This window comes from Camellia sinensis, chromosome 9 (assembly GCF_055761805.1).
Source record: "Camellia sinensis isolate YWXY chromosome 9, ASM5576180v1, whole genome shotgun sequence".
Lineage (NCBI taxonomy): Eukaryota > Viridiplantae > Streptophyta > Magnoliopsida > Ericales > Theaceae > Camellia > Camellia sinensis.
In genome coordinates this window covers 87,267,098-87,333,681 of record NC_138969.1, presented here as the reverse complement: position 1 = coordinate 87,333,681, position 66,584 = coordinate 87,267,098, and the positions used below count along the sequence as shown (strand labels likewise).

The 66,584-nt window shown below is 38.4% G+C and overlaps 2 protein-coding genes across 2 annotated transcripts; both read right to left on the bottom strand.

Annotated features, from left to right (window-relative positions):
- Positions 1–14,663: 14,663 nt before the first annotated feature.
- LOC145799597 (uncharacterized) lies at positions 14,664–15,167 on the bottom strand. Its single transcript, XM_082889197.1, has one exon. It carries the CDS (start codon positions 15,165–15,167, stop codon positions 14,664–14,666), a length of 504 nt encoding a protein of 167 aa, XP_082745323.1.
- Positions 15,168–27,630: 12,463 nt separating this feature from the next.
- Positions 27,631–37,951, bottom strand: LOC114261817 (dammarenediol II synthase). The gene is made up of 17 exons (XM_028202133.2): positions 37,641–37,951; positions 31,759–31,998; positions 31,331–31,516; positions 31,132–31,221; positions 30,814–31,011; positions 30,616–30,700; positions 30,361–30,527; positions 30,063–30,251; positions 29,714–29,947; positions 29,495–29,614; positions 29,305–29,403; positions 29,125–29,184; positions 28,958–29,004; positions 28,710–28,853; positions 28,340–28,598; positions 28,124–28,207; positions 27,631–28,004 (listed from the first exon to the last, which is right to left on the bottom strand). The coding sequence occupies exons 2-17, from the start codon at positions 31,966–31,968 to the stop codon at positions 27,882–27,884; spliced, it is 2,295 nt and encodes a 764-aa protein (XP_028057934.2). The 5' UTR covers positions 31,969–31,998; positions 37,641–37,951; the 3' UTR covers positions 27,631–27,881.
- Between the last annotated feature and the right edge of the window lie 28,633 nt (positions 37,952–66,584).

Here is a 66,584-nt window from a genome sequence, read left to right as displayed (position 1 = left end):
GTTTTATGTTGTCCAAGTCATGCCATGTTTGGTTTCAATAGGTGTAGTGCGTTGCCTCTTTTGTAGCCTTACATGCTCCATGTTTTTGGCCTTGTGTTTTAGCTTGTGTTGGCTAGCTTTGAGCTTGTTTTTGGTCTTGTTTGGACCTGCCTTGGGACTGTTTTAGGTACCCTTAGCCCTCTGGAGCTTGCCTTGCATGGTCATGGCCTAAATCCCTTTGTTAGTTTTGAGCTTTGAGCTTTCTAACATGCTATGCTTGCATTGTTTAGTTGATTTGTCATCAATTTACATGAGATTTTAGAGGATGTAGTATTGTCATACTTCCATGCTTGTCACTCTTTGAGTGTGCTTAAGAGTTGCATCTTTGTGCCTTAATCCTTGAGCCAATTGGCATGCATGTTTGCCTTGCCTTTTCATGCTTCTCAAGCTATCAATTAATCACTATTGGCTGCTGATTTTAGGCATGGCTGAGGCCTATCCATCTTTAGTGTAAGCCCATCTTACCATGTTGTCACATGCTTGCCCCACTTCGTATGTTGTTACATACTTGTCCGCCTTCACATGCCTTGCATGTTTGTGTGTTCATGTTGCATTTTATTATGTTGTTCAAGGTTGTTACCTTACATCATGCTTATATGCCTGTTACATGCTCGTCTTGCATATTGTTGTATGCTTGCTCTACCTTTGCATGATGTCGCATGCTAGTTCCATTACATGTTGTTGCATGTTTATTACACTGCATTTTGCATGCTTAAGTCATATTGCATGAATGCATGTTTAAGTTAGCATTGTGTATGCCATCCTTGCATTGCATTGTTATTTGGATTAAGTATTAATCCGAGCACGAGAAACGAGGGACGTTTCATACTTCAAGTGATGAAACGTATCTCAATTCTCGGTCGCCGACGCTCTTGATGATCTATGACAGAATTTTAGGCTTTATGTGTTTATTTGTACATTCATTTCATATTGATTTGCAAAAGTTGGATCTTTGGCCATCATGCATCGGGATGCGTGATTGATGGTCATGGATCCGAGTATGCCTCTCCCTTAATGTTTCGAGGTGATATGGGGTGGCATAGTGCGTACATACCCTTGGAAGACCCTCCATTTTCTCTATTTTGTGCTCTGCTGCAGCTTGGTGTCCCAGCACATCAGTGGCCAGCAGTGCCCTACAGATGGCCGGCACTCCTCATCCTTGGCCGGCAGACATTCATTCTTGGCCGGCAGATGGTCGGCAATGTCTCCCCATGGTCGGCAGGCCACTGATGCACTTCCCAGCATGTTTTTGGTAAGGTTCAGCAGGAATTTCTTGAGGACACCCTGCAGACAGAGCCTCTAGAGAGCAACCGGAGAACTTACCGGGATAGGAACCGAGCATGCATGTTCGCCTCCTTCAACTTGCCGGGGCAGCATTGTTTAATTGCTTACTTGTTAGTTAGCATCAATTTGTAATAATTAATTAATTTGTTAATTGGTTAATTATTGTAATAATTAGTTGTAGCTAGTTATTCATTTGGTTTTGTAATAATTAATTAGCTTGTTAGTTAGTTAATTAGCCGGCATGTATTATTCATTCGGACCCTCTGTCGAGAGGGCGAGCTTTCTAATAAGTATGTGTGCGTGTGTGCATATCTTCCAATCCCCATTTCTTTCTCCCTTTTACTTACCTGCTTTTGATGGTTAGTTTTAGGGCATGTTTCAATTAGCATACTTATGCTTTGCACGTTTGCATCCATTCATCTGCCTAGCATCCTTATGATTTGCATGTTTGCATACATTCATGTATCTTGCATGCACCGGCCTCAGCGCATCATACTAACTGCATTGTATTTCAATTCCAAGTTGAATACATGTATCAATTGTTGCACCTCATATGCCATCTTAGAATAGCCGAGCCTATTTTTAGTTGCATTTTGTATGCGTTGCATTAGCCATCTTAACATGAACTTGGATCATGCATTGATTACTAACTGGTTCTCTGTTTTGGCTTAGAGTACACTGTGAGTGTTTACGCTTTAGCATACTGCATGTGCGTGAATGTTGCCATGAAAGCATGCTTGCCATGAGGCTAACTACTTATGTGATATAACTGCCTACTTGAATTGGAACGATTCATTGAAATCCGTGTTTTAGCCTACTTACGAGTAGCAAACTTCAAACCATTTTCCAAACAAACGGATATGCGATGCTTTGTTCCAAATTAGGCGATCTAGTCTATACTTGTTTTGCTGTGCGCATCACGTAGTAAGATTAGCTAATTAACTAGAATAAGAACACATGTGTTTTCAAAAACGAGATATCATGTTTAGTACAGGCCGATATTTGATCGGCCGAGCGGCGGTGCTCATAGCTGACCTTCCCCAATCGTACCTAAGTTCCCGAGCCGAGGCAACTTTGGTTATGACGGACACATGGCCTTAGGCGTGAGTCAGGGTTTCCTTAATTTCTCCAAAATAAAATATTTAGGTGGCGACTCTGTATCTGGCAAAGCAATCCATGTTTGGCACTTCTTTCTTAAAAATCAGTTTTTCAAAACGATTTGCCGGATTTGGACTCTTTGGTGATTTATCAATCTCGTATCGTACATTGTGAGATCATATTAAGAACCGTGACAATTTGAGTCCGAACTGTAGCATGAGGCCCTCGGGGCACGTCCACAAATGTATAGTTTAATGTTTTTGATTTTTAGAATTTGAGATGGTGATTTCTAAATTTATGGTGATTTAGTTTTAGTTATTGAGTTTTATATTTGTGTTTAGTTTCTATGGATGTTTTTGCATGTAGGAAAATTATAAATTTGATGGTTGTTTTGGGGATTGAGATTTGGGTTAACCTATGGTTTGAATGTGATGTAAAAATTGGAGATTTTGGTATTAGGAAATTTATATGTTGAAATTGATTTGATAAATGATAGATTGGGTATCTCTGTGATCTATAAATAATTTTGGAGGAATTTCATAAATTGTTGAAGAAGTTTTACCTAATGAAAATGTTGATTGTTGACCTTTATTTTTTAATTACTAGTGGTATTGTTCTCATAAATTGGTTGGATATCTAAATAACTGATAACTCAAAATATACTAAGGTTGGGTGTTGTGGAGATTGAATAAGTTGTTTCTTTGGGTGACTTGAGGAAGTTGGAGGAGTTCTTTAATTTGGTTTTAGCTCTCATTCCAAGCATGTCTTATTTAGGATTATTCACCCAAAAAACAAATGTCTTATATAGGATCAATATTGTAGATGTTGAAATTTTCATTGAAAGCATTTCCCTAATTTTAGATTTTATTTACTAATTGATGGGATTGAAGGAAGGTATCTCTACACCTCTTGGGAATTAACTCGTAGAGTTTCAAATATATCATTTTTGCTATTTTGGAGGTGAGTATACTTTACCGTTGGAAACATTACTTTTATTTGAAATACAAAGTTTGAGAATGAATTAAATTCCATGTTTTATCATGATATTAGTATGTATTGAAAAATGTATAAATTTAATGGGGTAAAAAAAAATTGAGTTTAAATAAAGGATTACATTTGTGTAATGAAGTATTAATTTTTCCATGAGAATTTATTTGAGTCTTTCAAATTTTATGATGATGACGATGATGGAATGACAACGAAATGTTTTGCGGAAATACTTCTTTTTGTTGATCATATAACCGAATATAGCCTATGGGGCCACAAGGGCTGAAATATTTGGGGTCTTGGGCAACAAAATGTTTTGAGGACCATAAGGGTCGTCGTACGTAAGAGGACCTGGGGACTGAAATATTGAAATCATAATTAAAATGCTATGATGACATGAGTTATGTTCCTATAGATATATTTTAGGTAACGGTACCGTCGTCACCTAAGTCGTGAGGTAATACGACCCTGAGGCACGAGATTTTGACGTATTGAAAAGTTGTGTTTTTGTTTTGATCTCCTTGTTTCAAATGTATTTTTTCGCATTGTGATATTCTTTGAAAATCTCGATAATGGAACAATCACTTTAGGGAAACTTTAGGGAAAAATCACTTTAGAGGATCCTTGCTCTAATTTCAATCCCATCAAGCTCTTATGTTTATTATCATTATTATTGACCTCAATTGAAAGGAACAAGTTTTATAACTTCATGGGATGAGTATATTCATTGGGCTCTAGCTCATTTTTTTTAAATTAAATCAATTAGTATATGATGGTCGATGGAAAGGTTTTATATACTATTGGTGATGTAAATATATGGATTGTACCGGTTTTATAGTGCTTGAGGTTTGTCTATTCGACAAGATTTACCTTGCCAAGATTAGGTTATGACAGAAGGGCATTTTAAAAATATTAATAGGTAAAAAAAAGAACCAAAATTTATAGATAAATAAAAATCCGATAAATAGGAGCAACGAGCCTTTATATATTTGGATAAATTACAAACACACCCTCTGAGATTTATTTAAATTACAAATTACCTCTTGTGGTTTTAGAAATTACAATATGTCCCCTAAGGTTTATAATTTCATAAGAAATAACTCATTTTATTAACAGTTTTTAATAATGTTAAAATTTTATTTTAATTAATAATTCAAATAATTTTATTATTGTATAGGTGAATAGTTCGAAATTTCACTTTTCCCATTAATTCTGTTAAATAAAAAATTCTGACAGGGATGTATTTGTAATTTTCTAAACTACAGGAGACAATTTATATTTTAAGCAAACCTCAGGGAGTGTATTTGTAATTTACTCTATATATTTCAATTTGAACCAAACGTTTAAAACAAATTCAATAGGTTACTGGACCTAGCTTCTTTTTCAACATGTTAATGGACTCAACGTTGTTTTGGGCTATTAAATTTATTTGTTGTTCGTTGGGGGATTTTATTTATACTTCGAAAATTATTAGATATGTCTAATTTCTTAATATATTCTATTAAATTATTTAATATTATAATTTACTTTTAATACATCTTATATTTTTTTAAATTATCCTATAAGATACACTAAAATAATAAATAAATCAAAAATTTTAAATTACGCTACTTTAAAAAACTCTTTCAAAAATCCGCAGGAAATTCCTCATTATAATTATTCCTTATGTTCATATATAAGGAACAACAGCACCACACTAACTCCGAGACAGGCAACCGTGTCTATCCCGTCATTACATCGAGGTGAACTCACCAATTGCTAGTTTGAGTCCTTGTTCATTTTTCATACGATTATGAAAACGTTTCGGTTATGAATTCTACGGGTAAGAAGTCGTTTGGCCTTTCTTTGGGGTACAATAGACTATTTGTTATATATTTTAAGAGGTGATTATAGTTTATTTTTATTTAAGAGGCTGTGTCAGACTATTTGATATACCTTCTACTTGTTTATTAGACAAATATTTTTAATATGTAAAAATTGATTTTTCAAAAATTAAGAATGCTATTTTTAACTTCTATTTTCTAATTATTAACTTTTATATTATAATAATCTCCACCAAACACCTCACATCAATGTTGGTGTTGATTAGAACCCCTATCCCACTTTAGGAGAATTCTAAAGAGAGATTTTTATGGAATTCTTCAACTTCAAAGTTCTAGATATAACCATTCAAAAAGATAATATATATATATATATATATATATATATATATATATATTTGTATAATAATGTTAAAGATAATGGTGAGTTTTGATGAGATGGATTGAAATTTTAAAATGATGAAGAAAATTAAGAGAAAATAATTAAAATTTTGAAAAGAAAATGAAGATAGTTGAATATAAAGAATACTGATTTGGATATACCGTGAGAAAAAATAAAATTTATTTTAGAATTTAATATGTATTATATTTATTAATAAATTTATATTATAATATAATAAAAATTAGAATTTCAAAATTTTAATTGAGCGTATTGAATTATTGAATTATTATTTGAGTGTGAATAGAATTACTCTTGTTGGATTAGGCTTGTATGTCGGTTAAGCCTATACAATCGATTATGTAATTGGGCCTTATATTTTCCTTTTAAATTTGACGGCCCAAGGCACACAATTGCTGATTTGTTTACCTTCAAAATAATAATGTGGACTATCCATGTCTATTGATTTTTTTAGAAATCAAACAAATAACACTTAATTACTAATAAAAAAAATCAACCAAATAAAGCTTAGTGCCTGTTTGGTGCAGCTTAAAAGTTACTTATTTCATCTTTCAACTTAATTTAAGTTATTTTGATATGTTTGGTTTAGTTTAACAATGCAGCTTATAGCTTTTTGTAAATCAGAAATCAGTTTATTCTTTGAGTGGGGCAGGAGATGCTTAATTTATAAGTCAGAAATTAGCTTATGTTCATAGTTATAAGGTATAAGCTGTTAAAGCATAAGCTATAAGCACTTTCCCACAGCTCTACCAAACAGGGCCTTAATTACCCATCACATTAGTGTGGTAATTTAGACATATTTTAGGAGACCCTAGTATTACAAAAAAATAAGAAAAATAAGTGTGTTTGGTTTCAATTTTCTGAATTTTAATTTTTCTGAAAATTGAGTTTTTTACTTTTCGTGTGTTTTTTCTTTAGTGAATATTTTTAAAATTTTAAGCAAATTTTTTTTAAAAACTTTTTTAGATGCACCTTACTTAGATGTATCTAAATAGTAAAATATTTGTGAAAAAGTATTTTAAAAAATAAATAAATACACAAAAATACGAAAAATGTATTGAATTTTCATATATATATATACATTTTTTATTTTTGGTATTTAGTGAAATTTTTAAAGCTTTTTTCACAAATATTATACTTTTTAAGTATATTTATATTAACAGTGTCTAAGAATTAAAAAAATTTCTTAAAATATTAAAAAATTTCATTGAAAAAAAATACAGAAAAGAAAAATATATAATTTTTTGAAAAGTGTTTTCTGAAAACCAAAACCAAACAAGCTGATAATTTTTAGGGAAAAATAGTCTAAGGTCCATATTCCAATTTTAGTAATGAAAGAGATTTGCAATATTATTTTGTGATGTCTAAGATCCCTAAACTTCTACGTACTCACTTAAAGTGCAAACAAATCGATGAAACCTTCCAACCCACCAATCTAAGCTATGATTAATGTAGAAAATCCAGTATTATAACTAGGTTTCATTTCGATGTCGAGGCACTTACGTTTGTGATCGCTATTCGGCTTCAGACCCAACAATTGTGACTGGATTTCAAACTCAGTAGTCTCGATAGGGAGCAGAAATGGAGTTCCACCATTGCTTCGATTGAATGATCGGAAAATATTGAAGAGATTTGAGAGAGAGAAAGAGAAGTGAGAGCAAAGGAAAGAAAAAGAAATTCTCTCTTTCTATCGAGTAATCTATACAAAATTGTCACTGTTATATATGTATGTATATTTTATTACATATATATATTATATTTTATATGTGCTCAGTCTGTTCTTCACATATAAATTTTTGTTATTTCATTTTTTATTTTTTATTTTTTGAAATTTGTGAACAAATACAGAGAAATTTGTGAAAAAGTCAGAGAAATTTCAATTTTTTCTGGTATGAACCCAAAATCTCTAGACTGGAATCTAGAGAAATTCTCTCAGAAGGAGTCTAAAGAAATTCTCTAGATCAAATTTTCTCTGGATCGATTTTGAGAGACCTTAGACATTATGAAAATATTAGGTGTCTTTTATGCTATAAAATCTTAATACTAGAGACTTTAAAAAAAAATCCCCTTATTTTTAAGAAGGTAACAAAAAAAAAAGAAAGAAAAAAAAGAAAAAACCCATGATGTTCTTAGAAGGGAAAAAAAATAAAAAAATTAATGTGTTTAGAGGACATCAGGTACTCCCTCTCCTTCTTCTCTTTTCTATTCTTTTCATAAATCAATTTTTTCTTTCAAAATCTAAGATTCTAACACAACCAGAGATGCAATTTAGCAAGTTAAAAACTTGAAATGGTGGTGTATAACTAATAGTGATCATTTGGATTGGGATTGGGATTGGTGGACTTGATTATTAGTTGTTGACTTTTTAGTTATGGTGAACTAGTAGTCTGTTTAGTAATATGTTTCTCATATTTACAATTACTCTCATATCAATTCAAAAAAAAAAAAAAATCCTTCACACTATTGAAATTAGAAATTGATATAACATGCATTTTAAAAATAAAAAGATAAAAAAAATATAGTAGAATTCCCTTAGGTCATGTTTGATTGGGGGTTTGGGAGGGTGGATTAGATTACCAATCCGTGGGACCCACCAAACCCTTGTTTAGATGCAACAAAATGTCATAGGATTAGTAGTATAGGGGGCTTAGTAATCCCCCTCAGTTGGAGGATTAGCTTGGGTAAATTTTATGTGAGATTAGGAAAATAGTAAAGGGATTGAGTCTATTTTATATATATATATATATATATATATATATATTTACCAAGTGCACCTATTTGATTTAATATTTGTTTTAGATTTTTTCATATAGAAATAATTTATTTATTTATTTTATATAAAAATAATTTAACAATCCCATCAGTAATCATCTCCCACACTATCATCAAAATAAACACACTTTTATTTAATCTCCTCACTAACAATCCACATATTAACAATCTCTTCACTAACAATCTTCTCACTAATAATTCTATCCAACCTAATCCGCTAAACAAATGTGGCCTTAAATCTTATTGTGTAGTTTTACAAGATGAGTGTGCTTGCTAATTAGTTTCATATATATATATATATATATATATATATATATATATATATATATATATATATATATATATATATATATTGTGATTTGTAGTTGTAGGGGGCTTTAAAGTTAGGAAGATGATTAGAGAAGCAAAACTATACTAATGGTCCAATAATGGTGTAATGATGGGAGAATGAGCAGCAACAACTGTCTGGGAAGTTGGAGAGTGAGCAGCTGGGGGAGGGTGAGGGTGAAGCAAGTGGCACAAGAAGAAATGTATTGCAGTGCACAAATGGGCAGCATCTCCCCCAGATCTCCGAAAATTCCTCCTCCTGAACCTTGGGAAATGGGTCCTATTTGTAGGCTTTTCCTTGCTACCAAGAGGACACCAAGTGGCCAAATAGAGAGAAGACATGTGTCCCTAAGGATCACACAGAATATTCTGCCTTGAGCCACCAGGCTGAAGATGCCACGTGTCCCTCTGCATGTACAATGTACTATCTGTTTGCCTCCGTAACTACCTTTTTTAGCCTCAGCAAGTGTAGTTGCGACAGGAGTGTTTGGCACTACAACTTCCTTTTGAGCCTCAGCAAGTGCAGTTGTGGCGGGAGTGTTTGCCACTGCATTTGCCTTTTTAGCTCGAACCTCAACAAGTGCACTTGCAGCGATAAACCTTCCTACTGCACTTTCCTTCTTAGTTCTATTTAGCCAGTACATGCATTCTCAGGATTCCATTAGCCTACTATCGGCTATGTTCGTGTTCACCTAAACGAAACCTTCACCCTTAGCCACCTAACCACAAGCTCCCCAGCTACCCAGGGCGAAGGCCACAGCCATGCCTGCTGTCAGCCATGATATGACTTAGTACCAAGCCCAAAGAGGCTTCCTTAGTCCTGCGTATACGACTAAGGCAGGTCCATGACCTGGGTAATGGAAAGGGAGTTCCTTATACTCAGGTTACCCTGCTCCCATCTTTGCGGCATTGTCACGGTAAACTGGTATCTCTGGGCCTGCTATCAGTTTCAAGTTAATGAACTTTGGGACTTACTATCAGCCCTGGGCTAGTAATGCCTTGGGGCCTGCTGTCAGCTCCAAGTGTTAGCCTCAACTTGTATAGGAGAAGCCTCTCCCAACGGCTGCTATCACCTCAGCAGGATGTTCCCTCCGCACGTTAGTTGCGGCGGCTGTAGTTACTGCGATAGTCATTTCTCGTGGCAAGTTCAAATGGCAGAACTGACAATATTAGAGATGGCGGCGCCTACAAAATACCTCTGCAACTTGGGCACTATATGTACTACCTCTGCAACTTAGTTGCTTCGGTTTTCTCATTCTCTCGGTAACTCCAGATGGCTGCGGCACCGACAATACTTGGAATGGCGACATTACCAACAATACTTCAAATGGCGGCGCTAAGACAAAATGCCTCCACAACTTGGGCGCTGCAAGTATCGCCTCTGCAACTTAGTTGCATTGACTTTTCTCTTTCCCTTAGCAGCTTCAGATGACGACGGAATCGACAATATTGTGAATGACGGCGCTAAAGCAAAGCGCCTATGCAACTTGGCTTTCACAAGTGTTACCTGTGCAACTTGTCCGCTGCATGTGTTGCCTCTGCAATTTGACTTGGGCATTTTCCTTCGTGGAGTCCGCTTGGACCCTTGGTAGGTTAGACCTGCTTCGGCCCACTGTTAGCCCACTTCCCTTGGGCTTTAGTCCAAGCTCATTTTTCATTCCTAGTCGCCTTAGAAGGGCGATGTTAGCACTTAGGCCCATACTTAATCTGGGGTTTAATTTTTGACCCTCTACATTTGCCCCCGAGCGCATGGGGGACACGCTCCTTGTTACCCGCGTGTGCATGACATCAACAAGTAACCCAGGGGTTGCATCTATTGGGTCAAAAGTTACGTCAGTTTTCTGCATAATCACAATGGCTCTGAAAAGGTGGCTTTTGACTGACAATCATAATAGGCCTAGGGAAACGTGTTGACACATTTTTACTGCTTTCTCTATAAATAGTGCCTCTTGGGTCCACTGGTCCCCCACTTCCGCTACAGCACACTTCTTGTCTCCTTGTCTTCTTCTCTCTTTGGCCCCTACCTTCCAAAGTTTTTTTCTCTTTCTTTAATCTTCTTCGTGGCTGCCACCAGGTTTTTACCCGACAGAGCTGTTCCATTCAATACTAAGTGAAGGAGGACCCCATACTTTGGGGGGCTTGCTGACCCATTCTGGAAGGCTATTGACTCCCTTATTCTTGACGCTCCTCCTCTAGAAGAGCCTCTACTCCTTTTTGTTGAGGCTTCTCTAGATGATGCCAACATGGTGAATCCAGTCTCTGTGCTGTGGCTTCGTGTAGAGCGCGGTGATTTTCCCCACTCGTACATCTATTACCACACTTACTCGGGCCCTTTAGCAGACTGGTCCCTTTGGGTTGATGATATCATTGCGGATGATTGTTTCGAGTAGTGCTTGAGGGACGTTCGTCTCTTCAACACCATTTTGATTTCGAGGGAGTTGTCTGTGGGCAAGGTTCAAACCAACACTAACACGGTTGTTTCCCGCTGGAGCCACGACACTCACACCTTCATCTTGGCTTGAGGGGAGATAACCTTAACTCTTGAAGATGTTGTTGTTCTCCTTCCCTGAGCACCCGCGGGGACTATCTCTTTGATCCCGCATCTCTGACTGCTGTGGAATAGACTGCTGTTACTACTCTCCAAGGTGCCTTTCGAGAGGCACGAAAGTATGGCTCTTGGTACAACCTCAAGACCGGGGAACTACTTCAAGAGATGCCCAAGGGGGAAAAGACTACTTACCTCTCCTGGCTGAAACATTTTTTTTAAAGATATGCAACCGGTTGTGGGTGACATCACCGAAGACAGTTGCGAGTCCATAGTTAGGCCGGGCTACCGCGCAACTTGTACCTGGCTGCCTTCGTTAGTTATTTCATCTCCTTTTTTGTTCTTCCTAGCAACCCTGCTATAAGCATCAATCCCTTGGTGTTCCCTCTTGCCCGTCAAACTTTGCAGCAGTAGTCAAATCCCTTTGGCTCCTCTCTTCTTGGGGAATTTATACTTTCGTCTAGACTTCATGCATTCAGACATGGAGAGATCCATGGGCCGCTTCGACGTATGGAGCTTTATTCATACTCAGTTCTTGGTCTTTTTCTTCTACGAGAGGTTTCCCGCAATGAGCCCCGGCCCCCAAAGAGCATGAGCATTTTTTACTGATGAAGTCCTCGACGTAGAGGGTCATCCTATCCTAGATGCAGAGAGATGAACCCGTCACAGGACAATTGTGCCATTCACTTCCTCGCATCTACAGGTGGTCTGGTATTGGCACCAACAGACCTTTCGTGGACTATATTGACCGCATAGAGGAGTGCATGTCCTGCCTTTTTACCCAGCTTCTTCCAACCATTTCTGTTGTTCCGTTCTATTTTTCTGAGGCTCGTCATGTTGTTTTTTCTCTTGACAGCGTCCAGGCTAACTCCCTTTTTATCGCTGCTATGATACACCCTGGGTTTCTGCCCGTATGGAACAAGGAGGGCATGTCCAGCGTTGTCTATCGACCGGATAGGGTCCTTAGACAATTCGGTATGGATCAGGGTGTCCTACATGCCCCTCCGCCTCAGACAAATTTTCATCAGTGCTTCTAGCGATTTGCTCATGATTACACCGCTTTACTTGTGGAGGGTTTAGGCCTCATGGAGCTACCCTCGCTTGGAAGAGAAGGCACATTCACCCCTAGCAACAGGTTATTCTGGCACCGCAACCTCAACTCTTTTTTTAATTTTTGCAACAGTGACCCAATCATTCCTGCAGTGGAACCCATTCTGTAACCTGACTTATCCCTTCGTCTCCCATCTGGTTGTGAAAAGAAGACCAGTGTATTTTTCCGTTTCAAGCTTTTTTCCTTGCATGTAGTAGAGGAGTCTCATCCATCTGGAGCAATGTCTGTCCGGCCTCTGCAAGTTGCTCTCCCCTTAATTGGTACAAAAGTGTGCATGACCCGCTCCCACCTGAGGGTGGTCCAGGAGGCTGTGACATCAGTTGCTGAGGCCTGTGCCTCACCAAGTAGGAAGAGACTTTGGAAAGTATCCATATTTAGAAAATATTCTACATTTTTCATACTTTTTTGGGCTTTTTATCTTTACCTTAGTAATCACGTGATCTTTTTCCTTTTCAGGGCCTATCGGCTATAACACCTTCGGGCCCGGAGGTTCTTCTACTGCCATCGGAATTTCCTCAAATTCAGACGACACCGATGACCTTCCCATTGCTTCAAGGGTCACAAGACTCAGATCCCGCAGAATGGAACTTCCAGACGTTAAAGAAGAACTAAGTGTTGAGGCCAAACCAACTACTAAGGCTGAGCCCGTTGCTGAGGCTGAGCTAGTTGTTGAGGTTGCAGGCATAGAAGGAGGTCATGATACCCCCTTTACTGAAAATGATCAAGTCCCCTCTGCTGTGGAAGTTGCAGCGAGTGGTATAGTTACTGAGGGTGTAGAACCTCGAAACCCTGCTGATTTTGTTCATTCTGACCGTTCCTTCGTCGGCGGGGATGATTTTGTTTCAGAGACTCCGAGAGAGGAGCATGACGTAAGAGAGCCACTAGAAGTTGCTCCACCCCCCTTGGGAACTGTATCTGGGGGTCCTTCCTAGTCCACTAAGTCTCCGTAGGTTCCACAGACCCCACTTCTCAATGTTCAAGCTGTTGAGGGAGGTGCAGATGTAGCAGTTGTCCCTCCTGTGGGCATCCTAAATTTGGCCGAACTTGCAGAGGTAGCTGTCAATCTAGCCACTCACGGTACCACTACTGTTGCTAATGCTTCTAACTTAGTTGCCTCAGCAACTTGTGAGCAGCTCGCTGATCTGTACCCCACTCACTTCCCTAAGACTTTTATGTGGGCATAGACACCACTGTTGTGCCAGATTTGAATATTGACGACCACTTTTCAGAGCGACATGATAGTGTAGATAGCTTTGGCCTTTCTCACGAGGTCAGTTTGCCCGGTCGTCTCCCAACATCTACTCATTTCAATGCCGCTGGATAGTCATCTTCAGAGGAGGTGCGTCGCCCTCAAACCTTTGGTCACTCTGCCAATCTCCCTTCAGTAATTGAAGCTGGCGGTGGTGCGAAAGAGTCCCTTCAGTCCTCAGGGAAAGTTTTTTTTTTAGTTATTGGGTCTCCTCTAAAGCTACTATCACTCTTTCCCATATCCAGACGCTGCACCCTAGCACCTTTACTACTTTTAATATTCTTGGCTTTATGGTGCAGACAACGCTATTGGAGTCACTTGCCAGTTTCATTTGCGACCTTACTACTAAGAAGATTCTGACAACTCCTAACAAGTTCGTGGAAAGTGTTGACGCCAATCTGAGCAGCTTTGAAAGGAATGGTTTGGACCTATCTTGGATGAGGGAATTGGCTTTAGGCAGTCAATGGCTTCCTTGAGCATGCAGACAATATGGCGATGATTGCATCCTTGGAGGAGACTATCAAAGAGTGTGAGGGTGTCTTGGAGCAGTATCGGCAAAACCTAGCTCGGTTCAAAGAAAAGGACTCTACGCTGGTTGCTCAGTTGCCTTGGGATGTGACCCTGATGGACTCCCTCATGAAGGGCTTGATTTGATGTATTGTGGCTTTGTTATGGCTCTTTTTGTTTGTACTTTTGCTATCTTTTTTCTTTCTTCTTTTCCTTTTGAACATTGTAATCATGCTATGGAAAACTTTGATGTTTATGAGAAGTAAAGATATTGAGTCTTACTGCATTGCCTTTCCTTTATTGTCTTTACATATCTTCTAAGGATGAGCAAAACTCTTGTTATGAACAGGACTTCGCCATGACTAAGTTTTTACAAGGATCAAATTTCACTAAGTATGAAAAACTTTCCCCAGACTAAGTGTTTACAAGAGTAATACATTTACTAAGTGTATGACACTTTCTTACTCTTTGCTTTGGAACTATTAACAGAGAAACTTTACAACTCTTTTTCTGAACAAAAGAAATTAAGGAAAGTATTCCTTTACATACTTAGCGTTGATAGGGCCAGTTTTGAACCCATCATCTACTCTTGTCAACTTGTAATACTCGTTACTGCTTGCCTCAGCAACTTTGTAGGGGCATTCCCATCTTAGCAAGAACTTAGGGATTGGTTGCCCCCACATGATTGCATCCACTGTTTTCCATACCAAGTCCCCCTTGTTGAACTCCATGTACTGAACAGATTGATTGTAGGCGCAAGTTATGGATTGATGATACTTTTCCATTACCTGCGAGGCCTGATCTCTTCTTTCTTCGACTGCCTCTATGTCATTCTTCCTGCTGTCTGGAACTAAGTGTGCTGACATAGTCATTCTTGCTAAGGGTACTGCCAACTTAACTGGAAACACAGCTTCGGACCCATATACTAGGGAAAATGGGGTTACCTGAGTTGGTTTTCTCTTTGACGTTCTATCTGTCCAAAATGTTATGGGGAGTTGTTCGGACCATGTGTCCCCTACTTCATCCATCATTTTACTCAGTATTTGGATGAAGGTTTTGTTGGTTGCCTCAGCTTGTCCGTTCCCTTACGGGTAGTACAAGGTAGACTTATGGTGCTTGATCTGATAAGTGTCTAACAATCTTCCCACATGGCGATTCACAAAGTGGGTCCCATCATTAGACAACATCACCTTGGGTATGCCAAACCTACAGATTATGTTTTCTTTGATGAAGTTGGCCACTCCTACCCTATCTACCTTCCTCATCAGTATAGTCTCTACCCACTTGGTGCTAACTTCAGTCGCTGCAAGTATCCATCTATGGCCTTTGCATTGTTACGCTATAGGACCTACCCAAGTATGAAACAGGTAAGAGGTCTTAATGTTGTGCAGCTTAACTACCAGTGCATGTATCAAGTTCCCAAACTTCTGGCAGGATTGGCATCTCCTTGCAAAGTTTTTGACATCTTCTTCCATTGTTGGCCAATAATAGCCGAGGTGAATAAGGTGCCCATATAATCGCTACGCTCCTCGATGCTCTGCCTTGTGGGCTTCTCTCAGCACTTCGTTTGCCTCATCTTTTGATAAACACGCTAAAGGTTCCCTTTCAAAGCTTTTGCGGTACAGCTTGCTTTGGTTAAGGAAGAAGCGGAGGACCCGCCTCTTAACTCTAATTACATCAGCTTTGTTCTCAGGTAGTGTGCTATTTTCAAGATAGTCAATACACGGATGCCTCTATTCCTTACTACTTAAGAAATAGGCTTCTTCTTCTTTAGGATGGGACTGACATTTTGCACATTGCCTCTACAACTCAGTACTTTCCTTTTCCATCTCTGGCCAGTAATACCCCTGCCTCTGCATCTGTCGGTATAAACTGATATCTCTATCTCCACAGGACTTAGCATGGATCTACTTAAGTCTGTAAGTTGCTTCTTGTCTACCAACGCACCTTGCTAGCAGGTTGTTGGGACCGCAAAAATACAACTCTCCTTTGAGGAGCAAGAATGATGCAAGTTCTGCTAGTCTGATTGTCCCTTGGCCTATTTTCAGCTGTTAGATAATGTCTTCTTTCCACCCCTCAACACCTTACTCTGTATGTCCTTAGGCTAACACTATTGGTGTTTTTCTTTTCTCAATGACGATGGCTATACTATCATCTAGTATACCCACCTTTGCCCTTGGTGTAGCCAAGGCATCGGGGAAATGTTTGTGTGTTCAAGGGGTGTGATGGATTTTGATGTCATGAAACTAAGCGAGCAACTTTTGAACTATGGTGCGATACAGAGCCAACAGGAGCTCCTTTAAGGTGAAATCTCTCATTGTTTTCTTGACAACTAACTTGGAGTTACCTCAGATTTTCAACTTACGGAGGCCTTTCTTTTGAGCAGCAATCAGACCTAATATCAACACCCCATATTCAGCCTCGTTGTTGGAACCTGCAAAGTGAAGGTTATATGAAAAATAGAACTTGTCCCCCTCTTGACTAATGAGTGTTATGCCAACTTCACCTTTCCTAGCTCCAGTGGCTATATCAAATTTTAAATCCCAATAAGTCTCAACTGCTGCTGCTGAGACGTGGACCTCACTAGGTAGGGGTATCTCTACAGGTTCATGTTCACCGGATGGGAATTGTGCTAGCAAGTTTGCAAGTGCTTGGCTCTTGATAGCCTTAGGAGTAACACATGTTACGTCATATTCTGCTAGAGCCAAAAAACCATCTTGCCATTTTTTCGGTTAGAGCGGGCTTACTCAGTAAGTAGCGGACTGGATCACTCCTGGCTACAACCTGGATCGAGTGTGCCAAAAATTAATGGCACAACTTCTGTGTGGTGAAGATTAAGGCTAAACAATGTCTCTCAATTGGTGTGTACTGTGATTCAGCACCATTGACTTTACGGCTGATATAATAGATTGGCTTCCCAACGCTGTCTATGTCTTGGACGAGTAGAGCTCCAATAGATTGAAGTGTAGAGGTAAGATACAGTAGCAAAGGCTTTCTAGGTTGTGGGGCAATCATTGCAAGTGGAGAGGTAAGTGCTTGCTTCACTATATCAAATGTTTGTTGGTGTTCTTGCAACCATTCAAACTTGTGATTCCCTTTCAGTAGTGTCCTAAAGGAAAAGGTTATCTCAGCGAGGGCTGGGATAAACCTCCTAAGGTGTGACGCTTTGCCTAGGAATTTCTTTAAGGCTTTTTGAGAGTGTGGCGGTGATATCTCCATGATTGACTTGATCTTATCCCCATCTACTTCAATCCCCCGTTGTACCAGAAAGCCAAGGAACTTGCTTGTGGTAACTCCGAAGGCACACTTGAAAGGGTTCATCTTTAAGCAAAATTTTCAACAACGCTAAAAAACTTTTTCCAAGTCGCAGAGGTACCAATTTGCTTTGGTAGGCTTTACCACAAGGTCATCCACATACACTTCAACTTCGTGACGTAACATATCATGGAACACTCCAGTCATAGCCCATTGATAGGTTGCCCCTGCGTTTTTTAAACCGAAGGGCATCATCATATAGAAAAAATTTCCCAAAGGCATTCTAAAAGTTGTCTTTTCTATGTCTTCTAGTGCCATTTTGATCTGGTTATAACCACTGAATCCGTCCATGAAGGAGAACATCTGATGGCCCACAGTAAAATAGACAAGTGTGTCAACATGGGACAATGGAAACTCGTCTTTCGGGCAGGCCTTGTTTAGGTCGCGAAAGTCTACGCAAACCCTGATCTAGCCATTCTTTTTCTTCACAGGCACAATATTTGCTAGCCAAGTAGTGTACTATATAGGCTCAATGAACTTGGCCCTCTGCAACTTCTCTACCTCTTCCTTAATCTTTGTCTCAAGGTCAGGGTGATAATTTCAAGCATGCTGCTTTATTGGCTTAGAGTTAAGAAAAGTGTCAAGGTGATGGGTGGCAAAGGATGGGTCAAGACCAGGTATCTCGTCATATGTCCAAGCAAAGATGTCACTATACCGCTTCAATAGTGTTATCAATTCTGCCTTAGCTGCTGGAGCCATTGTATCACTGACAAACACGGGCTTACTCTGCCCTGACAAGTTGCTGAAGTTTAAATCAGCAAGTACTTCCTGCTGCGATTTAGGTCTATCTTGCATGCACTCAGGAGTGGGCTCAGGGTCTCCCCTAACCCTTCTTGGAATTCGTTGCCATCACACTTGCTGGTCTTAGAGCCATCCTCTAGAGTATGAAGTCTAGCCCCCAAGACCATCATAGTTAGTAAACTGTCTTGCCGCCCTTATGCACCTTAACAATCTTGGGTGGAGGACTTGTGGACTTGCTGCTCCTCTTGTGCCACTACTTTCTGGAGCAGCCTTTGCATCTCAATGTCTTCCCACTTTAGCAACTTTACCTATGTAACTTTACTAGTCCTTGGAGTTTCATCTGTTGACAACTCTGTAAAGAAAATCACATTAGAATAGCGTGCCTCCTCTATTCCAAAAGGCTTGTCAGATGAATTTATGGTCACTATTCACTTCCCCAACTTTAACTTTACGCATTGGTGATAACTTGACGGGATAGCCCCATATCGGTGCATCCAAGCTCTGTCAAGTACCATGTGGTAATTTGTGTCCGCTTCAATCACATGGAACTTAGTTGCGGAGCAAATCTCGCTAACTGCTAAGTCCACTACAACATGACCCTTAGTAACTTTTTTCTCACCACCCAAAGCCGTCACAGTAATAGGTTGGCAGACCATCCTGGACTCTAGGATACCGGCCTTCGCAAAGGTGTCAGTAGTGATGATGTTTATGGACGCTCCGCCATCAAGGGCAGCACGCTTGAACTCCACATCATTTATGTAAGCTGTGACAAAACACAGGACGGTTATGAGGAAATGGATATGCTCTGTTTGCCTCTGAAAAAGTAATGGTCCCGTAATCTTTCTAGTTGCGCTGAGGCATATACTCCTTAGCCTCAACAACTTCGGGATGATGCACTTCAAAGATATTGATGAGGGCCTTTGTTGCTTCCAACCTGGCAGCTTGGCTCAGCCCCAACTGGTCAAAAAAGGTGCAAAACTTAACAAAGTTTTGCAGGGCCTGAGCATGAGTATCCTCTGCGAGTTTTGCCTCCACATGTACTATTTCAAGAAGCTGGCCAGTTGCGATTTCTTCTAACTCATCATAGTAGGACGCTATGTGCACTTGATCGCGCATAGGCCCAAAATAGCCAATCATATGTACATTCTTCTCCTTCTTCTTGTGATTAGGATACGGGTCCTTTCTTACATCACGGTTACTGGCGTCTTTGAACTTCAGTTCATTCGCGACAACTTTCTTCTTGAAAATACTTTTCAAAGTCCAACAGTCCCTAGTAAGGTGTCTGGTGGCTCTGTGATAGATACAATAATCTGGGCTTTCTTTGTCTTTCTTGGTTGAAGGAACATCAACCGGAGGCAAAGTAAGTTCACCATCGGCCGCCCATTCTTTAACCTAGGCTTTAACATTCTCAAGGCTGCAAGGATATGGATTTCTATCCTCATAACTCTTCCTCTTCCGAGAGGATGATGCCTCCCCTTGCGAGCGGTTCCCTCCTGCGGAGGTTACCATAACAACTTTGCTACTATGAGAGTAACGGTGATTGTCACGAGGTCTATGCAAAGGAACAATGATACTGAGGTTCCTAGTTGCCTCAATCAAGCCTAAAAAGGTTGGCAGATTGTGGTTCACCAAGAAAGTTTTATAGTCACATATGACACCCTCCACACATATTCTGACTAAGTGGGCCTCATCTACTGGTTCATAACAGTCAATAGCCTTATCCTGGAATCGCTTGACATAGTCCAGTATATCTTCACCTTCTTTTTGGACATCTCGCCCAAGTGTGAGGGTTGTAACTTTCTCTTGGACTTGGAAAAACTTCGTATGGAACTTGTTCACCATCTCCTCCTAACTCTTGATCGAGTTGGGGGCTAAGTTCACATACCAGCTGTAAGCCCTTCCAGTGAGTGATTTGAAGAACTTCCGAAGGCACAGAGAGTGGTCACTACCATGGACACCAAGATTTTCAATGAACCTCACTACATGTTCTCTGGCATTGCCTTGTTTCCTATCAAACTTGATAAACTTGGGTACTGTATACCCAATTAGGTATGGCATGACCAATATCTCATAAGAGTATGAGGGCTTTACATCTGGGTCGGTGAGAGATGGTAGTTGCTTTTTGGTACGCTTTTTCTCGAGCATAGCTTATACATCAGCTAGAGTAACAAAGTGAGTGGGCTGGAATGGTCCAATCTGCTCCTGGGTAGTAGAACCAGCAGCCATACCGTTCGTTTGGGGTACCACCGGATGCATCTGGATTAGAGCCTAATTCCCAGGGAACAGGTTAGGTACTAGGTTTGGGACTGTTACAGGTAGAGGTACTTGCACTGGAGTTGGCCTGGAAGCCATGGCCATAATAGCCTTAGTGAGAGTTTGCAAGGCTGTAAGGATCTCCCTCTGCGTATCCTAAAGTGACTGGACCGCCTCAACCACAACACTGTAGTCATGGTCCTCAGCATGTACTGCTCTGCCATTGGAAGGGCCTTGCTGCCGTAGGGGTTGCTGAACTTCATCCTCTGTCATTTTTCCAGTGAAGTGTGTAAACCACTGCGGGTATGAACCATCAACAAAGCAGCCTCCCCAGTAGAGTCACTAGAAATGTAGGGGGGTTCAAGGTTAGGAAGATGATTAGAGAGGCAAAACTATGCTAATGGTCCAATAATGGTGGAATGATAGGAGAATGAGTAGCAGTAAGTGTCTGGGAAGTTAGAGCGTGAGCAGTTGGGTAAGGGTGAAGCAGGTGGCTTAAGAAGAAATGTATGACATTGCACAAATGGGCAATATCTCCCCCAGATCCCCAAAAATTCCTCCTCCTAGACCTTGGGAAATGGATCCTATTTATAGGTTTTTCCTTAGTACCAAGAGGACACCAAGTGACCAAATAGAGAGAAGACATGTGTCCCTGAAGATCACACAGAATATTTTGCCTTGAGCCACCAGGCTAAAGGTGCCACATGTCCCTCTACATGTACTGTGTACTATCTACTTGCCTCTGCAACTATCTTTTTGGGCCTCAACAAGTGTAGTTGCGACGGGAGTGTTTAGCGCTGCAACTCTCTTTTGAGCCTCCGCAGGTGCAATTGCGGCTGGAGTGTTTGCCGCTGCACTTACCTTCTCAGCTCGAACCTCAGCAAGTGCACTTGCAGCGATAAACCTTGCTGCTACACTTGCCTTCTTAGTTCTATTTAGCTAACACATGCATTTTCAGGACTTCATTAGCCTGCTATCAGCTATGTTCGTGTTCACCTCAGCGAAACCTTCACCCTTAGCCACCTAACCACAAGCTTCCCAACTTCCTAGGGAGAAGGCCACAGCCAGGCCAGCTATTAGCCAAGTTGTGCCTTTGTGCCTTTGTCCTGCCTATGCGACTAAGGCAGGTCCATTACCTGGGTAGTGGAAAGGGAGTCCCTTACACTCGGGCTACTCTGCTCTCATCTTTGTGGGATTGTATAGCTCGCCTTTTTCGCGCCTCCTTTTTGGAAGGTTTAAAAGAAAGCCCTACAGTTCAGACTCTCGTGGTTCTGAATCTAATCTCACAAGTACAATGTGAAACTGATAAACACCAAAGAGTCCAAATCCGGCAAATCATTTTGAAAAATTGATTTTGAATCAAAACGTGCCAAAATTGGACTACTTTGCCAGATACAGAGTCGCAACCTAAGTGTTTTATTTTTGGAGAAATTTAGGAAACCCATGACTCTTGCCAAAGGCCACATGTTCGTCATCACCAAAGTTGCCTCAGCTCAGGAACTTAGGTACGAGAAAGGAAGGTCATGAATTGAGCACCCCTGCTCGCCCGATCAAAGATCGACCTCTACTAATCATGATATAATTTTCATAAACATTATGTGTTCTTATTCCGGTTATTAAACTAGCTTTATTATGTGATGTGCACAAGCAAGTATAGACTAGTTTGCTCAACTTGGAATAATTCAACTTCATGTTTGTTTACGAAAATAGTTTGAATTTGCCACCTCAAGTGGACTTAAAGTTTGTGGATTTGCTACCAAACATAGTGGGCTTCAAACATGATTTGCCACTCAACAACGTGGGCTTAAAATATATATTTGTTGAATCGTTCCAATTCAAACAACAAGCCTTCATCTGCAGTCATTCAAGCAGTTCAGCATTTAAGCACATAGCCTCATGGCAAGCATACTAATCATGGCAACATTCACACTTATGCAAGTATGCTAAAGCATAAAAACTCACCTAGTACTCCAGGCTAAGAAGATATGAGTTAGAAAACTATGCATGATTCCTAACTATACAACCTGTCTAATGAAATACATGCAATATGGAATTAATAGGCTCAGTTACTAATACGACATATGGATCGATTTGAACCACATGTGATTAAACACGTATTCAAATAAGATATTGAAATGACAATGCAGTTTGAATGATACACCGAGCCTCGTTGCATGCAAGACAAGATGAATGGATGCAAGCATGCGATATGTTAATTAAAACATATCCCTAATCTAACCATTAAAAGTGATTAAATAAAAAGGAGAAAGACGTGGGGTTAGAAGACATACACGCACACACACATACACACTTATTACAACATTACGCCCTCGCGAAGGAGGGTCCGAATGAATGAAAGCTAACTAGCTAACTAGGCTAACTAAGCTAACTAATACAAAACTTAAAACTAATTAACTAGCTGTACTAGTTAACTAATTATTACAAACCGAATTAATTAACTATTCTAGTTAACTAATTACAAAACGAAATTGAATAACTAGTTAAACTAACTAATTATCTACAACACTTAATTAGCTACAACTAATTAATTACAACACATATTTAATCTATTACTAATTAAACTGATTAGCTAATCTCTGGAAGTGAGGGATGTATGTATGCTCGGTTTCCACCAAAAAAAACATCCACTGTTTTGCTTTAATTGCCTCTGCTACACAACCCTTTCACTGGTTTTCCACATCTGGACCAATTCTACTCTGCTTCAGGAACTCACTATTGATTTGTACACTGGTGGCCGACAAGGGGGCCGGTCGGCCACTGATGATGGTCGATCGGCTACCAATGGTGGTCGATCGGCTACTAGTGGTGGCTGTTCGGCCACTGGTGATTGGACTTCCTTGTTGCAACAGAGAGCAAACAGAGCAAAATAGTGTATTTCTCAAAGGGATTATTTGCATAATTCATCCCCCTTTTCATGGACAAATTGAAGGGAGACAAACCTTGGCCCACAAACCATCAACTCAAGCAATTTCATTGCATGATGGCTCACAAACCAAAGTGTGCAATTTCATTAAATGTAACAAAATGAGACTCTAACCTCCTTCCTTTCATGAGTTGATCAAGGGAAGTAGTTAACCTTGGAGACTTGGATCATTTCATCACTAATGAGTATGAAATGGCTGAAGTTTCCATGTGTTCAATTAACGTCTGATTGAACACAACCAAATTATTATCTTACATAATTTTAGTTTCAATTTTTAATCACTCATTTTAATTTGCCAACCATTCGTTAGCAAATTAAATCCAATAATGAATTAAAGTCTTCTAATGGAAAGAAGACCCAAAACAAAAGTTGCTATGGGTATGAAGGAAGTATCATATAGTTGGTAATGAACCCCTTAACGGATTAAACCATTAAGCATGACACCTCAATTTCATACTCGGGCAAGCAAGTAACTTGAAATCACTTTCAAAGCAAAATAAAAGCCAAGAAAGGAGAGAGGTTGCAGAGATGATTAAGTGCTGAAAATGAGTGATAAAAACATAAATAAATGTTATCTACTCAAACAAGAAGGTGTCTAAGACCCAGAACACCAAACATGTGAGGACTATTACACTAGAAGCATGCAATATAAAGCCCAAAGGACACAACCAGCCCGAAATAGTCCTAAAACGGTCCAAAAAAAGTCATAAAACATACTAGAATTAAGCTAAAAATAGCTTAGATTAATATACTAAAATATAGAGCATGTTAAACGAGTAAGCAAGACAAAAGGAGGGGAGGCTAACCCCCCCAAAATTTGGACTTCAAAACAGAATTTTAGCCACTGAAATAACTCTAAAAATTAGTGTTTAAAAGCTTGAAAAAAGAGAGTAAAAGGGTGGGAAACACAAGAGCAAAGGCCTCCAAAACAAGGTACAAACAAGGGCTATCAAACCCTCAACCTTTAATGGTCTTAGGACCCAAGCTTCAGCCCAAAAACACAAAGTTTTTATAGTCCGAAATTAGTTGGAAAACATGTTAGAATGAAGACAAAAGTTGCTAAAACATGGAGCTTTTGAGCTAGTAAACAAGCATAAAAAGGGGTGGCTAACCCCTCCATTTTTGGGACCTCAAAACAACATTTTTAGCCACTGAAAAACTCTAAAAATCGGTGGTAAAAAGTTGGGAAAAAGTTGATGAAGGGATGGGAAACACAAGTGGAAAGGCTTAGAGAACAAAGTTCAAAGAATGGTGATTAACCCATCAACCTTTAATAGCCTTAAACCACAAGCTTCAGCACATAAAAACAATTGAAAAACACTTCTAAATCAACAAGAAAAGATAGAAAAGAAGTAGTGCAAAGGTGCTCAAAATTATACCTCTTGAAGAGGAATAACACTTTTGTTCACAAACCAACCAATTCTCACTCTCAAGGGCTGAAATTTGGACTCAAAAATCTCAGCAAGGAGAGCTCCAATATTGGTTTAGGAAGTGTAGAGAGAGGGTGTATAGGTTGCAAGATAGAGATAGAGAGAGAATTCCAAGAATTGGAGCTTTTGGAATTTTTTGGAACCTTAAATCAAGAGGTTTGGCTTGGTATAAATAGAAAAACAGCTTAACAAGTCGAAAATATCAAGCCTTGAATAGCTGGAGCTTGTGGGGGACAACTGACCAGAAATATCTAGCTTTTTCACCAGTGGCCGACTGGCCAGAAGTATGGACTGTCGGCCATCAAAAATCTGCTTCTAGGCTCAACTTCAAATGGGCATATCTCCTTCATTCGAAATCCTTTGCAGGTCATTCTCGAGCCTAAATTGAAGCCTCGAAAGTCTAATTTCCAATGGAAGTAACCTCACATAAAAAATATAAGTGTGCTAAGAGATATGACTATTTTAGTGAAGGTTACTCAGTTTTGACTTAATTGGATGGATGCCTAACTTCCAACAACCATATCTCCCTCATCCGTACTTGGCTTTAGGAGATTCTTAAGTGTAAAATGAAGCCCAGAAGTCCACTTTCCAATGTTGGTGGCCCCACAATTAAAGTCCAAGTGTACAAAAAGGTACGCCTGATTTAGTGGAGGTTGCTTAGTTCTCTCTTAACGGTTGACGCCCAACTTCTCTCCCAACTAATTTTCTTCCCTCTCCTCCAATTTTCTTCAACTCCAAACCTCTAAATAAGATGTTTTAAAGATTTTTTCAAAGAGTTCACCTCTCTTCCATTTTATTTCCACTTTGTCCTTGCTTGGTTTACCGGAAAGTGTAATTTTTAACGAAATGCGAGCCTCAAAACATTGTAGAAACTTTTGGAAAAAATATTTTGAAAAAAGAGGGTTTTAAGGTCTAAAATGATTTTGGTCAAAATCATTTTGGTCCAAAATGAGGTGTAAGGTTGGGATTTAGAGCTCTTATTGCTGAAGAAATCGAACATTTGCACAGCACAACTTTCATCATCGAGTGATCAATCAGTGGCGCATAAGTCTTAAGGGCAGTCAAAAATGGGGTGTCTATAGATTGCCGCAGTAAACTGGTATCTCTTAGCCTGCTATCAGCTCCAACCAGTAAGTCTTGGGGCCTGCTATCAACGCCAAGTTAATGAACTTTAGGGCCTGCTATCAGCCTTGGGCTAGTAATGCCTTGGGGCCTACTGTCAGCGCCAATTGTTAGCCTTAACTTGCAGAGGGGAAGCCTCTCTCAACGGCTGCTATCACCTCAGCAGGATGTTCCCTCCGTACGTTAGTTGTGGCGGCTATAGTTGTTGCAGTAGTCATTTCCCGTGGCAAGTTCAAATGGCAGAACCGATAATATTAGAGATGGCAGTGCCGACAAAATACCTCCACAACTTGGGCACTACAAGTACTGCCTCTGCAACGTAGTTGCTTTAGTTTTCTTTTTCTCTCGGCAACTCCAGATGGCTGCGGCATCGACAATACTTGGAATGGTGGCGGCACTGGCAATACTTGAAATGGCGGCGCTGAAACAAAGTGCCTCCGCAACTTGGCACTGAAAGTGTCGCCTCTGCAACTTAGTTGTGTCGGCTTTTTCTCTTTCCCTCAGCAATTTCAGATGACGACGGAACCGACAATATTGTGAATGGCGGCGCTGAAGTAAAGCACCTCTGCAACTTGTCCGCTGCATGTATTGCCTCTGCAACTTGACTTAAGCATTTTCCTTTGTGGAGTCCGTTTGGATCCTTGGTGGATCGAATCAGCTTCGGCCCACTTCCCTTGGGCTTTAGCCCAAGCTCCTTTTTCATTCCTAGTCGCCTCTGCAACTTGACTTAAGCATTTTCCTTTGTGGAGTCCGTTTGGATCCTTGGTGGATCGAATTAGCTTCGGCCCACTTCCCTTGGGCTTTAGCCCAAGCTCCTTTTTCATTCCTAGTCGCCTCAGAAGGGTGACCTCAGCACTTAAGCCTATACTTAATTTGAGATTTAATTTCTGACCCTCTACAATAGTGGATTACATCTTTGCATAGAACATTAAAATTGAAGAAAAAGGATTTTAGAAAAATGTTAGTAATTTAACTTACTATCATAAAAAAGTGTAAATTATTTAACTGCTAACACCAATAAAGGTTTTTTATTTATTTGTTTTTTATGTTTTTATTTTTTCCAGCGTAGTAATCTCAAGCCCCCCACATTTTGTCCACATTTCCAGAAACAATGATTGAAACCCCCCTACCAAATGGGTTGCTAATTGAAATTGAAGGAAGTACAAGATTGTTTATTTATTCAATCTTGACACTTTTATGATCAAAATTTACAGTATACATCAAAATTTAGTGTTTTTATTAAAGTTTCGTGTAATATAGGGGTGTCCTCTGTCTTATGTACTGCAACATTTGAGTCTTGCCTCTAGCACTCATATTTACCTCCATGAAGACAGATTTTGTTCCTCTTTGTCTTTATTTTATTGATTGATTTATTTATTCATTAATAACATCACATCAAGAACTTATTTTTGTCTTTGGTATGGTGCCTAAGAAGTTGCGAACCAGACACAAAAAGTTAGTAAAAAGTTGACTTTATGATTTTTTTAGTTTTTTTGTGTGGCTTTTTTGGTAATTTTTTTGTGACTTTTTTGGGAGAACTTGATAAAAAGCCAAAAAACTGACTTTTTACCAAGTTCCCAAATTGCTCCAAAAACAAATGTGCAGATTAGCTGGCAAACAGGGTATCCTCTGTTTTTGGGTAATGAAGCATTTCAGAGAGAGACAGAGAGAGAGAAATGGAAGCTGTTTGATATAATGTTGTTTCTCTTTAATGTAATGTAGGGCAATTCTTTCATTTCATTAGAAAAATAACTATAACACTTTTTCAGATGACTTGAAACAAGAGATTAAGATATACTAAAATTACAAAAATATATGGGATTTCCATTATTGTAATGATCCGAGACATGTTATTGACATGCAAATTTAATAGCAGCCACAGAGGTTGACACATATAAATCCACATAGTAGTCTGCAGTTCCATTTGAAACTTGAATTTACACTTTCAGGGAAGATGGCCAAACACGTTTCCGGTATTCTCCAAGCGCCCACATTGGCCAAATGTTCCTGTATTGTGCATAATGTAGCATACAATTCTTCATGTACACTCCAGTAATTTCCTGTAACATTGATTTTCATTTACAAGTTTAGATCAATTCTTCAGCACAATAAAAGGAAAAAAAATAAAAAGTTAAAATGCTACCAACTTTCTAAACTTAACTGACACAAAAAAATGTACCTGTTGTGGAAAATCACCGTCATCCATCTGTGCATTAATCAAAAGCTTTGCTGCTCTATGTAAAGGCGTTGGATCTCTCTCGGCCTAGTTAAAAATACCCCACAAAAGAAAGAAAGAAGAACGATTATACGACAAAATATTTAGCTATAGCTTCCTTAACTATCATTACATGATTCAATTGTTTAACACTTAAAAAGTCAGTTGATTGATGCTAACCTGTCCACCATAAAGAAGACCAAGCATAGCCCATGATGTTTGTACTATATTTGTTCGGTTTCCTTCCAAAGTTTGATATTCCATAGAAGGGCATGATTCAAGGCTCTCTCCCCAACCGCCCTCTTCATTTTGTATTCTAAGCAAAAATTGAACGCCTCTGCGAATTGCTTGGCTGTTGTTATAAGTCATTCCAGTTGAAGCTAACCCTCCCAACACGAAAAATGTGCCATAGATAAAGCAAATTCCCCAATAGCCATACCTGTAAATATCACATTATACAAATTAACTCCAATTGCCATAGGTATTGAGTCACACAACAGGCTATGAATTATTATTTTCTCAAATGAATTTGAAAGTGAAATGAACTCACCAAGCACCAGTAGGCCATTGTCTCCCCTCAAGGAAAGTTATTCCTTTTGCCACTGCAATGTCTATTTCTTTCTCCCGATGCCCTGGATGTAAACGTTTGAAAGCTAGTAGAGCCTGGATTATAGATGCGGTGCATTCAACATGCCTAGACAAAAGAATAAAATAAAAATCACCAATGTTAGTAACTTTCATCAATCATGTGAAAAAATTTAAATGATAAAGAAATGAAAGTAAAGGTCTATTTCTTACTCTGTCTCAACAACAATGTCAGCAAAAATCTCTGAAGGATTCAACACCTGAGTTAAGAGAAACATGACAATAAAATCACCACATTGGATTCTCTGGAAACTAAGATAGGCCTAGTTTGGTGTACTTTAAAATAATACAAGTTATTGCAATCTGCAAAAAATTGTTACCTGTAAAGCTGGTAATGGAACTGGAGGCTCCCAAATAGCAAAACCACCACTCCCAGGACTCTACATGAAGAAAAAGGGTCAGAAATAATATTTAGATTTTATAGACCTTGTAAAGTTGTAAAGATGTACACCTAATGATCTTCATTGACAAAACTCAAATATAAGATATGTGTTTTGTACCTGTAAGTATAGAAGGACATTCACTGCATCATATAGCCTCTCAACGTCAGCTTTCTCCCCAGCAATTTCCGGAGGCATTTGTGAAAGTGTTAGAAGACACTGCAAAGAAATCAGGAATTTAAGTTACCAAATCCCTCCAATTTTGTAAATACTAATAAATTGGTTGAGTTAAAATATAAAGCTAAGTTACCTTCAGTGATTCAGCTGTGCAGTCAGAGACAACCCAACCTTGATCTTGATCAGAGAAACTCCACGATCCTTTAGTAAAGTAACGATACATGTTCGTGAAATCCACTGGATTTTCTTTGATCTTTAAATTTGGAAAAACAAAGTGAGTTAAATGAAGCCAATGAATGCATTTTGCACAAAAATTAATTAAGTTTTTGTGGGTGTAGGAGGAGAAACAAACCTGTGATTCTTTAATGTAAAAGTGTGCCTTCTTAAAAGCATCTCCACATTCATCAATCATATTGCTTGCTAGAAGTGCTTGGGTGGCAAGTGTAGTGTCCCATACTTGACTTCCAAAACTCTGCATTTTCATTCCATCTTCAGCAAGCCATAAGTAATCAGGGACTCGAGCAAGATGATGCTTGAACTCATCACAATTTGGGTCCTCAGCCCACCAACACATCATTTGCAAACTCTGCAATAGGAACATTGTTAGACTCATTTCACAAAAAACAACTTAATCCCATTTACAAACCAAGATCATGAAGTCAAATCCATTTAATTATTTATTATTTTTTTTTTTTACTCACCTTTTCGACACATCCTATGGTAATGTATCGGCTACTCTCTGCTCCATGACGCAAGTACTTAATTGTTTTTCGCAGGGCTCTCTCTCTAATCTTCTTGAATGGCCACGTGTTCATAATAGGCTCACTTAGGTAATGAAGACTGTCCCAAAGTAGATCTTGAATGAAGGTGTGATGGTAGTAGAGATCCTCCTGCAATGAAATTTTAGCGTAAGTGACTTCAGTAAGCTTGAACATGCTCAAGATATTCTGTACAATATCAGAATTGCAGTTGGAGGATCAACAGTAGTTTTCAACGAACCTGACAACAATCATGGCGTGCTTTATTCCAATCTATCTTGTCATATGGCCTTGTGTGAATTTCTTCCCTTATTGACTTAACCAGATCGGTGATCGGCCCATGATATTTCCTCCCATACAAGTATGACATGGGCATATATGTGGTGCGACAATAGCACCACATTTTTGCTGCATTATATAGGTATAAACAAGAGTGAGATCAATATTATTAGGTTATTAAGATACTAACAAAGTAAATAAATTGTCCTGTGCTAACCTGGATGGTAAGGTAAAAATGAAGGGAAAAGCCAGAACTCTGGGGGCAATGGGTTGCAGCCAGCCCATTCATATACTCCAAGCACCTGCAAAAATGAGACTAAATATTTACACAAAATTTGACTTTCCCACATCACCATTTTTCAAATTTAGAACCCACGGAGCTGCAAAATAATTAATGTGAACGTGTTAATTTTACCGAGAGATAAGTCTTTCCCCAAGAGGGTATCCCAGTTGCACCACCATTGTCAAGTATCCATTTCCGGGCTTTTGTCATTGCTCCATCTTCTCCACTGTCAGGCCCTTCGCCTAGCAAACGAAGAGCAACGTAGCTAAGTGCTGAGCCAATCATGGTGCTGTGACCTTCTATGTAAAATCCCCATCCACCATCATCATTCTACACGAGAAATTCATTGTGGCAGTTCAGATAAAACATTAAAATTTCCATTTTAAACACTAAATGGATTCGTATTTGCCATACAAAAAACTAGCACAATTTTGATTAACATATATATACCTGATGAAGAAAAATGTAGCGCTTCAGCTCCTTTTTGTGTTCTGGTGTTAGGACAGTGTTAATTGCTCCACTAATGTGCAAGATAATTAGCTGCGTTATGTTACATTTCCATAAATTAGTCAAGTTTGGCAAAATATATGGTTAGTTCAGCAAAATATATGGTTATGTTACAAATATCATTTTTGGTTAAAAGACTTACTAGGGGTGGGGTAAAAAACATTGGTCCAGCATTTTCAGCAGCCCAATGTCCATCCTTTGTTTGGATTGCGCAATTTAATCGAACAGCTTTCCTCAAGGCAATTGTCGCAGCATCATAGGTCACTTCTTCTTCTTCCCCTAGTCTCACTGGTGGTATGGTTAGATCTATGTTGCTTTCCTTTTTGAGCTGTGGATTGAACATCAGAACTTGCAAATTAATAATCAAATTTTTTCAAATTTTTCGTAGCCTTGACTTATTGTATCAATTGGGCACTTCAAGGTGAGTAATACTCTAATACAAGAAGAAAAGTTAAACATAATTAATTCTCGTAAAAAGCTATATTTGATTGGATTTTGTTACATGTGAGTAACATGACTATGCTAATGGTATATTTTCCTTGATGATTAAAGGTTTTTGTGTTCATTAACCTGCATTCGCATAAAAAGATCAGCACAGGGCAGAGCACGGGCTCGATCTTGTTTGAAAGTTTTTTTGTACTCATCCCGAGCTTCCTCAACAGCTGCTCGCTCCTCTGGTGTACCGGCATTTGGGTCAAACTCCCAAATTTGCCTACCAGTATAGTTGTTGGTGCTGAACAAGTAAGGTTTATTTCCTTCAGCAATCTTGAGCTTCCACATTTTTTCTTTCTTTCGTTAGGGGCTCAACCTCTGCGTTTACATGAAACAAATTACAAATATTACTATTAAAGCTATATTTAAATTGCTTCCTACTACATTATGAATGAAGTAAAGTGTGCCCCAGTTGGGATATGTTCATTCCGCCATGGTGTTTTAATTGATGTAATCTTCGCAAATTACATTAATAAAATTTTCTCTTTTGCCGATGTGTTTCTAAAATATGTGAAATGTTTAAATAATATTATAAAGGGTAAATTACACTTTGCACCCATACACTTTACACAAAATTTCACTTTAGTCCATACACGTCAAATTGATGCACTTTTGGTCAAGTATTACATTGGCCCTTCTGTTAATAGTGAGGCTAACAGAAGTTATCCTTTAGGGAGCTAAGTGTCACAATTTTGATGTGCAGAGACTAAAGTGAGATTTTATGTAAAGTGCAGGGATGCAATGTGTAACTTATCCTTACATTTTTTTCATGTGACTAACTTCTGTTAACAACGAGACTGACAGAAAGGCCAAAGTGGTGTTACAATTTGATATGTAGGAGCCAAAATGAGATTTGATGTAAAGTACAAGGCTGCAAAATGTAATTTACCCTATTATAAAATCAGTGAAATGTATTTTTTAATTTGTGAAAAACGTCTCATCTTCTTATCTTTCTTATTTTATTTTTCTCTTGTGCTCTCGAGGTAAATATGAACTTGATAAAAGAAAGGTAAAAATGAACTTGATAAAAGAAAAAAAATAGAAGAAAAGAAAATCATTTATAGCATGTGGTGTGGTGTCTTACATGCTATTGATTATTTCATTTGAATACCCCACATAATACATGAAGAGGAGTAATTTGGGACCAATACGACATGGGAGTTTTGATAAAATACCAGTCTAGAAAAATATATAGGACCAGCTCCTCTCTAATAATTAGAAGGAGTTGTTCGACACTGGTTGATCTTGATTCAAACCTATATCGATGATTCAAATCATTCAATATGTAGAACCTATTTAGTACATTATTCTTGAAAAAACATAATGTTGATCGATGATCATATCACAAAAATAATTTTTAAAATAAATTGTGATAGAAATGTGATGTGATCAAGTGATTATTGATATCTGATCAACGTGATTTTTATAAAGATGATATAGTCAACAGGTTCTGCACATTGAAACGGTTTGAATCATCGACATAAGTCGGAATTTACCAATACCGAACAACTCTCTCTAGTTATTGAAAATGAGCTATTTCCAAATACATACATATATATATATATATATATATATATATTAATTTTGCAATCAACTTGTTGAGATCCATTAACTTTTATTATTTCACATGAAAAAGAGAAATATGATTTTCTATATGGTTATTATTTTTTGTCAATGTTTTGTATAACGTCCTATGTGAATATTTTTCTTTTGTTTTTAAAAAAAAAAAGAATTAATAATAGATAAGTGATAAAAAAAAATAGATAATAATTAAACTCTTTGACCTTAAAACAAAAAAGAAGAAAAGAGGAGACACAACCAAAAAAAGGGATGTAGAAACAGAAAGGACGGAGAATTTTAGTGCGGGTAGTGGGACTCTAATTAATATACCCAAAGACAAACACCATGTGGATCACCAATTATATTTTTTTTTTTTTTTTTTTTTCTATTGGCCAAGTCACCCCAGGGTAGTACTCAAGACCTATTTAGTACATTATTCTTGAAAAAAAAATAATGTTGACCGATGATCGTATCACAAAAATAATTTTTAAAATAAATTATAATAAAAATGTGATGTGATCAAGTGATTATTAATATCTGATCAATGTAATTTTTTATAAAGATGATATAGTCAACAGGCTCTACACATTGAAACGGTTTGAATTATCGACATAAGTCGGAATTTACCAATACCGAACAGCTTTCTCTAGTTATTGAAAATGAGTTGTGTCCATATATATATATATATATATATATATATATATATTTTGCAATCAACTTGTTGAGATGCATTAACTTTTATTATTTCACATGAAAAAGAGAAATATGATTTTCTATATGGTTATTATTTTTTGTCAATATTTTGTATAACGTCCTATGTGAATATTTTTCTTATGTTTTTAAAAAAAGGATTAAAAATAGATAAGTGATAAAAAAAATAATAATAATTAAACTCTTTGACCTTAAAACAAAAAAGAAGAAAAGAGGAGACGCAGGCAAAAAAACGGATGTAGAAAAAGAAAGGACAGAGAATTTTAGTGCGGGTAGTGGGACTCTAATTAAACGCCATGTGGATCACCAATTATATTTTTATTTATTATTATTTTTTTATTGGCCCTCCCCTCCCCCTCCCCCCCTTCAGGGTAGTACTCAAGACTTTTCTTCAACAGAGATTTGGTAATGAAAAAGTTAAATTAATATCATTAAAATTTTAAATCAACCCTATATTATTATGTCATTTTAAATTTTAAATCATTTCTTAATATTTTTGAATTTAATATATATTAAAAAAAAAAAAAAGAGGATACGGTTGTTTTACAACTATTGAAGATGTAATGGAAGGGATTCAAATCTATTGCAACCAGATACATGTAGTGGTTTGGGAAGTTGAGTTAGCATTGGTCGAGGTTAAAATAGTCAAAAAAAAATAAAATAAAATAGACTTTTTAGTTTCAGATTAAAAGTTGTCACATCTAAATCATAATTATTTTATTTTTTTTCCTTACAAGAGTCAAAATCTAAAAAGTTCATCCAAAATGAGACTTTTTAGCTCCAGACTAAAATAGTTAAAAAAAAAACTCAAAACTCAACTCACATCTCAAATGAAACTAGTTGTGTTGTGTCTTTTCTCAGTATATTAAATAGTAATTTATCAAACAGTAAGGTCAAGTTTGGCATACTTCAAATAATCCATCTTTTTATCTTTTTATCTTTTTTTCATCACATCACCTCTCTACTTTTCTGCATATCTTTTCGTAAAAAGACAAAAAGTACACTTATTTAGGTCATTCCAAACAACTCATAAATAATTTAATTTCTAAGACTTTGTGTGTACTAAAAATTGTTTAATGGGGTTATTAATTTTGATATATGTTTAAAATGTATAAAATATAAAGAGGATAAAAAAATACATAAAAGGTTTGTAATTATGTTTAAAAAAATTATAATTATAATTGTTTTCACATTTTTAATTATCTTGATGACTGTTGTCATTAACATGAATATATTTATTTTTGAAGGGTAAAAAACAAAAACTAAAAATAAAATTATTAACTCAAAATATAAAGTAGCATTCAATGAGATAATAAAAATAAGTTGGTAAGATGGCAACAAAACAAAATCGTCGAATCAAAGATCTCTTGTCAATATTCATTCTTTGGTCCGGCTAAAGAATTATAAAATATTGACATAAAATCAAGATAGGTGGCTGCAGTATAATAGGTGGAAAACAATATCTGTAGTCAACTTTTCTTTTACTTTTTTATTTCAATTTTTTATATAATGTTAACACAACATAAATTGTATGCATATATTTAAGATCCCGGCAAATTTTAAAATGGTCACATTGTACACGATGTGATTATAATTTATTTTTTGTATCAATTTGATTATTGTAATTTTAATTGTATCATTTTGATTTTTGAAATTTTAAAATTTTATTAATTTATTTTAATTAATAATATATGTTTAGAAATTATACTTAAAATTAAGAGAAAATTAATCTAAGGTCCCTCTCCTATTTTTAATAATAGAAGAAATCAACAATATTATTTTACGATGTCTAAGGTCTCTCAACTCCACACTCATATATCACAAAAAAATTTGAATGTCGCAAATCAAATCTCATTTCTCTCTCTCACTCACACCGTTTAGCCTTCTCATTACTTCTTCCATTTGATGAGAACAATGAGAATAAAGCAAAAAGGAAATAAAAGAGAAAGCATTGTGAAGTTCCTGGAATGGCTCTCTACCAAATTAGAATTTAAAACAGGTGATCGTTATCTATAAAAACTCTTTGATAAATTTATGCATCAGAATGAATAGCATATTATATAAAGGACAATTAATACTGGGGACATGGATTTAGCAAAGGTGTTTGATGAAATGCCAAGAAGAGAATTTTTGTCAAGAGAAATTTGGTGAAGGTGATGTGTCCAGAGAAATTTAGAATCACAGAGAAATTTGGAATTTTCTCTATGATGTATCCAAAGAAATTTAGAATTTTCTCTGTGATGTGTCTAGAGAAATTTGAAATTTTCCCTATGATTTGTCGAGAGAAATTCTTTGGATTGAATTTTCTCTGAATCGATATTGAGAGACCTTAGACATTATAAAAATATCGAGTGTCTTTTATTCTATAAAATCTTAATATTAGGGATCTTAAAAAAAAGTCCCCTCGAATCAAAAGGAAAACAAATCCATTAACTCCTCTCAAAATATTGTATTGGTGTCAAATTTTTGCATTCCCTTTTAAATGGCCTTTTTTTTTTTTTTTTGTCCCCAATGATTTTTATCCAATTTTTTAATCAAGGTTTTCAAATGGACAAAATTTACGTAGTGTGAAAGATTAAAGAACAAAATTAATATAATATGTAAATTTCAAGGACTAAAAATACAGTTTAATTTTTAAAAATTATAGAACTCACTATAACACATAAAAAATTAAATTTTTGATAAAATATTTTAATAATATATACCAACCTTCATAATGTATAGTCCTTTCAAAGCCCAGCTAAAGAAATACAATAAAAAACCAGCATACAATTTTTTTTTTTATTTTTTTATTTTTTTATTTAAGGTGGAAAACTAGAGGGGGTAAAAGTGTTTAGTCTTGGCATATCTTTGTAGGATCTGAGTTCCACTTTTTTATTGTGTCTATAAAATGATATAAAGAAGGAAAAAGACCCATACCCCCTTTTTCTCACCCCTTTGATCCCCTCTCTCTCTCATTGGTCAGATTTGTTTTTTTTTTTTTTCTTCTTCTCCTCCAATCACCACCCGCCACGTGTGTGTGGGGTGGTGGGGGTGGTGATAAAGAAACCGTCAATTTTTACATAAAATTATGTAAAAGTTACACACACACACATATATATATATATATATATATATATGATACTCATGCAAAAACAAAAGGAAACAAAAAATATTCATGAAGCTAATTGTATATGATTGGAAAGAAAGAAGAAGGAAAAAATAAAAATCAACAACTAGTATTCATATTGCTAAGGTCAAAAAACATTTGTACAATTTATAAATAACTTTGCTACATACCGTTATTAATAATTAAGTTTTCTTCTAATTTAAACACATGGACATAGAATTCACACCTATTGTGTTAATACACTCGTTTGTATTAGTAAAAAAAAATCACTATCATTTTTGATACAAGAAATGTATTTGAGAGGCCTTACGATGGATTTTAGTTGGCGGTCTTTGTTGGGCACCTCGACTCACAAACCATGGTTTTTAATTTTTTACCAAGTTGAGTTTTTATCTTTTGCTATTGATACATCCCCTTATAACTATTTATCAGTTGATTCTCAATACATACGTATCGATTTATAACTATGTCACCCGATTAACGATACACAACTTGGATCACTATTTGAGCCCTTGATGTGCATAAATATGCATGTATGTAAGAGAGAGAGAGAGAGAGAGAGAGAGAGAGAGGGGTATACCTGACTGATGAAGGAGTTGAATGCCCAAGTGTGGAGTACTCAGAAGAGGGATTTGAGCTACAGAAGAAGAGTAGCCCAAAGAAGTTGATGAATGGTTGTTGTTGTTGTGAAGTGATGATATTGGATGGGAGTTTGTGAGAGATATATATAGACTATATTTGCACCTGGTTGGCGTACAAGACCAGCCAGACCAGCCACTCTATTATTGTTTATTTTTTTATTCCAATTAAATTAGCAGTCAAGTTTTACCAATTAAAACACTGAGGGGCACAAAAGTCGACCTGTGGTTGTAGACTTGCCCCAAGTTCCTTGTTGGAGGCTTTATAATATTCAACTATTTATTTGTTAATAAATTTAACTACGACTTATGATTTTTGCCTCTACCTAAATCCCTCTAATCCTAATATTTTATTTCTTCTTTACTCTGGAGGTCAGTTTTGACATTTTCAGGATCTAAAGCCGATTTTCGATATAAGATATTTTATACATTTAAAATAAACAAATTTGTGATCAAAAGATTAATTTTTATTTTATTTTTTTAGGTTACTTGGATATATATATATATATATATATATATAACTATTCAAATTTACTTAAATATATATATAAAAAAAATTACATTAAAAAAAATGATCAAAATAAAGGTTCAATACATCCATTGTTTTGATTTTTTTTTTTTTTTTTAAATTAGCGAAGGGAAATTTTTTTATTGATGTATAAAATAAATTACAACTTCGAAGCATACATCAACACCACAATGGGAAGTGCAAAAACAATTCATTGTAATGATGTTGGTTTTATTTTTGTACCAACACAGTTATGAAAAATTCAAAATTAACTTTTCTGATGTTTTCTAACAAGTAAATTGTATTTAGGAAAAAAAAATTTGAAAACTGTTTTCGTAAATACTTTGTGAAACATATTTTTTTGGCAAATGTCAGGAGAATAATTATAGATTTTTTTTTTTTCGAAAACAGTTATCAAGTTCTTTTGTCAATTAGTAACAAAATACTCCAATAATAAGTATACAATAAGTTGAATAACTACAACAACTACAAAATCATCAACCCCTAAGGAACACTGAAACTCAAAATCTCAACAACCATGTAGTAATAACACCACTGAGAACCCGTTTGGTAATAGGTTGTTTTAGCTAAGAAATCAAAATATTATTAAAAAAAGTTTAAAATATAAAATATATATATATATATAAAATAAAAGTCATAAAAAAAATTGGGACAGTTACGATAAATAAATAAATAAATTCTTAATTTTATCAATTTAAATCTTAATCTTTTAATTTATTTTTAATCTAAATCATTTATTTATTTTCGTTAAATAAAACCAACGAAAAAAAGAATATTTTGGTCATTAAACTCAATGTAAACATACATAAAATGTCTAAAATATAATTTTTTATTGAGTTTTAATAGCTAAAATACCATTTTTTTTGGTCAATTTTATTTAACGGAAATAACAAATAGTTTAGATTGAAAACAAATAAAAATTTATGATTTAAATTGATAAAATTAAAAACTTATGGTTTATTTTTGTTATAAAGCTCAAACTCTAGGATTTTTTTTGTAATTTCTCAGAAAAAAATTCTCATTCACTCTACTTTTTGCACATTTTTTTTTTTAAATCTAAAAATTCATTTCAAAATTTTCTATTATTTTAATTCATATTTTAGTAAAAAAAAAATCACTAAAAACAACCACTTTTCAAATTAGTGTTGATACTTCATTCAAAAGAAAAAAGGTAAATCACACTTTGCACTCTTACATTTTGCATCAAATCTCATTTTGACTCCTACACATGAAATTATGGTAGTCAACTCCTTGCACTTCTACTCAAATCTCACTTTGATCTCTGCACATGAAATTGTGACAGTCAACCACCTGAACTTTTGGTCAAATCTCATGTTGGTCCCTATACAAGTGTTAATGTTCTTTTTCTGTTACTCAATTGTTTAAATCTTTAATAGAATCTAGATATGTGATAAGAATGTGACTACAACATAAGAGTAAGAAAGGAAAGTCATCTACATTTTCTACCAATACACACTGTATCCCAAAATTTATATTAAAATATGACTGTATTACGTTAAAATAAAACACAGCTTGTGAACAATTAAGAAGATGAACTAGGGTTTTACATAAATTGGAATTATGAAACTGTGTTTTTCATGGTTACACAGTCTTCTGTCTATTAATTTTTCTTTCTCTTTGATTTTTTTGTCACATTTTTTTATTTATTTATAAATTTCAAAAGCTTCACTTTCTTGCATTTCCATCCCAATTTTATCATACAAACACACACACACACACACACACACACATACACACACACACACACACACACACACACACACATATATATATATATATATATATATTGTATTATATAACTCTCATGTGCTTATCACGTAGGACAAAGTATATTGGTGGAAATATGGATGATTTTCCTCTCTTACTCTCACTTCGTAGTCATATTTTTTTTACATGACTGGATTTTGTCAAAGATTTAAAAATAAAATAACAGAAGAGAGACATTAACACTTGTGTAGGGACCAAAGTGGGATTTGAGTAAAAGTGTAGGAGGTTGACTGTTACGATTTCATGTGTAAGGACTAAAGTGAGATTTGACTAAAAGTATAGGAGGTTGACTGTCATGATTTCATGTGTCCGCCAAAGTGAAATTTTATGCAAAGTGTAGGAATGTAAAGTATAATTTACCTAAAGAAAAAAAGTGAAAGTGTTCATACTTATAGTAAGGTTTATTCTTATAATTTTGGTATAATATATATATATTATTTCCATCTTCCAGTTTCATCACTTCTTACACTTCAAAGTAAGTGCTCTGGTAACTCACTGGGTTGTGGCACTTTGGCAAGGGTTTTGAGTGTAACCCTTGAGGTCATAAATTCCACACTCTCCAGGTCAGCTATTAGGGGCTTGGTACAATAGTCTTGGGATGGCCCTCCAATTGCTAAACGACTTATATTTAGGGCTTGGGTGTGGGGTTGAAGTTTGACAGCTACACTTTCTGACTAAAATGATATGTGTGTTGTGAAATCAGTGCATACATCTAAAATTTTTCCATTATCCTACTTCGATTAACTAACATTAGATAATTGATTCTAATAAATTAACATAGGACGGACTCGGAGAGTTTTACTCATTAACCAAAAGTGCCCTCGTTTATTACATGTAGATCACATAAAAGTTTGACACAAAATTGAAACCAGTAATTAAATTATCCAACAAAAACTTGTTCACTTTCCTATCTCACGCTTTTCTTTACTATAAAATGATGACATGTGTCCAGCCTTCAATTTGGACCAACATCATAAACGGACACCACACTTTGGACAATCTCATTAATTAACTCGGTAGGATACTTTCGTGGAAGACTGATATTTATGATCATAGTTTTTTTTATTACTTTATTTTCTATATTGCAATATATAACTACAGATAAGAATTAATAAAATTCATCATGTCGATGTGATATGAAAGTCAAGTTGTTAGTCCATAAGAAATGAAGAATATTACTAAAATATTTTGATAATATATAATAGTCCGCTTTCCGAAAATTATAACCTTCAATTTGATTAATTGTTTGTTTCGTAAATATATGTAAATAGTATGATATTTATACTTTTTTATCGGAAAATTTTTATTATTTTTTCTTTGGTTGCAAATAAGCAACCAAAGAAACAAACAACAAAAAAATTACAAGGACATTTTTTTTTCAACTCAATCAAGTAAAATTTATCCATAAATCTCATATTGAAAAATGATGATCTATTTAATCCTACGGATTTTTTTTATAAGAATAAGCTTGTCTCCACACTTTCATCTCTCAATTCCTCTCCATACCCCTTTTGTATACCCCAATTTGGACTCGCACCGATGATCCGAACAACCTATCTCGTAAGTTTCATAATAAAGGCCATCCATACAAAAAATAAGTTTCATCGAAAAATTGTATTACTTAAGAAAAAAAATCACATTTATTTTATAAAATAATGACAAATGTGATTGTAAACTTAAACTATTCATTTTATAAAGTAAAATATTTTTGTTTATGTGTTTATAATTTTCTGATGAAGCTAATTTTTTGTATGGATGTCCTTTATTACGAAATTTACAAAATAGATAGTTCGAATCATTAGTGCTGGTTTGAATTGGGGCCTACAAGAGAGGTAGGGAGGGAAATGGGGTTCCTACTGCGTTGAGGCCTAATGGGGGCGTGTCCCAAGTCTTTTTCGATAATCTGAATCGTTTATATTGTAAGATTTGTCAAATAGATCATTTATGAAAAAAAACAAGTGAATTAGACATTTGTAACCTCATAATAAGAGCACATTTGTTTTTCAAAAAATAAATGGTTAACACGATTTTAATAATTTTTTAAAAACAATTAGGACTTAATCATGGGGTTACAGATTTTCGATTAATTTGATTTTTTATATGAATAATATACTTGACAAATCTTACAATCTGAACGGTTCAGATTATCAAAATATAGTCAAAAAACACCTCTATGAGACCTCATAGCAGGGCTGTTGTGCCATAAGGCACAACAACAACCCTCAGTCCAGTATGGAGACGTATGCAGAGACGAAGGTATGGAGAGGGAGCTTATCATTTTCTTAAAGGCCAATTAGTCCCACTAATTTTGGAAAGTTAGATTTAATATTTTCTTTGGAAATTAGATTTACAGTTATGCCAATATTTCCATTACGTTTTTTTTTTCTTTTTCTTTTTTCATTTGTGCTAGAAATGTAAAATACACTACCTACTATTTTGTGGAATTCAATTGAGTGAATCTAGTGGCACAAATGCCTTACACACAAAAAGAAAAATGTCACACTATACAAGTCCACATTGTTTCCCATTAAACATACTATCAAAAAATAAAATAAACTATAAAATGTAACATTGCGTACATCCACATTGATTTCCATTGAGCATAAAATCTTCTAATATGGAAACCTTTTTGGGGTGGGATGTTGTGGGATCTCTTGGATGCGTATCCAAGCACGTCCAACAGTTCAAACCATCGTCTGGTTTCACGAGTGCAATGTGAAACATAATAAGAATCTAAATTTGGAAAATTCATAGTAAATCCACTAATCACAAGAAATACCAAAAATGGATTACATTACCAAACTCAGAGTCGCTACCTAATCTTTTGAAAAAACTAGAAAACCCAAGACCCGTGCCAAAAAGCCATTGTCTGTCACAAACAAAGTGTATTGGCTCGGGAACTTAGGTATGAGGGAGGAAGCTCATGAATTAAGCATCTCTGCTCAACCGATCAAAGACCAGCCTTTACTAATTCGTGATATGAGATTCATTACCAATATATACTCATATTCCAATTATTAATGCTTATCATTACTATGTGAAACAAATAAATATAGACTAAATCACTTACTTTAGAATACTTTGATCTTGTGCATTTAGAAAAGAGTTTGAAAATGTGTAACTCAAAGAGAAAGATGTGTTCACATGCATAGAAATCAAGATCATCCCAACTTAAGTAAAATAATCTCCATTCATAGGCATCCAATGAAATATATCAAGTAAGCACATAGTCTCATGGTAAAATGCTAGACATAGTAAGTAAAACATGCGCAAAAGTGATACAAAGATGAAAGAAACTCACCTAGTACTCATTCGCACCAAGCCAGACGCAAAGGGTTAGAAAAATATATATGATCCCAAATGCAATAAAACTAATGCAGTACATACAATGGAATGCAACTAAAGACTTGGCTACTAGCATATGATATATGAACCATCTCAAGATATGGATAGCGCACATAATCACATAAAAAATTGACAAAGCACTAAATATAATGAGTCAAGTCTTATGCATGAAAAATTGATGCAAGGCATGAAGAAAACTAATGAATAAAGAAAATATGATGCCAAAATACGAAAAGCTCTAAATAAAAGGGATAGAGAGAGAAATAGAGAAGAATAATGAATATACATGCATCTATACTGAAGAAATAAAATAACAAGGATAATAGAAGCTACCGACACTAATCAAGACTACCAAATGAAAACGGAGAAGCTATCAAGAAGATGCTAAGAAAAAGGAATAAGAAAATGGCCAAGGTGCTTCTCTAACATAAAAATGTAAGGGAGAAGCACTAATTCTCTTAGAAAGGCCAATAGAAGCTAGATATGATGAATTCATCCTCAATCATCATGAATAATGAGAGAATTAAATCCATCGAAGCCATGAAAGTTTCCAAATGAATATGAATAGAGAATCTCAATCTCAAACACCAAAGGATGAGAGAAAGAGTAGCAAATGATGAAGAAAATAAAATATACTCTCCTTATCATGAAGATAATCAAGGAAGAGATAGATTAGCTTCAAAAATCATCAAGTAATACAAAACACTACATGAGGATTATGGAAACAATCAAGTGGAGAATACAGAATCAAAATAAGCAAAATCCACCATTCTCATCATGGAATGAATGCGAAGATGAACTCCTTTGACCATCGAAGATATAGAAAAATCCATAATGAACATAGAAGTAACAATCAAAATGGAAATTAATCAAAAAGAAAATCCAATAAGTGAATATGAATCTACATCATCTCTCATGAAAAAGAGAAAGTGACTACCCAAATCCATGTTAAAAGTAGATGGAGAGAGTAGATTACAAATCGTTTATCGGTGGAAACTATGTTTGGCTTACAAAAAAGTAGAGAGAAAATGAAAGAAAATGGACTATATAATTCTTTAATCACCCAATTAAACCCATGGATCACAGTTAATCCCATAAAACAACCACAAGTGTTCATTAGAGTGTGAACATGGATTGAATCATAAAAATTTCACTTGTTTGAATGATGAGAAAATAGGTAAGAAAGTGCTAAAAAATGAAAGAAAATGAAAGCAAATCAGAGAATTATGGAAATAAAACATAGGGTAGGATTAGAACCCTCTATACAAGTTCAAAATTAATCTAAATTACAAAGTAAATCAAATAATAGGGTGTTTAGGCCGTCATGACCCAAACCAGCTCCTATGGGTTTAGCGTCGTAACCGGCCAGTAATCCTCGAATTACCAAAGGCCTCCGAACAGAATAACATATAATGTAAGGAGCTGCAAAAGCAAATATATAAAATACATAGTCCATTGAGTGGTGTAGAGATACATGGGACATAAATTTCAAAAACCTTTATATACTTAGGTGTGACATCATAAATATAGTAATTCATGTCGCACTCATACAGATGTAAGAAAAAGAGACTTAGCCCAATATACACATAAGCAGAAAGCTTGTTCATAGACCAATAGAAAACAAGTCTCAAACATGTGCATCACAAAAGGAAACCTCCTCAAGAGGCACGATAGTTGGCTGACGCGACTGACATGCCAGGTCATCAACTATGAGCCTGGTCATGCGCCTGGTCACCTACATACATAAATAATAAAGTGAGTTGGAGCCTAGTGAATAATAACAAAATAAAGATTTTAATGAATGATATCCATAATGGATTTCGATTTCAATTCTCTTATCAAAACAGAAAAAATAGGCATCTTCGTATCAGAAACGAAGTCATAGTCATATTCAAATCTTGCGTAGGATATCCATTAGCATTAAAATATCTCTTTGGTCAAGCATATCAAGCTCCATAATAGAACCTCTAGTACTGGGTAACATATCTCAAACATGGGCCATGGTATTATTCCCCCTGGCAAGGGCCTGGCCACGATATTATTTCCCTGGGCGAGAGCCTCATGACCATAAGCCACAATACTATGTCCCCTGGGCGAGGGCCTCTGCTAAGGATACTACAATTACATGTCAAAGAAAGTTGGACAATCATTCATTCATACAAAGCATAGCATTTAGAAAACGAAGAACATTTCATAAAACATATCTTATTTCATCATACAGAAAATAAATAAGATTGAATACAACTTTACTAAGTTATTACTCACAAATAGCTTTGATAGCAACCAATGGATCAACAACTCACGGTGCGTGACCTACACAAATATAACAGATATACAGATTGAAACACACACTTGGATTATCTTTAACTTATTTCATTTCATTCTTATTGTGTTTCTAAGTTTTATCCTCATTATTGTGTCTTACTTATGGCCTAGAAATGCCTAGGATGCAATGAGGATCCCAAAATGCACTTGAAAACACTTAGTCACAAATGCTGAAAACATGGGACTCACTCGAGCGCAACTTTCTTCGCTCGAGCGGATGCTCCAAAATGTGAGTGGTCGCTCGAGCACAGCTTCTGTCACTCAAGCGGTCTGTAAACTCTGCAAAAGTACTAGTTGTGTGATTTCTCCGCTCGACGGTCGTTCAAACAGGGGAGTCGCTTGAGTGCAACTTCCTTCGGTCAAGCGAATGCTCCAAAAAGTGAGTGGTTGCTCGAGCCCTAGTTCTGTCGCTCGAGCGGTCTATAAACTCTGCAAACGTACTGGTTGTGTGATTTCTCCGCTCGACGGTTGCTCGAGCGTGTGACTAAGGTCTTCGCTCGAGCACAACTCTTGTCGCTCGAGCAATCTGCAAAACATGTGAACTTCTAAGAGCATGCATTTTACGATCGAGCCAACTTTTTGTCGCTCGAGCGGAAGTGAAAAATACAGAGTGGTCGCTTGAGCGGAGGTTTTATCACTCAAGCGGAGAGGCAGAATTCTGGAATTTCCAAATTGCTCTTCCCAACTCAAATCTCAAACGCAATATTGAAATTCATGTTCTCTTGGGCCAAAAACTCAAGGAAACTTGTGTAATCTTGGAAAACATTGGGAATTCAAAGTCATTTTGCAAAATCAAGGCCCAAAAGCATGCCAATTGAGAAAAATTAAATTCGAAATTTATGATATACATGTGTATGTAATTTCTTCAAATTTAAACGTTTCAAAGCATGCTCAAACAAGCAAAATGGATGGAAAACGTGATGAGGTCTCATGATTAAGTCAAAAACATGACATAAATGGAAGAATTACTTGGAATCAACTTCAAATTCATGAGAATTATGCATATATGAAATGTATGAGTCAAATTCCTTCATTTCTAGCTCAATTCTCAAGTTAAACACTTTGATCTCTTGAATTCATGCAATACACTCTAATTTCTTGTTGATTTCAGATGTAATTGAGCTTAAGGTTACAAAATATGAGTTGAATCCTTACCTAAGGTTGATGTTAAGTGTAAAACTAGCTCAAGTTCCAAATTGTCTTTAATGCTCCAATAATTCCTAGCAATTCTCTTCTTTCCTAGCTTTTGATCTGAATTTTCTACTCTCTCTCTCTCTCTCTCTCTCTCTCTCCCCTACATTTCGAGCTTAAAGAGTATGAGATAAAGGTGTAAAATGAACTAATGGGGTCAAATTAGCCTTATATGGGCTCAATTAAGAAGGCTTAATTAAGTTAATCAAATTGCCATTAATTATTCTAATTTAACTTGTTCTGAATCGCATTCCAATTAAACCTACCATAAAGTTCTAAAAATTCCAATTAACACATAAACCAAGTCAATTTCATGATTAGGTGCCGATAAGGCTTTCAATTCACAAACAGAAACACAAATAGATATTCCTACGCAAACAGATAACAATGCAAATAATGCAACACACTCATGCCATTAATTCAAAATTTCATCGTAATGATGTATTAGACGTCCTTAATCATGGCTTATCAGTTAATCATTGATCGGGGTTATTACAGTCTTCCCTCCTTAAAGAGTTTGGTCCTCTAAACTCGCATTACCTTCGTGTTGGAAGAATACCGGGTCTAATGAGAACAAGTTAAGGTATCTTTTTATCATATCTTCTCCTGTCTCCCTAGTTACATAAGTCTCTCCATGGTTCTGCCAATCAACCTTTACTAGTGGGATTTCCTTGAACAAGTCAGGGTATCTTTTCATCATATCTTCTTATGTTTGTGTAGGTCAGGCGCTGTGAGCGATTGATCCATTGGTTGCTATCAAAGCTATTTGTGAGTATTAACTTGGTAAAGCTATGTTCAATCTTATTTATTTTTTGTATGACGAAATAAAATTTGTTTTATGAAATGCTCTTAGTTTTCTGAATTATGTGCTTTGTATGAATGATTGATTGTCCAACTTTCTTTGACATGTAATTATGGTATCCTTAGTAGAGGCCCTCGCTCAGGGGACATAGTACTATGGCTTATGGTTATGAGGTCCTCGCCCAGGAGAATAATACCGTGGCCAAGCCCTTGCCCAGGGGAATAATACTGTGGCCCATTTATGAGATACGTTACCCGGTATCGGAGGTTCCATTATGGAACTTGATATGCTTGACTAGAGAGATATGTTAATGCTAATGGATATCCCACGCAAGATTTGAATATGACTATAACTCCGTTTCTCATACAAAGATGTCTATGTTTTCTGTTTTGATGAGATGCATTTGACCTCGTTACAGAGGTAGATTAGGCTGAACTTACCGCAAGGCGATTGGCATTTTTAGACCCAAGCGGAAAATCATTCATTACATGGCCAAGTTTACCACATCGATATCAGGCACCAGATGCACGGTAACATACCCCTCTATGCTTCCTTCCACAATCAGGACAGTTTTGAATAGATCCACTATTTTGACTAGAGCTACTGGAGGATTTCGTGTTATGCTTCTTTGAAAATGCCCGACCCTTTTGAAATTAAATTCGGATCTTTTACCCCTCCATTCAATTGTTGGAGTTTTAGCTTGTTTCTTGGCTGCCAAAATGGCCTCTGCCATCAATGCTTTGTCAAGTACTTCCACATATGTAGGCAACTTCAGTATGCCTACCCGGTTAAACACATCCAGATCTAATCCTCACTCAAATTTTTGAGCCTTCTTGTAATCCGTGTCAACCATATGAGGAGTAAATCTGGCCAACTCAGTGAACTTAGCCTCATACTCGGCTACAAACATCTTCCCTTGCTTAAGTTCTTGGAATTCATAATACTTTCTGTCCCGGAAGTATTGAGGAAAGTACTTGTCGTAAAAGATCGCGTTGAATTGAGCCCATGTCATGTTCCCATTACTATTTCGTATTAGCAGCCACCATCTTCGAGCTTTATCCTTTAGTGTATAAGTGGCCAATAGACCTTATGCGTCTCAGAGCAAGGAAATACTTCAAATAGTTTCTCCATTTCAAGTAACCATGTCTCTGCCTTTAAGGGTTCAATACCACCTAAGAAGGTCAGCGGTTTCATTTTCATGAACTTCTGTGTTAGATTTATAATGTCATTGTTATCCGGTTCAACTTGGACCAGAGAAGGGGAGGGAGGCAGAGGTTGTTGTCTATGCTGTTGTACCATCGTGTCAGTTAGGGCTGCGACCATCTGTTCCATTCGGCTCATTCGAGCCTCTGAGGATCCCATTGCATCATCACTCCATGCATTTTCCATCGCTATAGTGTGGACTCGCCTTTTTCCGTGCCCCACCTTTCGGAAAGAGTTTGAAAAGAAGGTCTCACAGTTCGGACTCCCGTGGTTCTAAATCTAGTCTCACAAGTGCAATGTGAAACTGATAAACATGAAAAAGTCTAAATTTGGCAAACCTTTTTGGAAATTCGATTTTAAATCAAATAATGCCAAAATTGGACTGCTTTTCCAGATTACAAAGTCGCCACCTAAATATTTTATTTTGGGAAAATTTAGAAAATCTTGACTTGTGCCAAAAGTCACGTGTCTGTCATCACCAAAGTTGCCTCGGCTCGGGAACTTGGGTACGAGAGAAGAAGGTCCTGAAATGAGCACCCTCGCTCACCCGATCAAAGAGCGGCCTCTACTACCCATGATATGTTCTTTTATAAACCTCATGTATTCTGATTCCGGTTATTAGCTAGCTTTACTATGTGGCGCACACAAGCAAGTATAGACTAAAATTGCAAGAATTAGAACAACTCAACTCATGTTTGTTTTGAAAATGATTTGAATTTGCCACCCTCAAGTGGGCTTAAAGATACGGATTTGCCACCAAACAAGATGGGCTTAAAACATGATTTGCCGTAACAAAGTGGGCTTAAAACTCACATTTGTTGAATCATTCTAATTCAAACAGCAAGCCTTCATCCATAGGCATTCATGCAGTTTAGCAAGTAAGCACATAGCCCCATGGCAAGCATGTGAAACATGGCAGTATGGCAATCACACTTATGCAAGTATGCTAAAGCATAAAACTTACCGAGTACTCCAAGCCAAAACAGAAACCAATTAGAAATATGCATAATCCTAACTATACAAGATGCCTAATGCAACACATGCAATAATGCAATTAATAGGCTCGGCTATTTAACATGTTATATGAATCGATTTGATGGCATGTGATTAAACATGTATTCAAAGAAGTATTGAAATTACGATGCAGTTTGAATGATGCGCTGAGCCTCGGTGCATGCAAGACAAATGAATGGATGCAAACATGCGAGCATAAGGTATGCTAATAAAAAATGTCCCTAATCTAACCATCGAAAGCGATTAAATAAAAGGAAGAAAGACATGCACACACGCACGTACACTTATTACAACATTACGCCCTCACGAAGGAGTGTCCGAATGAATAAGCTAAGCAACTAGCTACACTAATTAAACTAAGCTATTACAAACCAAAACTAATTAACTATTTTAGGCTAATTAATTATTATAACATGATATTAAACTAACTATTCTAAGCTAATTAAATATTACAAAATGAATTAAGCTAATTAAGAATAAAACAAATTAATTAACTAAATAGTTACAACACTTGGAGCTATTCTAAGCTAACTAAAACCATTGAATGGCCTTGAGGGTGAGGGATGCATGCATGCTCGCTTGTTTTCCTCCCGAAAATCCACCGCCTTGCCATTGCAGCCTCTGTTTGCACTCATTTGAACAACAACAGTACTGCCAACTTCTAGAATGCCTTTGCTCCAACTCAGGAACACCCTTGTGCAAAATTTCATTTATGGCCGGTCGACTACCATTGGTGGTCGGTCGGCTGCTGCTGGTGGCTGGTCAGCCACCCCTTCTCTAAATTCTTTTTTTTGCTGCAACAAAGAGAAAACAGAGGCAAAGCAGTGTATTCTCAAGGTTTGTGTGCATTGCTACTCTGCTTATCATTACACAAGTTCAAAGGAGTGTAATTCTCAACCCTCAAACCATCAACAAAGAATTTTTAATGCATGATGGCTAAGGAGCCAAGCTTGCACAAGTTAATGAATGCAAAACCAGACTCAACAAAACCACAACCCTATCATGCATGATCAAAGGTGATGGTGACCAAGAAAAGTGGCACGTTTCATCACTTTGAGTATAAAACGTCTCATTTTTCTCGTGTTCAAATTAACATCCAATCCAAACACATGCAAGGCAACACGAAGATGCTTAATCTTGCCTCTTTTACTTTGTTCATTTGTTTACACATTTTAACATATCAATCCATTCTTTAATTGATTAGTCCAAAATGTGAGTGTCCTCTAATGGAAAGAGGGCTTAAACCACAAGTGCCTCGAGCATGAAAAAAATCTCACGCCGTTGATAATGAACTCCCAAAGGAATTAAACCATTAACTATAAATGTCTCCATTTCATACTTAAGCCAACAAGGGGTTCAAAGCCATTTTCAAAGTAAACAAAAAAGTGAAGAATAGAGGGAGATTGCAGAGATTTCAATGCTGAAATGGAGTGTAAAAAGACACTAAAACATTCAAGCAACTCATGCAATTCATGTTTAAAAGCCTAAAACATTAAGCTAGTGAAGGAAATTACACAACAACCACACAATACAAGCCTCAAAGGACCAAACCAGCTCAAAATAGAGCTGAAACCAATCAAAACAGTAGCAAAAATATGATGAGATTAAGGTACAGAAGGCTAGAAAAATATGCTCACATGATAAGCTATTTAGGCATGCAAACAAGGCACAAGGAGGGGAGTCTACCCCCTCCAATTTTGGACTTCAAAGCAAGGTTTTTGCCACTGAAATAACTCTAAATTTCAATGGTTTAAAGGCCCAAAAAGTTTGATTTGAATATGCTAAAAGATGGTGCAAAAGCTTACACAATTAAACAACAAGAAGGGTGGGTCACCCCTTTACACAAAATGACCACAAACCATCATGTTAAGCCTCAAAAAACAAAGTTTTTTGTAGTTGAAAGCAGCTCAAAAACAATACAAAAAGATGGCAAAATGAGTAGTCAAAACAAATACACTAAGCAAATGAACTACCTCTTGAAGCTCAAGCACAAAACAGCCTCAAATTTCAGCTCAAACCTCCTTCAAGAGCTCAAACTAGACCCCAAAGAACCTCAGCTCAAAGGTAAGGGTGTTTGGTTAAGGCTTGATGTACAAAGGTGTAGAGAAACAAGGCTTTAAGGCACAAAACAAGAAGAGAGAGAGAGAGAGAGAGAGAGAGACAGAAATTTGATCTAAATTTTCTAACCCCTCAAAATAGGGGAGAGCACCCCCTATATATAGAAAAACAAGATTGGAGCTTGAAATCATCCTACCATACACGCGTATGGAGATGCACTTCAGTGAACAACAACTAGCACAGGTGGCACACAAATATCTGAAATAGGAGAAAAATGGTTGTTGGCCACCACTGGTGGCCGACAGGCACAAGTCATGGCCGATAGGCCACCCTCTCCTCCAGATTTGAAACAACAAGCTAAGGTTCGAAGGCTCAAAGACGAGGCGCTCGGCCAAGATCTTCGGGCACTCAACACGAACACGAGCATACAAAATCATCAAGTGTTCAAATGACGATGTCCAAGTCTCAAGGACGGTCAAAATTGAGGTATCTACCTCTTTGACAGAACTCGGAAGTCATGAAATGACGGGAGTGAATATCAAAGCCTAGAGACGACCCATTTTTGACAATGCCAAAGACTTGGACAAACTGACAAGCAAAACAAAGAACGGTTGTGCCTGCAGGCTGCCTACGTATCCCTTTGTAAGGAATCAAAGCAGCATAGTTCTGGGGCAAGATGCAAGATGATATGCACAATACAAAACATAACTTATGATCATGCAATGAGACTATAATGAAACATCTAGATGCAAGTGTTTTGCAAAGAAATGCTACATTTGAACGAACCAAAACACGGTACAACAAACTTAAACATGAACAGAAGTAAGTAAACACGCCACACGTGAAAAGCACAAGTCAAACTACATTTCATGCTGAAAGGATATAAGAAAATTATGTAATCTTAACTGCACCTCACGCAGGAAAGGAAAAGAACAACACAACCCTCGGGCGCACCCGAGGCGTCAAACAAGATCCTAATGCGTGGCACACGCGAGGAGAGAGATGGTGTGAACCCAAGGACACACCCTAATGTTCCGAACCAAAGAGAACAGTGATAAAGATTGGAACGCGTCCAAATATTTGCAACCAAAACAAAGAGTGGTATAACCATCGAAACTCGTCCGAATGCTTTTAACCAAAGCGTCCTAACGCATCGCACGCGAGAGGAGAAGAGGATGGTGTAAACACCGGGCGTACCCAAATGCCTCTAACCGAAAGCGTCCTAACGTGCCACATGAGAAAGGAAAAGGGGGAACGAGAACACCGGGGCACACTCAAATGTCTCTAACCGAAGCATTCTAATGCATCACACATGAGAGGGGAAAGAGAATGGTATAAACACCGGAACTCATCCGAATGCTTCTAACCAAAACAAGCAGTGGTGTAAACATCGGCCGTACCCGAATGTGTCTAACCAAAACAAGGAGTGGTGTAAACACCGGGCATACCTGTATGTTTCTAACCAAAAGGGGCGGGGTATAAGCATCGGAACACATTCCAAATGCTTCTAACCGGGAGGTGGTATAAACATCGAAGTACGTCCCAATGTTTCTAACCAAAGCAGGGTGTAAACACCAGGCGTACCCAAATGTTTCTAACCAAAAGGGGCGTGGTATAAGCATCAGAATACGTCCAAATGCTTCTAACCAAAACAGGATCAAAGGGCATGAGCGGTCTCACTTGGAACTCCTCTGAATGAACCATACATACAATATCGTCTGGTTGCACCAGCTTTGAATGAACCATACATACAATATCGTGCTTGCATAAGAAAGAAACTCAACAAGCATAACATAGCAAGAGTGCGCGTTCTATGCAAGACGAATAACCATGACACAATGTTAGGGACATGTTTCATGCACAACATGTAAGGAACAAAACAGAAGCATATTCTACACAACGAAAATTGGAGCATATTCTTCGCAACACCAACATGCATATTCCATGCAACAATACAAAATGTTAAAAAAACCAGAAAATGCACATTCTATACAACATCGGGATGCATGTTCTATGCAACAATACAAAATGCATGATCCATGTGAATGTAGTAAATGCAATTTCTATGCAAAGTTGAAAATGCACATTTTATGCAATAACGGAAGCATAATCGTTAAGCCCACAAGAACAACTTCTGACTTAACCCCCGAAAAAGTTGCAACAAATTTAAAAAGGATGCACCTCATTCGTGTTGAACATCATACACAGAAGACATGGCCCGGAGCTTCCACAGAGGCGTTTGAGCTTAAAAGTGAACCTTTCTTGCACTTTTTCGAGAACTAAAGGCACAAAACAGCATAAAAACCAAAAGTAGAAGCACTGGGAACCTGTCGGCCACCAAGGAAGGTGATCGGCCACCCATCGGCCACCAAAAAAAAGTTGTCGGCCACAAGGGGTGGCCATCGGCCATCGATGGCAGCTTCGGGGCAAAATGGTCATTTCACTTCGGGTTTTTAAGTATAGGGTTCCAAACCTTATTTCCCCACTTCTCCATTGCCCAAAATCATCCTTCTCTCTCTCTAGACCATTTTCTCCCCTAGATCCGCACTTTATACGCGTTTTCCAACGCCCACAAACATTTTCTTCGCTAAACCCTTGTAGTTTACACCATTTTGAACCGATTGAAAGTTGATTTCGGTGCTTCTCTCTTCATTTCCACCACTTGAGGCTTGTTTCCCTCGAGTTACGCTTGAGTTTAGTGCCCTTTCCCAGGCTTTGACTTTTTCTGCCATTTTCCCTCTTTGAGAGTTGACTTTTGTTGACTTTTGGCATTCTCAACCCATTTTCCATATCTTCGACCATTTTCTCATCTTTTCCCGAGATGGCGGATGACATTCCACGCGACGGAGCTTCTTTAGAGATGGAGGTGGATCCAGAGCTTGAGCCACTGCCACTCAGCATTCAACCTTTTGACCCAGCGATGTATCATCCCGAGATACATATGCTACCACCAGATAACATTCGTCAATTTTGAGGGTTTGCACGAGGCGCACCAGAGGACCTCTTACTGCATGAGCCGGAGTCACATTTATCTCATGGTGCCTCTGAGGTATACACTGTATTCTCACATTTCTCACGGTACCTTGCATTGCTTGCCTAAATCACACTTTTGCACTATATTTCTTACACTGCCTTTCATCTGCTTGTCCTGATCACAGGGGGATTCACACGCCATTAGAAGATATAGGACCACCTCTGCGAGAGAGTGGTACATGGAGCTCTCTGACGATGTTCACCACATGATCGATAAGGCCAGCTTTGGCTTATTCTGCATAGGGTTCTCACGCCTCATAGCGAGTCGGTCTTTACTGGGTGCCTTGGTAGAGAGGTGATGGGATACCACCGACTCCTTTCACTTCTCTACCGCAGGGGAGATGACGATGACTCCCTTCTACTTCTCTATGCTCACTGGCATAGAGGTAGGGGGTCATCCGATTCCTTACAACATGGATATGGGCGAGTAGGAGGCCGCCTAGATTTATCTATTGGGGACTCGCCCACCTATCCCTCGATCAAGGATGGTCCGATACACCTGGTTCGCAGACCATTTTAGAGGGACAGCACTAGCGACCTGAGAGGAGACCGAGCAGTATGCCTGAGGTTTCTTGATGTTCCTGTTTGGCACTACCCTGTTCGCCGACTAGGTAAACACCATCGGGCTATACCTCATGAGCACCCTGGTGGACTTGTCCCGTGTCCGATTCTACAATTGGGGCGGCGCTGGCTTGGCCACCTTATACGGGTACATGAGCTCGACCTCCCGTAGGAGTGGACATCTGATAGAAGGCTACGGGAGGGCCAGAGAGGTATGCTTTACTTTTCTATTTTGCATTTCCTATCGTGCTTTCTGCTTGGCACTTTCTGTACACTGCACATACTGTATATTACACACGTATAATTTACTTTCTTCTTTACACACTCTATACACCGCACACACATAGTCTGCTTTCTGCTTTACTTTTCCTATATTCTGCACACACACAATCTACTTTCTGCTTTACACACTCTGTATTTATCTTTTGTATACTCACTGTCTCCCTTTTGCTTTCTATAGTTATGGGTGTGCGCCTACTTTCCGACACTTGCCCCAGATTCGGAGGTAGAGATGCCGCATGTCATACCATACTCTCACCGATACGACGAGAGATGCCAGCGGAGGTCTCTGGAGTCCTTCCCCTTCTTCTGTCGATACTTTGACATTGTGACCGCAGCTGAGGTAACTCAAGATTCACTGTTATTTCCATTTTCCTTTGATTCTGATTCATATCGCAATATCTGATGACAACTAACAATCTGCACATTCTCTATTTACAGATTACTTGGCAGCCTTGGGCGATGATGCCTCAGGGAGTTAGAGATCAGTTCGCTAGTGCTCGAGAGGCTTCCTGCTTCCTGCTCCTGCTCGAGGGCCCAGTTTGTCGGGCATGGTTCTTAGGGGAGCAGTTCTTACGCTAGACCATCGGCTTGCCCGAGCCAGTAGTTCCCATGCCACCTCTGACATACATGAGAGCCACATAGAAGTTCACTTTTCAGGAGATGATTGATTTCACCAGGGGCTGGGATGCCAACTTCTTCCGAGTCGAGGGTGATTACACAGCCTTAATTTAGACATACCTCATGCCACCTTTGACTAGCGCCCGTGGAGGTGAAAGTACGAGGGCTCCAACTACGAGAGAGAGAGGCAGAGGGGCTAGGGCGACCAGTACCTATGGTATGAGAGACGTTCAGTCGGGACAGAGGATGGGGTGGCCAGAGCTGCCTACCACACTTACCTATTGGCGGCATACCGGGGAGGCTTGCCAGATTCCTATTGAGCCTGTACCAGTCGGGTATGAGCTTGTCGGGGTTCAAGACCCGACTCCAGTATGTTCCACACTTTACACTTTGCATGTTCAATTCATTTCAGTTATGCTTTATAGAACACTAATCCTCTCAACGCACTTGCAAGCTCCTATAGAGTACACTGGGCAAGCCCTCGAGCTAGTGGCTTCCCTGACGGAGATGGTGCAGAGGAGCATGAACCTACTCAGCCTCTACAGGATTCCGATAATTTCTTTCAATTCGCACTTCATGTCATGAAATTTTCTACTGATACATTAGCATTTCAATTGTAATCTATTACACACTGCACTGATCTGATATACTGCATTCAAACGCTGAATTGATACACTGCTCCCATACACTACACCCATACACTGCATTGATACACTACATATTGCATATCATTTTTGTATCTGATATACACTGCGACTGATATATTTTGACAAACTGCCCTTTTTAGATCTCAACCCCACTGGATGCTCCAACAAGAGCTGCAGCAGGACCATCGGAGCCTCCTCCGTCAATAGAGAGATACACGGAAGGCTCCAACGCATAGCCGAAGGAGAACTAGGGGCACCCGTGACGAGAGTAGCCCTTCAGAGCCCACCCCGAACGATGATGATGATGATGAGACGGGCGAGGACGATGAGGCAGGGAGTCCCCAGTCAGAGTCATCTGAGGATAAAGAGGACAATGCTGACCAGATTCTAAAGGCGAAGATGATGCTGAGGCAGGTTCAACAACTAGCTCAGACATGGAGGCCTCTGACAGTGGCGCCGATGGAGATAGCTCTGAGTCTATGCCCAGGAAGAGGACAAAGAGAGCCTCTCGATCCTGAGGTGGATGACACCGATTTAGATGTTTTTGCTTAGTTTTTTTTTTGCTAGTAGTGTTAGCACATTGTATAGTTTTAGACAGTTTTATTTCTTTAAAACCTTGTACTCTTTTGTGAAAAGAAACCATGATCGAAATGAAAATCAACTTTTGATGATGAAAAAGTGTTGTGTTTTACATTCTGAGCATCGCATTGCACCATATTGCACAAAAACGGGATTGAAAACTAAACATTGTACATTGTATTGGCAATTGCTTAATCAGGTAATAAACCGACCGACATATAACAAACAGTGCAAAATAACTCAATGAACAACTAACGATAACAACTCGATAAACAATGCAACAACTCGATAAGCAACACAACAACTCGATAAACAAATCGAAACAACACAAAAGCAACTCAACAAGACTACTAGAACAGAACAACAGAATATGCCAAGAGCAAAACAAAACACAAGCTCTCAATACATAGAAATTGACCAGAAGACAGATCAGAGGACCAAACAGGAGGCCATTGGCTAGGAACAGAGGCTGTCGGCCACAAGTGGTGGCTATCAGCCACCAAAAGGGCCGGTTGGCTACTAGAACTGGCCAGTCGGCCACCAGTGCAAGGAACCTCCAGATTGTTGCCACTTGTCTTCCACTCAGTGCATTATCTTCTACAAAAGTTGGGACTTCGTAGTTTCTTCATTCCAGCTCTGTTTTGGCCACAAATGGAGCCATTCTTCACTGAAAAACTCTCAAATTGGCTTGCAACTTTAGATGGCTCGAAAAAATTGAATTTCTAGGATTTCGGGATAAATGCACTATTCCTGCTAAGTCGTACTCCACTGTGTTTTCCGTTCCTTCATGCCGCAGCTAGGTGTTGGAACCCGGTTACACATGTATTCAACTTCGGGGGACAAAAGATATGCCCCACAATAGAAGAATTCCAAGTTCTGACGGAATCCCGATGTGATGAGGAAATCTTGTCCTTGCCCCGTTTTGGCCACATCCAAGCTTTAGGAAGGATGTGTGGGTTTACTTTACATGAGGCTCGCTCCTTAGTTCACAACGGGGAGCTGGATATTCCTAGTTTGATTCATTGATTTTTTAACACCGGCAACCGCGGCGATCGTCTCTGGCAAGGTTTTCGGCAACATGCCCTTTGCTTGTGCATGTTGGCTCATTTCCTATTTGTCCCTGGTTTCGGAGGGTCTAGCATTCGCTTGATCAAAGTGGCCCAAGGCTTGAAAGAGGGCAATAGCTGCATTGGCTTGACACTAGCTGAGACTTTGATGGGTTTAGACACCTTCCATAGGCGGGAGACGACCAACTTCGCAGGAAGTCCACTACTTTTGCAGGGAATGTTTCCCACCCTATCTCATATGCGTTTCTCACATCACTCGGCCCTCAGGCTCTGTTTTTCTCTCAAAACCCTTTCTCACTTTTCTCTCCACATACACCTCTCTATTCTTTAATCTCTCTTATTTTTCATCCCTCCTCAGATATGGCTCATGGACAGGTTGAAGGTAGTGGACTCTTGCACTGCATACTCAACACGAGGCTATTTCTTTTGCCAACAGCTAGTTGATTTCCCGAACGAATGGTAGTGGCGCCATTGGATGTGCAACAGGTCTATTGCTGACATTGCATGGTGTTACCCTTGGTTTGATCTGCCCGAGATGAGCTACAGCATGTCTCGACAACCTGGCATTCAGTTGATTGGCTTGATACACTATGTCATCTATTTTCCATTCCGGTTCAGGCGTCAGTTCAGACACGACCAGACTTGCCCAAAAGAAGGGATAGAATACCCGGCTTCATTTCCAATCTGTGGTTCACAACTAGCTCGATATCCCACAGCATGGAGGACAAAAGAACTTCTGGTTCTTGCTCCCGATTTCAATTGCACCTTTTGTGGTGAATACATAGCTTGGCTTGAAGATGAGTTGCAAACTGGGCCTACTTTTGCATCCGAAGCTTCCATAAGCTCTGGGAGGGGACACAAGAACAACTGACTCATCTGTGCCCCAAGTTTATTGCTTTGATCTATACTTTCAACTTTTCCTTTTGAATGTAATAAAAGAAACTTTGATTTGTATCGGGAGTTAGAGAACCTTGTATTGAAATCAATGAAATTGAAGTTGTGGGCACTGAAAATTTTCCTTTTGGTCCAAAAATGGTCTAAGTTGTAAAAAGATTAATTTGAACAAAATCAATTTTTATTAAAAATTTTCAAAACCATTTTCAATAAGGACCACAACTTGACACACATGGAATCTATCCTCGAGATGTATAGCCCCAAATCCAACAAATGGAAAGTTGCACCTTGTCTGAACAACACTACACTACACTGTAACCAGTTCTCATAGCGAAGATCACAACCAAACTCTTGGATGTAGAAAAGACAAAGATGGCCTGAACAATCACATGGACACAGTTGATTTGAAAGTGTTTATTGCTGGACTTCATAATGAAGTTGTCTACGTATCCCGAAGATCAGAATCCAGCCTTACGTAGTTAGGTTCGGGTTCACTCGGGTATTAACACTCTCCTTTTCTGCTCTAACTTTTACCAAGGCCGCCCTTTCTGGGTTTTCAACCTTGAAAGCTCAGTTTTTCTTTTTTCTAATTTTTTGTGCTCTAACTTTTGCCTAGGTCACCCTTTTGGGTTTTCGGCCTAGCGAGCCTCTCAAGGATATTATTTCTTCAACTTGTCCATGTTGATCGGTTGGGAGAATTCGAGGCCATCTAGACCCATAAGAATGACAGCTCCACCCGACTAGATTGATTTGATGATGTAAGGACCAGTCCAATTAGATCTGAACTTACCCCTAGGGTCATGGATGGGAGCTCGATTGTCTTTGAGCACCAAATCCCCTTCTTTCAGATTCCTGGACTTAACTTTCTTGTTGAAAGCCCTGGCAATTCTACGTTAATAACCTTGGACATGGTATAGTGCTTTCAGTCTCCTCTCGTTAAACAACATTAGTTCCTCAAATCTGTTCTGCTGCCAATCCGCTTCTGCTCTCTGGCACTCAGCCATAACCCGCAGCGACAGAACCTCAACTTCAATCGGCAAAACAGCTTTCATCTCATAAACTAGAGAATATGGAGTCGCCCCGGTAGATGTCCGAATTGAAGTTCTATAGCCCCAGAGAGCAAATGGCAGTTTGTCTAGCCAGTCCTTGTAAGTCTCCACCATCTTCTGTAGAATGTGCTTGATGTTCTTGTTGGCGGCCTCAACAGCTCCGTTGGTTTGTGGCCGATATGTGGATAACTTATGAAAAGCCATGTTGTACTTCTCCAACAAGTCTATCACTTCTTTCTTAAAGTGGGAACCATTGTTTGAAATGATCTCATTCGGGACCCCATAACAACAAATGATGTTATTCTTGATGAACTTGGCTACATGCGTCGCTTTCAACACTGCATAGGATTGGACCTCGACCCACTTTGTAAAATAGTCTATTGCCACCAGGATATACTCATGCCCATTCGATCCTTTTGGTGTAACTGCCCCAATAACATCAATTCCCCAAACTGAAAACGGCCATGGTGAAATCATGTTGTACAGCTTCGACAGCGGGATGTTCATGCGATTTGCATGAATCTGACATTTGTGGCATCGCCGAACAAAACTGATACAATCCTCTTCTATGGTTGACCAGTAATAACCCTGCACTCTCCTTCGTGGATGGCCTCCATTAGGCGCTTGGACTCTTTTGCCTCAACACACAGCTTGTGCATTCCCAGATGGCCTCGTTTGTATAATTTACCCCGTAGATGATAAACTGAGCAGCCATTCGCCATATTGCCCTTTTACCCCTAGCGGATAAGCCTCCTTTTCCAAGAATTTTCAGATGTCATGATGCTAGGGGCTTTGATCTTGCATTTTATCTATTGCGGCGATCAACTCGTAGGCCGGCACATACCTCTGTTCAATAATGATCGGACGCATCTGGACTCCCAAAGGGATGTCTATCATAGAAGATAGAGTTGATAAAGCATTAGCGAACCTATTGTTCTCTCTTAACAGATGCGTGAAGGTTAACTTCTCAAACCTAGGAATCAGAATATCCAGGATTTCGTGGTAGATTTTCATTTTTTTTTTCCTTAACCTTCCAATCACCTTTCGCTTGAGACACAACCAGATTCGAGTCCCCAATGATGTCAAACCTTTTTGCCTCTAGTTCCAGGGTAGCTTCCAAGCCAATGATACATGCCTCGTATTCTGCTTCATTGTTTGATACCTTGAACCAGAGTTTAAAGGCTAAAGGTATATGGGCATAGTCGAGGGCTATCAACAACACCCCTATCCCATAACCGTACTGGTTAGACGCTCCGTCAAAGAACATGGTCCAAATCTCTTCCTCGACCTGTAGAATCACCTCATCTGGGAATAAGTATTCTACCACTTTGTCCCCTTCCACTGGGTAATCAGCTAAGAACTCCGCTACCACTCTCCCCTTAACGAACTTGCGCGTGACATATTTCAAATCAAATTCGGAGAGAAGAAGCAACCAACGGGCTAGCCTACCTGTAAGTGCTAGTTTCTCAAAGAAATATATGATGGGATCTAACCTCGAAACCAGAATTACAGAGTGAGCTAACAGGTAGGACCTCAACTTCCTGGTAGCCCATACCAAGGCCAAGCAAGCCTTCTCCAGCGGGGTGTAACGGGTTTCATATTCTAACATCTTCTTGCTCAGGTAATAGATGGCCTTCTCCGCTCTATCCTTAGATTCCTGCGCAAGCATGCAACTCATAGTCGTGTCAGTTACTGACAGATACAAAATCAACGGCTTCATTGGCTCTGACGGTGACAACACGGGTGGGTTCTGAAGGTACTGCTTGATCTGCTCAAAAGTAACCTGGCATCAGTCATTCCATTGAAATTTCTTTCTTTTCTTCAGGAGACCAAAAAATGGTTCACAAGTCAAGGTTAATTTTGCAATAAACCGTTTTATGAATTGTACTTTACACAGAATGCCTCGCACCTCCTTTTCAGTCCTTGGTGGTGGCATTTCTAGGATGGCCTTGATTTTGGAAGGATCAACCTCAATGCCCCTTTGTGTAATCAAGAACCCTAGCATTTTTCCTGCTGTAATGCCAAATGTGTACTTCTATGGATTGAGCCTCAACCAATATTCCTTAATCCGTTGAAAAAATTTCTTCAAGGCGGTGTAGTGGCCCTCTCTTTCCTTGAACTTGACAATCATGTCATCCACGTACACCTGGAGAGCAATGCATGGCCAGCGGTGAAGTCCACCAATTCGTCAATCTGTGGTAAAGGAAAGTCGTCCTTCGGACTAGCTTTGCTTAGATCTCTGAAATCCACACACACCCGAATTCTGCAATCTTTCTTCGGCACCAGAACAATGTTGGCCAACCAAGTAGGATAATCAGATACTTGCAAAAACCCTGCGTCTATCTGCTTGGTGACCTCTTCCTTGATCTTCAAAGCCCAATCCGGGCGTTTTCTCCAAAGCTTCTGCTTGACGGGTTGGGCCTCGGAGTCAAGAGGGATCCGGTGCTGTACAATCTCAGGATTGATTCTAGGCATGTCTTCGTAAGACCATGCAAAAACGTCTTTGAAATATTTTAATAAATGGACTAAGCGTTCGCGTTCCTCCGAAGACAATGTGGACCCGATCTGGACCAGATGCGGATCCTTCTCAGTACCTACATTAATTACAACGATTTCATCAACAAGGGGTTTTACAAACCTCTCCTCCTCTCGATCAATCAAATGTTTCAAAACCAAAGGAATTCCTTCCTCATCGTTTTTATCAAAAATTTGAAAGTCATGATCAATGTAATACACAAGTGGCACAGAGAAGTACTCAGAAACAGTAGTGGTATCATTCTCATTCAAAGCTTCCAGCTCGCCTAATTCCTCGGCTATAACCAACTCAAAAGAAAAGGAAAAAGACGACCTGGACAAAACAACGGCATCCGAGTTATCAATCCCAGGAATACCGGACTCCGACTCAGAAGAACTGGAATCTGATTCTGACACCACAGACTCTATGAAATCAAACTCCAGCTCACTACCTGATTCATAACTGCTGGACAGAAAGCCCTCCTCTACCTGCCAAACAAGAGAGGGTGCGATAGATGTATCCATAATACCACCAGAAGAGTCCACATCTGAGTCTGCCCTGATCATGGAAACAGTGAAGTCATCCCCTAAGCTCTCTGGTTTGATCTGAGGATCTAAAAGGAGACAAGCCAACGCTGCTCCTATCTCAAGTTCACTGCCATTGGACTCATCCTCTGTACTCTGTTCTGCCTCAGCAGGAAAGTCAGCATGTTCCTCTGAAGCTTCATCCTCTTGCAACTGTAGGTCGAAGAAAATCTCAAAGCCAGGCAGATGTCATTTCTCAGAGTTCAACCATGGCTCAGGAAAGCCGCAAAATGGGAAATCTTCCCCCTTCTGGATACCACTTAGGTTGCTCTTTCTTATGGTCTATCAGACCTTGCTTCATAGCATCCTCTATCTGCACCCCTATTTCATAGAGGTCAGCAAAAGTAGGCAGGGGTATGACTATCATTTTCTATAACAGTCTTGGTTGCAGATTACGGACGACCATTCTTATTTGGTCCTTTTCAGCTGGCCGGGTGGTCATCATGGAGGCCTTGGCCCTCCACCAAGTGACAAAATCGGAGAAGCCCTTCTTCAGCTCTTGACAAGTTGGTTTGAGATCACGAGTTGTGACCTCGATTTGAGTGTTATAAGAATATTGGGCAATAAAGGCCTCAGTCATCTCTTCCCAACTCCTCTTCACAAAGTCTTCCAGCTTAGCATACCAAACGGCCGCAATACCCGATAGGGTTCGGCCGAAAAGGGATAACTTCTGCAGTCTAGATAGGCCCATTAGCCATAGAATATTTGAAAATAGCCACAAATAGACCATGGGATCACCCGAGCTATCAAAGCAGTCTATATACGACATTTAAACCTGTCTAAAAATGTCATCGCTGTATCAGTATAGCCGTCCTCTTTATTCGGGATCGAATTAACACCCTGAGCTCGTTTAAAAAGCTTCTCAAGCTTACTTACTTTCAGCGTAGTAGGGTCAGCCTCAAACTCAAAGGACGCCTTTGTTGGGTAAACTAGTGCTTTGGAAGTCTGGGTTGGAATCGAATCCACTGGGATGTCCGCATTTTCCTGGACATTGGCTGTGGGAGCAGGAGCTCTGGGTACTGGAATGTTTACTGGAGGTGGATGGGATGCAGAGGCTTTTGCCTGTTGTGGCTATTGTTGCTGTAGCTTAGCAATCAACTCAGCCTGTTGGGCTGTAATTTCTGCTTGGCGGGCGGTGGCTTCTGCTTGGCAGGTAGCGTCAAGCTTCATATTCTCGATAGTCTATTGAAGTTGGCGTAGCATTTCTTCCATGTTGTCTAAGGGGTGCTGATCTATCAGAACTGGTGTATACTCTCTTTCCGAGGTGGAAGCAGAAAACTGGACTTCGTTGAAGGAAGGTAACTACCAAATCGGTGAGTTATGCCTGACTCTCCTCCATCTTGTAACCGGGGGTAGCGAAGTAAACACTGGTTGTCCTCTTACAAGATCCCCAGATCGGTAAAGTCTCCTTACTCGAGTCCAGAGTGCTTGGAGGGTAACTACCTCGTCTGAAGTAATTGTGAAACACTACCTTGCAAAAAGAAAATAAAGCAAAAGAAACAAAAATCATAAAACGCACAACACCTCGACTTAGACAGAAACAACACGCAGTTGTACTCTTAAGGTGGATGACCATACTCAAACACTGATTTCTACCCCAAATTTTTGCCTTAAAACTGATACCCTCAAACTGATACCCAGACTTGCAACTGATGCATACATTCCTACAGAGTTTCACTCTAAAAGCACGTATCAAGCAAATGAGAGCCAAAACACCCCTATGGTGGGGTAAGGTTGCCCTGTCCTAATTTCGTCAGGAGTTAGGGGTTCACTACGCAAACAAGTGGTTTCATACAATCCTGCATTCAGGTGAGCAACTTGTCCTAGTTTAGAACAATCTCTATGGCTTCCAATATGCAACTAGGTCGATTGGTCAAAAAGGGTACCTCAGCAAGACTACCTAATATACCTCTCGCACCTAACACCAAGAAGTGAAAGGAGGATGAAACGGTACAGCGGTAATCCAGATCCAAGGCTTGTGTTCCCATCGTGGCAGAGCCCACAACCGATCAGCCTTTTGACAAGCTTTTCCAAGCGAGCCTCCGGCAAACCGTTCAGGAATAGCAGATGGCAAACACTGTGACTTAGGCACACCGATGTAAATGCAATGCAAAGAAACACATGAGTGTGGATAAAATAACATATCATGAGTTCGAGTCAAGTTCTCTAAATCCCCAGCAGAGTCGCCAGAAACTGTGGACTTGCCTTTTTCCGCGCCCCACCTTTCGGAAAGGGTTTGAAAAGAAGGCCTCACAGTTCGGACTCCCGCAGTTCTGAATCTAGTCTCACAAGTACAATGTGAAACTGATAAGCACCAAAGAGTCCAAATATGGCAAACTTTTTTGAAAAATCGATTTTGAATCAAATAATGTCAAAATTGGACTGCTTTGCTAGATTACAGAGTCACCACCTAAATATTTTATTTGGAGAAATTTAGGAAACCCTGACTCGTGCCAAAAGCCACGTGTTCGTCATCAACAAAGTTACCTCGACTCGGGAACTTGGGTACGAGATGGGAAAGTCCTGAAATGAGCACCCCCGCTCACCCGATCAAAGATTGGCCTCTACTAACCATGATATGTTCTTTTATAAACCTCATGTGTTCTTATTCTGGTTATTAGTTAGCTTTACTATGTGGCGTACACAAGCAAGTATAGACTAAAATTGCAAGAATTGGAACAACTCAACTCATGTTTGTTTTGAAAATGATTTGAATTTACCACCCTCAAGTGGGCTTAAAGATGCGGATTTGCCCCCAAACAAGATGGGCTTAAAACATGATTTGCCACAACAAAGTGGGCT

Coding starts and splice junctions, on each gene's coding strand:
- LOC145799597 (XM_082889197.1), bottom strand. CDS start 15,167: ATGGATGAAGTAGGGGACACATGGTCCGAACAACTCCCCATAACATTT.
- LOC114261817 (XM_028202133.2), bottom strand. CDS start 31,968: ATGTGGAAGCTCAAGATTGCTGAAGGAAATAAACCTTACTTGTTCAGC. Junction 30,701..30,813: donor GGGGAAAGACTTATCTCTCG/GTAAAATTAACA, acceptor TCATTTTTGCAG/GTGCTTGGAGTATATGAATG. Junction 29,948..30,062: donor CCATAGGATGTGTCGAAAAG/GTGAGTAAAAAA, acceptor TTCCTATTGCAG/AGTTTGCAAATGATGTGTTG.